Source organism: Erythrolamprus reginae, chromosome 8 (assembly GCF_031021105.1).
Source record: "Erythrolamprus reginae isolate rEryReg1 chromosome 8, rEryReg1.hap1, whole genome shotgun sequence".
Classification (NCBI taxonomy): Eukaryota; Metazoa; Chordata; class Lepidosauria; order Squamata; family Dipsadidae; genus Erythrolamprus; species Erythrolamprus reginae.
This window is the reverse complement of record NC_091957.1, coordinates 52329357-52401445: the sequence shown is the minus strand read 5'-3', so window position 1 is coordinate 52401445 and position 72089 is coordinate 52329357. Positions and strand designations below refer to the sequence as shown.

Below are 72089 nucleotides of genomic sequence, written 5' to 3'. Positions count from 1 at the left end.
GAACTTATGGAATGATGGTATAGAATCATGGAATTATGAAATCATGGAATCATAGTATCGTGGAATCATAAAATTATACACTCATAGATTCATGGAATTATGAAATTATGAAACAATGGTATCATGGAATCATAAAATTATAGAATCATGGAATTATGAATTTATGGAATGGTATAGAATCGTGGACTTGTGGAATCATGGGACCATGGTATCATGGAAATAAAATTATAGAATCATGGAATTATGAGATTATGAAACAATGGTATCATGGAATCATAAAATTATAGAATCATGGAATTATGAATTTATGGAATGGTATAGAATCGTGGACTTGTGGAATCATGGGACCATGGTATCATGGAAATAAAATTATAGAATCATGGAATTATGAGATTATGGAACCCTGGCATCATGGAATCAAAAAATTATAGAATTGTAGAATCATGGAATTATGAATTTATGGAATGATGGTATCATGGAATCATGAAATTGTGAAATCATGGAACCAGGGTATCATGGAATCATAAAATTATAGAATTGTAGAACCATAGAATTATGGAACATTGGTATCATAGAGTCATGGAATTATGTACTCATGGAACAATGGTATAGAATCATGAAATTATGAAATCATGGAATTGTGAAATCATGGAATCATAAAATTATAGAACTGTAGAATCATGGAGCAATGAAATTATAGAACCATGGTATCATGGAATCCTAAAATCATAGAATCATTGAATTATGAATTTATGGAATGATGGTATAGAATCATGGAATTATGAAATCATGGAACCATGGTATCATGGAATCATAAAATTATAAAGTCATAGATTCATGGAATTATGAAATTATGAAACAATGGTATCATGGAATCGTAAAATTATAGAATCATGGAATTATGAATTTATGGAATGGTATAGAATCGTGGACTTGTGGAATCATGGGACCATGGTATCACGGAAATAAAATTATAGAATCATGGAATTACGAAATTATGGAACCATGGTATCATGGAATCATAAAATTATAGAATTGTAGAATCATAGAATTATGGAACTTTGGTATCATAGAGTCATGGAATTATGTACTCATGGAACAATGGTATAGAATCATGAAATTATGAAATCATGGAATTGCGGTATCATGGAATCATAAAATTATAGAATAATAGAATTATGGAAGTATTGTTTCATGGAATCATGAAGTTATGAAATTATGGAACTATGGTTTGGAATCATGCTATTATGAAATCATGGAACCATGGTATCATGGAATCATAGAATCATAGAGTTGGAAGATACCTTGGAGGTCTTCTAGTCCAATCCCCAAATCCTCATACGAATGGTTGCGCAATCTGTTCTTGAATACGTCCAGTAATGAATCACCCATAACTCCAAGAGACAAGCTGTTTCACTGCTGAATCGTTCTCACTGTCAGGAAATTCCTCCTTATTTCCAGGTTGGGTCTCCCTCTGTTGAGTGTCCATCTATTGCTGGCCTTAGGTGCTTTGAAGAATAAATCTACACCCTCTTCCGCGTGGCCAACCTTCAAGTATTGGAAGGCAGCTATCATGTCTCCCTTTGGTCTTCTCTTCATTAAGCTGAACAAACCTAGTTCCCTTAGCTGTTCATCGTAGCTTTTAGCCTCCAGATCTCTTTGTTGTTCATCTCTGCACTCTTTATTTATAATTGCCTAAAGAAAATTAGACTTTAGATTCCCCCTCTGCTTCGCTAGTTTTCCCAATGCAGTGTTTGATTTCTTCGATGCAAGAGATCTTCATAAGTTACTCCCTTTTGCAATAAACATACCCTAAATACAGCAATAAAAGCTTTCTGATTAGAATTCTGGCCAATGGTTCTTTCTCAGCCCAGTGCAACATTAAAATTCCATCGTAATTAATTCATGTACAATCAAAGAATCCAGTTTGGGCCTCCAATGTATCAGAGAAAGGCATTAATCAAGGAAGCCCCTCCTGATACTTTGGAGGAGTTGCAAGCTACCATCGAGGTACGTGACAAAATCAATTGAAATAAATAAATATGACCTGTTCCATTCCTTTAGATTGGATTCTCTTCCATTCATCAATTGCGCCAATTATGAGGGTTATCCAGAAAGTAAGGTTACAAGGCACTTAGCTCTCGCGGGGAATTTTAATAGGAGAAGTTGGTATTCCTGTTTTGTAGTGGGAAGCCAGAAGAAGAGAACAAGCAGTGCCAGTGGTCAGTAGATCATCAACTGATCAGTTTCCGGTCACAATTCAAAGTGTTGATTATGACCTATAAAGCCCTTCATGGCACCGGACCAGATTATCTCAGGGACCGCCTTCTGCTGCACAAATCCCAGCGACCAGTTAGGTCCTACAGAGTGGGTCTTCTCCAGGTCCCGTCAACTAAACAATGTTGTTTGGCGGGACCCAGGGGAAGAGCCTTCTCTGTGGCGGCCCTGGCCCTTTGGAACCAACTCCCCCCAGAGATTAGAATTGCCCCCACCCTCCTTGCCTTTCGTAAGTTTCTTAAAACCCACCTCTGCCATCAGGCATGGGGGAATTGAGATATTCTTTCCCCCTAGGCCTTACAATTTACACATTGTATGTTTGTATGTATGTTTGGTTTTATAATAAGGGTTTTTTTTAGTTGTTTAGTATTGGATTATTACATGCTGTTTTTTATCACTATTGTTAGCCGCCCCGAGTCTGCGGAGAGGGGTGGCATACAAATCCAATAAATAAATGAGTGAATGAATAAATGAATGAATAAATAAATTGGCATTGTGATGAAGGAGCCATTTCTGCTTGCACATGAGCCGTTGTCCTAGCTCAGCTCCAATGTGCACGTGTGTGCTGTCCAGCTGCTTTTTGGCTTCCAGAGAGCCTCCAGGGCAGGGGTGGGCAATTAATTTGAGGTATGTAAATTGGGATCTCTGTAAGGTGTGAAAAACAATAAAAAATTTATACCCACAATTTCTCAAGCAGCCGGTCTAAACTAGTCACACCAAAGTAGCCTGAAGAAGACCAAATGTGATCCTTGCATCTAACAGCTGTAGAACATTGGTTTTCCTGAGCATCGCTAGAAAAACAGGCGTGAAGCCTTTCGAACCCCTCAAAATGTCATATCAACGCTAAACGTGATTATTATTGTTTGATCTTTCCAGGCAGGGCTTCCCTCCTTCGCGTCTCCAGATTTCCAATTTCTTGCCAATGGTGATGTCATGGTCTTGTCATGGCCCAGTTCATTTTATTTGCTTTTCCTTAAAGGAGAGTTTTTAAGCTCCTTCGGCACAGGGGTTTGCAAAGGGGGTGGGGGTGGAGAAGCCCACCCCAAAATGAGTTAAGCTGCCGAAGTATTTACAAGACTTACTATTATTTTTCCACGGCTTAACCTTCCTTTTGAACCTTGCAAACAGAAATTAAGCCAAGAGATAATTCAGTCTCCTGGGCTCTTCCCTCAATCCTGTCTGATAAGGCAGATTAGTGGCGCGGCACAGATATCCTTAACATCTTTACTTTGGGGGCACAGTGGTTTATTTTTATTTATTTATTCATTTATTTGTCTTGTCAACTACGTATTGGAGCTATGCAAAGATTTTAGGATGAAAAGCTTGGTGGGCACTCAAAGTTCATTCAGAAGTGGCTGGGATCGAATCAGGATCCTGAGAAGTGATGCTACCATTTTATGTTGGCTTGGTGAAACCGCACTTGGGATAGTGCATCCAGTTTGGGTCACCAAAATATAAGAACCATGTTGAAACATTAGAAAGAATGCAGGGAAAAGCAACAAAGATTAGGAGACAGAGGGTGAAACATACGAAGAACGGTTGTAGGAACTACAACTAGTTTAATGAAAAGAAGGACTAGGGGCAGTGATGGGCACCTAAGGGTATGGTCAGTGTTGTGGTTAGCTCTGGCCCAGCTCCTGCCCCAAGGACTGTGGATGTGGGGGAGACATCCACATGCCGCAGGCCTGTTTTGCTCCCGGTGGAATCTGATGATGAAGACTCCTCTGACCAAGATGGCTTCGAGATAGAAAAACATCCCCAAAATATGAACAAGCGGGATGATACCTCCCGCCTACCAGACATCTGGAAACCAGCCCTCAAACATATCCCAGCCATAGAAACTGAAACCAGACTCAGAACACACATTGTAAAACAATCAAGTAGTCTGCAAGCTCCAACTACTCAGGATATTACGCCTAGTCTACAACCATTAACTAATCAGCATACCTCAGTTACATCAATGACCCCAGGTGTTACCCCACTGACTCACCAGGAAGTTTCTACACAGCAGGCAATTGCTGAACCATCAAACCACACCCAGCCACCAGTATTTATAGAAGGAAGGCAGCTCAGGTCTCGCTGTGTTCGCCCTAGAACAAGGACAGAAACACCAGCCTGAAGATGACGAGTGGGACCTCGTCGAAACATCGCCAGAAATTTCCAAATCCTACATGGGAAGAAACCCGAATATACCAAGACCATCGTATATATATACTGATACTGTAGCCTAGAGGATAATTCTCTGCCTTACAAGGCAAAGGTTGCAGGTTCAAGTCCCAGTGGGTATGGCTAGCTGATGAGGCCAAAATAAGGCCGAAATAGATCAATTTTCAAATTCAGCAAAAAAACATGTGACACACACAGATAGAATTGTCAGCTATCAATAAAATTAACTGCCTTAGAAATGGCCCTGGGTTGGGCCAAGTGGCAAATAAGGAGCTGGGATGTTCCTTCAATACACCAGGGTGATTCGACACAAAAATATGTAACCCTTCCCTGGTGCAGAGCTGAAGGGATTGGATACTGTAGCCTAGAGGATAATTCTCTGCCTTATAAGGCAAAGGTTGCAGGTTCAAGTCCCAGTGGGTATGGCTAGCTGATGAGGCCAAAATAAGGCTGAAATAGATCTATCCTAGTCTCCCTTAATTTTCAAATTCAGCAAAAAAACATGTGACATATATGTGTGTGTGTGTGTGTGTATGTATCATATGTATCACAACAGAAAAAAAACATATATATATGTATATATAGGTATAGGGTCTCTTGCTTGAGCAGGAGGCCAGACTAGAAGACCTCCAAGGTCCCTTCCAACTCTCTTATTCTGAGGAATTCCAAACTACCATGAGTTGGTTGGGAGGGGGGAAAAATTCCCAGAAAACTCTCCCCCTTAATTGACATCTTGTTGTCATCTGGAGCTTTCTAGCCAAGATATGGTGATGGATTAATTGATTAGGTGCCATAAAGTTGTTTTTCGACTTTTAGCAATTACATAGCCTATTTGCCGATGACTCTAAAGTGTGCAATAGGGTTGATATTCCTGGAGGGGTCTGTAATATGGTAAATGATTTAGCTTTACTAGATAAATGGTCAAAGCAATGGAAACTGCAGTTTAATGTTTCCAAATGTAAAATAATGCACTTGGGGAAAAGGAATCCTCAATCTGAGTATTGCATTGGCAGTTCTGTGTTAGCAAAAACTTCAGAAGAGAAGGGGTTTCTGACAGTCTCAAAATGGGTGAGCAGTGTGGTCGGGCAGTAGGAAAAGCAAGTAGGATGCTTGGCTGCATAGCTAGAGGTATAACAAGCAGGAAGAGGGAGATTGTGATCCCCTTATATAGAGCGCTGGTGAGACCACATTTGGAATACTGTGTTCAGTTCTGGAGACCTCACCTACAAAAAGATATTGACAAAATTGAACGGGTCCAAAGACGGGCTACAAGAATGGTGGAAGGTCTTAAGCATAAAATGTATCAGGAAAGACTTCATGAACTCAATCTGTATAGTCTGGAGGACAGAAGGAAAAGGGGGGACATGATCGAAACATTTAAATATGTTAAAGGGTTAAATAAGGTTCAGGAGGGAAGTGTTTTTAATAGGAATATGAACACAAGAACAAGGGGGCACAATCTGAAGTTAGTTGGGGGAAAGATCAAAAGCAACATGAGAAAATATTATTTCACTGAAAGAGTAGTAGATCCCTGGAACAAACTTCCAGCAGATGTGGTTGGTAAATCCACAGTTACTGAATTTAAACATGCCTGGGATAAACATAGATCCATCCAAAGATAAAACACAGGAAATAGTATAAGGGCAGACTAGATGGACCATGAGGTCTTTTTTTGCCATCAGTCTTCTATGTTTCTATAGCTAAGATTTTCTCTGTCTGTACCCTGTACCCTAATACCTCAGTCAGCTTTGGGCAGCTCTTTGCTACACATTGTGATGAAGTGAATAGAAATTGATTTGAATTGATTTAAATTCTTGTCCCAGTAATGATAATTCGAGAGAGAATTGCTATTCCCTTCCCACATAGCTCAGCGAGGGATGCTAGAAAAATTCTTCTTTAAGCATTCAGTAGACCGTGGCTACAGAGCCCTCTATAAATACTTTGCGGAGCTGGATTATAGAGTAGGAAGAACTGAGTACAGTATTTGTGTACATCTGCTCTACTTCCCCACTTTTGTTTGTTTGCCTTTAAGAGGAGTTGATTTGGCAACCTGGAATAAAAATTGGCAGCTGCGTTCAGAAGCAGGTAATGGTTGTGTTTCTAGGCGTTTAAGATGAATTACACAAACACGTTGAATCATGAGTTGAAGGGAATAGTTCGGATTCAAACATCAGTCTGAATCTCTCTCGGTGTACATCAAGGTTAAAAAAAGTGAAATGTGTTAATGCAGAAGCCTACCTTGGGATTGTCCCAGATCGGGTAGAAGTCCATTGGGTGATTTTTTTAAAATTTATGTTTTAGTGACAAAGAAATAAAAGGAGACTAGTATAGATCTATTTCAAGCTACCATATTTTTCGGAGTATAATTGCAATAGCATTTAGACTTATATAGAGTAGAGTAGAGTAGAGTAGAATAGAGTAGAGTAGAGTAGAGTAGAGTAGAGTAGAGTAGAGTAGAGTAGAGTAGAGTAGAATAGAATAGAATAGAATAGAATAGTCTGTATAGTCTGGAGGACAGAAGGGGAAAGCGGGGACATGATTGAAACATTTAAATACGTTAAAGGGTTAAATAAGGTCCAGGAGGGAAGTGTTTTTAATAGGAAAGTGAACACAAGAACAAGGGGACACAATCTGAAGTTAGTTGGGGGAAAGATCAAAAGCAACATGAGAAAATATTATTTCACTGAAAGAGTAGTAGATCCTTGGAACAAACTTCCAGCAGACGTGGTTGGTAAATCCACAGTAACTGAATTTAAACATGCCTGGGATAAACATAGATCCATCCTAAAATAAAATACAGAAAATAGTAAAGGACAGACTAGATGTATCATGAGGTCTTTTTCTGCCGTCAGTCTTCTATGTTTCTATGTTTCTATGAATAGAATAGAATAGAACACAACTGAACAGAATAGAATTCTTTATTGGCCAACTATGATTGGACACACAAGGAATTTGTCTTTGGTGCAGATGCTCTCAGTGTACATAAAAGAAAAGATACATTTGTCAAAAATCATAAGGTACAACACTTAATGATTGTCATAGGGGTCAAATAAGCAACGAGGAAACAATCAATATTAATAAAAATCTTAAGGATACAAGGAACAAGTTAGAGTCATACAGTCATAAGTGGGAGCAAATAGGTGATAGGAATGATGAGAAAAAACTAGTAGTAAGAGTAGTGCAGACTTAGTAAATAGTTTGACAGTGTTGAGGGAATTATTTGTTAAGCAGAGTGATGGCGTTTGGGAAAAAACTGTTCTTGTGTCTAGTTGTCTTGCTGTACAGTGCTCTGTAGTGACGTTTTGAGGGTAGGAGTTGAAACAGTTTATGTTTGGGGGAAGATCAAAAGCAACATGAGAAAATATTATTTTACTGAAAGAGTAGTAGATGCTTGGAACAAACTTCCAGCAGACGTGGTTGGTAAATCCACAGTAACTGAATTTAAACATGCCTGGGATAAACATAGATCCATCCTAAGATAAAATACAGAAAATTGCATAAGGGCAGACTAGATGGATCATGAGGTCTTTTTCTGCCGTCAGTCTTCTATGTTTCTATTTTATCCCCTGGTTAGGGCTTAACTACCCAGTAAGAGGTACGAAGACAGATCAGATCCAAATTACACAGATTAATGGTTGTTTCTTGCCTTTAGAAAGGTTATGAATTCAAGCTGAACATTGAAGAAGCTCACATTTTCAAAATTTGTACCTCGTCATTGGTAGCTGAAATTCCATGGAACTCTTGTTACGAAACCTGCAACTATGTGAAAAATAATCTGGTTTTTACTTTGATTATAAACTTGGCACACGGCCCAGGTTTGCTAAGGAAGTCTTTGAAGTGTTGGGTTTTAATGTTTTTACTGAGCCTTACCCAACAGATTCTTGAGGGGGGATTAGCGGTAAGAAATTAATGGTTTCACCCAATGTCAAAGGAGCAAAAAATGGCTTTTACTTCTTGACTATATATGTATATATCAAGCGGCACCATGAAAACAAACTTCTTCAGACAGCAGGCCAATAATACATAGGCAACTCTACATCACTGGGGAATAATGGATTTTTTAAAGTTATGCCTACACAATGCCTCAAATCAAATCAATTACAACTGGCCTAGTTTTTAATGAGGTATAGAGACATTTATTTATTTATTAAATTTGTATTTTGGCTTTCATTCAGGCATCCAAAGACTCTCTCTCTTTCTCTCTCTCCCTCCCTCCCTCTTTCTCTCTTTCTCTCACTTTCTCCTTCCCTCCTTCCTTCGCACTTCTATCTTTTTCTCTCCCGCCCTCTCTCCTTTCTTTTGTTTATTTATTTATTTATTTATTTATTTATTTAGTTAGTTAGTTAGTTAGTCCAATACACAATGAGGGTTTTAGTGGGTATGTGTATATACACACATAGTAAAATACATGATGAAAGTTATAGAGGAGATACTCATAGTAAAATATATCTAAGAAAGAATAGAAAAAAGATATAGTAATAGAACATATCCATGAAAGAATAGAAGGAGAGATATAGGAATAGAAGAAAGGTATAGTTGGGGGAAAGATCAAAAGCAACATGAGAAAATATTATTTTACTGAAAGAGTAGTAGATCCTTGGAACAAACCTCCAGCAGACGTGGTTGGTAAATCCAGAGTAACTGAATTTAAACATGCCTGGGATAAACATATATCCATCCTAAGATAAAATACAGGAAATAGTATAAGGGCAGACTAGATAGACCATGAGGTCTTTTTCTGCCATCAGTCTTCTATGTTTCTATGTTTCTAAAGGTTCACAATTTGGGGGGTGGGATGTGGGTTATCCTGTGTATGGAGGTGTTCCAGCATGCGTTCATGTGCCAACACCCCTTCCCTCCCCCCATGCTTGTGCACCCCCCTTGCACTGACCCTGCACATGTGCACAGGCCTTTCTGAAGCCCAGTAGGTAAAAATGGGCAAATTTCTCCAAGAGTCAAGGTCACTCTACCCTGTATCAGGAGGGGTATGCCTGGCAGGCATGTCCGGTTGCAACAGTGCATTGATTAGACAACGCAATGGACATTTATTCCACATGTTGTTGAACTACTCATTGTGGGGCATCCTGAACGCTACAAACTTCTTCACCCTCTTGATTTTTGCGTTGAAGATTGAGTAAAAGAGGTAGGTTGCAAAAATTGGATTTTTTTTTCTTTTAAAGAAGCACAGCCATTCATTCCTGCTGCTTTATGAGACCAGGGGTGTCTAGACAGCCTGATGTTATCGTATTTTTTCTGCGCTTCAAATCACAGAAGGTTGTTTCAATTCTATAATTTTAGTTAGAAAAGAAAGGAGTTGGACCATTTTTTCCCCTTCAGAAAACAACAACAACAAATGCCTATTTTATGTGTCTGTTTCTATAGAGATAGTTGGAAACGTTAGATTCCAAATTTTAAAGATGTCTGCGACAATGTATGAACCAATGTTTTTCCCAGAAGTATAGAACATCATCATTTCTTGTTTTTCTAAAATCAATCAATCAATCAATCAATCAATCAATCAATCAATCAAAAGCCGAATTCCAATGTGGCCCCTTCAAAACCTTGAATGGGATTCAAGGTTTTAATGGGGTTTGAGGAGTTTGTTTCTAAAACCAGGAAAAATTTCAGGAGAAACTCTTAAAAACATCCAGAGAGTTACTGAGAGAAATATGAATGTATATTTAATTGTAATGGTTTCTGTACAAACACAATTGAATAAAATTAAATGGAGTTTGTGTTCTGTCCCACTTATTAAGGCTTCTCGATTCAATAATGGGATGTAGATAGAATAGAATAGAATAGAATTTTCTTATTGGCCAAGTGTGATTGGACACACCAGGAATTTGTCTTGGTGCAGATGCTCTCAGCATACATAAAATAAAATATACATTTGTCAAGAATCATGTGGTACAACACTTAATGATTGTCATAGGGGTCAAATAGGCAATGAAGAAGCAATATTAATAAAAATCTTAGGATATAAGCAACAAGTTGCAGTCATACAGTCAACATGGGAGGAAATGGGTGAAAGGAATGATGAGAAAAACTAGTAGAATAGAAGTGCAGATTTAGTAGAAAGTCTGACAGTGTTGAGGGGATTATTTGTTTAGTAGAGTGATGGCGTTCGGGAAAAAACTGTTCTTGTGTCTAGTTGTCTTGGTGTGCAGGGCTCTGTAGCGACGTTTTGAGGGTAGGAGTTGAAACAATTTGTGTCCAGGATGTGAGGGGTCAGTAAATATTTTCCCCACCCTCATGAAGTCCACTTCTCAGATTTTCATTTAAAAGGTGGTGTGGGAACTACCTCCAAGCAAAACAATGGAAAGATAAAGTATGGCAGCCTAAACCATTTATCTTATAAAGCGCAATTTATCTTAGAAAACACAAACAAGCAGAAACTCTGAATCGTCAGAAATGGACAGCTGTAGAAATGCACCCAGGGATAAAAAATTGTGCCCCCCAAAAATATTATTATTATTTTGCTTATTGCTTACCCGCAACATTGCAACAAACTTCTACTTTGCCGGAGACCAAAACGTAAAGATTGTCTAATCCTCTTTAAAAAGTTTTATCTAGCCAAACAGCATGCTTGCTTATGCTATAGGGAGATAAGTACCTTCTTAAATATACATGTTTTGGAACATTTGCAGAGGAAGAGATTTAAAAGCTGCAGGAGTTCATTTAGGCAGGGAAGGAGAGATTTGTTTGCAGAAATTGCTTCCTGTTTTGCTCTGGTGTTGCCTAAAGCGATGATGTGGGCAGGTGTGGAGGAAAGGAGGCAAATAATAGTTATTGCCGGAAGAAACAGGTGCTCATTGGCAATTGGCTGGAAAATTAATACCCAGCTTGCTCTTGCAAGCATGCTGATGTACATAGCCTGGCAAATGATTTTACTATTTTTAGTTCTCATTTAAAAAGCCCAACAGCGGATCAGACCTTAGCTTGGACATTTATAAAATGGTTTAGCAAGGAGAATAATCTAAACCTTGTTCCCACACATATTATTTTATCACAAGCAAAATATAAATTCGGTCTCATTTGCCTTGGACAAGCAGGGAGATATCCTACAAGCAGATACTAGTAAAAGAGAAACATTAGGACAGGGGACTGAAGGCACGCTGGTGCACTTATGCATGCCCCTTACTGACCTCTTAGGAATCGGGAGAGGTCAACAGTGGATAGTCTAAGGGTAAAGTTTTGGGGGGGGGGTTAGGTGATAATACTACAGAGTCTGATAGTGAGTTAACTACTCAGTTACTAAAGTTGTATTTCCTGCAGTCAAGTTTGGAGCAGTTTACTTTAAGTTTGTATCTGCTGTGTGCTCATGTGTTGTTGTGGTTGAAGCTGAAGTAGTCATTGACAGGGAGGACATTGTAGCAGATGATTTTATGGACTATGATTAGGTCATGTTTAAAGCGATGTTGTTCTAAGCTTTCTAAATACTTTGCTAGAAGAGCCCTCCACTCCTCCACTCGCAACAGAACACCCTATGCAACTAGAATTACAATCCACGACCTAAGCATAGCCCATAAAATCATCTGCTACAACGTCCTCCCTGTCAACGACTACTTCAGCTTCAACCATAACAATACACGAGTGCACCACAGATAGAAACTTAAAGTAAACCGCTCTAAACTCGACTGCAGGAAATACGACTTTAGTAACCAAGTAGTTGATGCATGGAACTCACTACCTGACTGTAGTATCATCACCTAACCCCCAAAACTTTACCCTTAGACTATCCACTGTTGACCTCTTCCGATTCCTAAGAGATCAGTAAGGGGCATGCATAAGTGCACCAGTGTGCCTTCCGTCCCCTGTCCTAATGTTTCTCTTTTACTAGTATCATGTATATAAATACACTGCTCAAAATAAATAAATAAAGGAAACACTCAAAGAACACCTCTTGGGATCTGAATGAATGACATATTCTGCTTGAATACTTTGTTCTGTACAAAGTTGAATGTGCTGACAACATGTGAAATTGATGGTCAATCAGTGTTCCTTCCTAAGTGGACAGTTTGATTTCACAGAAGTTTGATTTACTTGGAGTTATATTGTGTTGTTTGTTTGTTTGTTTATTGATTGATTTGCACGAATCCCAGCGATCGATTAGGTCCCACAGAGTTGGCCTTCTCCGGCTCCCGTTGACTAAAGAATGTAGTTTGGCGGGTCCCAGGGGAAGAGCCTTCTCTGTGGCGGCCCCGACCCTCTGGAACCAGCTCCCCCCTGAGATTAGAACTGCCCCCACCCTCCTTGCCTTCTGCAAACTCCTTAAAACCCACATCTGCCGTCAGGCATGGGGGAACTGAAATATCTTCCCCAGGCCTATACTGTTTATGTATGGTATGTTGTGTGCATGTTTTTTTAAAATTATGGGTTTTTAGCTTTCTAATTATTGAATTTGTATTATATATTTTTTTCTGTTACTGTTGTGAGCCACCCCGAGTCTGCAGAGAGGGGCGGCATACAAATTAAATAAATAAATAAACAAATAAACAAATAAATACATACATATATACATACAAATAAATAAATACATAGATACATAGATACATAGATACATAGATACATAGATACATAGATACATACATACATACATACATACATACATACATACATACATAAATTTGATTTGATTTGTATGCTGCCCTTCTCTGAGGACTTGGAGAGGGGTGACATACAAATCCAATTAATAAATTTAAGTGTTCCCTTTATTTTTTTGAGCAGTATATTATTATATCTATGTATATCACCAGTACATACTTGACAAAAGAAACAAACAAATATAAGACACATTGCACAGGAACAGCTGAGCAACAGCATCTATACAATCCCTTTCTGGTTGATGTGAAGTTGAATTGTTAAATTGCATAATTTCAGTGACAATAATTTTTTTTAAGCAGGGTTAGGGGATGGGGTAGACGTCCCATTGAATTTGATAAGTGCTGGCCCAAAGCTAGAACACGTTGGGAGAACAGTTGTCAGGAACTGGCCCAGATTGCGAGATTTTTAAAGACCGAACAGGAAGGTGGGTTTAGTAAAAGAGAAGAGCCCGTGGGCTAGTCATAATCTCATCTCTGTTTTTTCACAATAAATCTATAGAACCTTTTGACACTCCACCCCATCCACCCACTCCGAGGAATGCCAACAGATGGATAGAACAATAAATGTTTAGTGGGGCAGATGGTGGAGTTCTTTGGACCAGACATCTTCGTATCTATGTTTCTAAGCAATTGTTGCATACCGCGTCCCTGGGACAATACTGTACAACCTGCTTTAGATAAGTGAGTTTCGCTTTTGTAGGGTTTTCTTTCAAACCGAGCTGGCTACATTCAACACCGCAATCTGTTGAGCAACCTCTTGGTGTCCTTACACAACGGGCCAATCTAGAACAAGAATAGTTGACATCCCAACCTGCCTCCTTGCCAAGTTGGCTAACGTTGGAGCTGGTGGGTCTTGTTTTTGGCTCCCAGCAGTGAAAGGAAATTCTCCTTTAAGGATAGATCCAGGAAAGAAACAGGGACTGGCACAGTTGCAGCCTGTGCAGCTATGACTGGAATACTAAATTACCAATTGGCTGCTAGGCGTAATCAAATATAATGATAATCTTCAGTGCAAAGGATCCTATTTGACTTAAATGGCTTGTGATAGGAGAAACAAATATTTATCTGGCCTTGGAGCCTCGGCTTTATGAGAATGATTGTTCAGTCTTGTTAAACAACTTTTTGGAAAGATCTCTCAGTTAGGTGAATAAAAGAAACGGGTCATCCTTAAAGGAACTCACAGGGCAGCCTTATTGTGAAGGCAGACAGACTGAGGCAATGCAGAGCAGAGGTGGTGGGCATTGATGAGGTTACCTAGCTGGGTAATGTTCTGTCTGGGTTCCCCCAGACCTCAACACCAACTGGAAAAAACAGCCAGACACGCTGGTAAAAGCAAAAGTACTTTATAGCTTGAAAAATAAACACAAAGAACAACCTGTTCTTCCCAACAGGCAGGCTATGAGACTTCACAGCAGAGTCCTGATGTCCAGACAATACAGCAAACTTCTTGCTGGCACACCCACCACTGTAGAGCATAAGACCCCCACCTTTCCCCCCCAAGTTTTCAGTATTCAAAGTCACAAACCAGAATTCCAAGACGCCAAAGATCACAGCCAGGTCCCAGGACTCCCAAAGATAATACTCCACAAGCCAGGAAGGGTGGGTCTGCCTTTTAGCCTTTCCAGAGAGCACCACACCCAAACCCAGCTGTTGCCTCTTTAGTGCTGAAAGTACCTAGCCAATTGGTCCCTTCTTTGTGTTGCTCTTCTCTGTCGCAGATCGATTATTGCTTGTGCATTTTCCTCTAAGGAATCCAGGCTGCTTGCTGGGGAGAGCTCCCTCTCGGGGGCCTCTGGCTGTTCCCCCTCTTCCTCAGCCTGGGATTCCTCCTCCTCGTCTGCCTGCACCTCCTGTTCCTCATCCTCCCCCTCTGAGCAGGAAACCGACAGAAGATCAGCCGTTCCCTGAGGGGCCTCGGACGGAATCACAACAGGTAATGTAATGTCCACAAGCAAGCAAGCACCAAGGACCTCCTCCACCTCCTCCTCCACCTCCACCTCCTCCTCCTCCCTACAAATCTCATTCCCTTCTTAGCCCTCATGATGTTACCTAGCTGGGTAATGAAATTTTGCAAGAAAACAAGCAATAACCTGACAGTCTGCACCAGTTGCAGCCCTATTTGGACCGGGACTCACTGCTCACAGTCACTCATGCCCTCATCACCTCAAGGTTCAACTACTGTAATGCTCTCTACATGGGGCTACCTTTGAAAAGTGTTCGGAAACTTCAGATCGTGCAGAATGCAGCTGCGAGAGCAATCATGGGCTTTCCCAAATATGCCCATGTTACACCAACACTCCACAGTCTGCATTGGTTGCCAATCAATTTCCGGTCACAATTCAAAGTGTTGGTCATCATCTATAAAGCCCTTCATGGCACCGGACCAGGGTATCTATGAGACCGCCTTCTGCTGCACGAATCCCAGCGACCAGTTAGGTCCCACAGAGTGGGTCTTCTCCAGGTCCTGTCAACAAAACAATGTCGTTTGGCAGACCCCAGGGGAAGAGCCTTCTCTGTGGCGGCCCCGGCCCTCTGGGACCAACTCCCCCCGGAGATTAGAATTGCCCCCACCCTCCTCGCCTTTCGTAAGCTCCTTAAAACCCACCTCTGCCATCAGGCATGGGGGAACTGAGATACTCTTTCCCCCAAGGCCTTTACAATGTATGCATGGTATGTTTGTTTGTATGTATGTTTGGTTTTACAAATAAGGGTTTTTAAATTGTTTTAGTATTAGTTTTAGTATTGGATTTACATGATGTTTTATATTATTATTATTAGCCGCCCCGAGTCTACGAAGAGGGGCGGCATACAAATCCAATAAATAAATCCAATAAATAAAATAGTCTCAAAATGGGTGAACAGTGCGGTCAGGCGGTAGGGAAAGCGAGTAGAATGCTTGGCTGTATAGCTAGAGGTATAACAAGCAGGAAGAGGGAGATTGTGATCCCGCTGCATAGAGCGCTGATGAGACCACATTTGGAATACTGTGTCCAGTTCTGGAGACCTCACCTACAAAAAGATATGGATAAAATTAAACGGGTCCAAAGACGGGCTACAAGAATGGTGGAAGGTCTTAAGCATAAAACTTATCAGGAAAGACTTAATGAACTCAATCTGTATAGTCTGGAGGACAGAAGAGAAAGGGGGGACATGATCAAAACATTTAAATATGTTAAAGGATGGAATAAGGTTCAGGAGGGAAGTGTTTTTAGTAGGAAAGTGAACACAAGAACAAGGGGACACAATCTGAAGTTAGTTGGGGGAAAGATCAGAAGCAAATTGAGAAAATATTATTTTGCTGAAAGAGTAGTAGATCCTTGGAACAAACTTCCAGCAGACATGGTTGGTAAATCCACAGTAAATTTAAACATGCCTGGGATAAACATAGATCCATCCTAAGATAAAATACAGTTAATAGCATAAGGGCAGACTAGATGGACCAGGAGGTCTTTTTCTGCCGTCAGTCTTCTATGTTTCTTAACCTCATTCTAATTCCTCTTCCCCCTCCTCCTCCTTCTCCTCCTCCTCCTATCCACCAAGTGTTGAGTTGTGGAAATAACAGTAGGAGACAGACTTCAAAAGGAACTTCCTTACATGGCAGCTTCTCTGTACAACCAGCAACTTGCAGTCTGACAGCTAGCCCTTTTACAGGGAGCTGTCAAATGCATCAATCAACAGGACTAGAGCCTTCTTCCGCTCAAATGCTAGACCTAGGTGAAACCATGCATGCAGACGGCACATAACACAAAGCTCGCTCTTTTCTAGCACTGTTGATGTTACGTCTGCAAGTAAATAAACAAGCTCAGAAAGGGCCAAGGATTCCCCCAGAAGTAACACTCCATGGTTGGTTTCTTCCGATGGAGAAGAAATTTGGTGCATGCTTAGTCAGCCTCTCCGAAGCTGGAGGTTCTTCACTTGTGTCCATTTCAACTCCAGAAATTCTCAAGAATGGCCAAGCCAGCTGGGAAGCTCTGGAGGTGAAAGGAAAAGGAAAATCAAACTAATGTCCAGTCAACACCCTAGAAAATGTCCAGAGATACTTTATTCGAAGAACCCTCCACTCGCAACAGAATACCCTACGCAATACCCTACAATCCTAGGTTTAGAAAGCTTAGAACTACGTCACCTTAAACACAACCTAAGCATAGCCCATAAAATCATCTGCTACAATGTCCTCCCTGTCAATGACTACTTCAGCTTCAACCACAACAACACAGAAGCACACAACCGATACACACTTAAAGTAAACTGCTCCAATCTCGATTGCAGGAAATACAACTTTAGTAACCGAGCAGTTGATGCACGGAACTCACTACCTGACTCTGTAGTATCATCACCTAACCCCCAACAATTTTACCCTTAGACTATCCACTGTTGACCTCTCTCGATTCCTAAGAGGTCAGTAAGGGGCGTGCATAAGTGCACCAGCATGCCTTCTGTCCCCTGTCCTAATATTTCTCTTTTACTAGTATAATGTATATAAGTATGTATATAAACAAACAAATAAATAACTGTATAATTGCCGTTTTTTTGATTCAGTGGCATTAACCTCTCAGGCAATGTTTTTGATCAGTTCCAGCTGTAATAAGTCGTGTGAGATTTGAGGCATGCTAAATGCTTTCTACCTCCCATTTTCAAAAGTATTCATTTTGATGAGTTGGAATTTACCGTGAAAACCACTCATTCACCCCTTATTTCTTTTTCAGGATAGGTGACCGTGTTGTATATCTTTCCCGGTTATTTATTATCTTTGTTCTCTCTGCCTTGGGCTTCTTTCTTCGTTCATGAGTCACGAAGGAGTTGAATCTGATCAATTACGCTACAATGAGTGAGAAGATGTTGCACGCGGGACCTGGTGACATTTTGCAAAAACCAGCTGCTTAAAATAATGTGTCAACTTCTATATTTGGTTGGCTAAAGTAACTGAGGGCAAGGGATTGGAACTGGCTGAAGTTTACCGGGCAGACGGTGTTATATATGAGAAAATGTTCTACTGGGTAAAATGGGATGTTTTCTCAGAAAAAAAAGTTACTTGCTCTCATAATAAATAGTTGAAGAACGTTATAAAGACCCAGGTGCAAAGCTCACATGGAAATATGTGCCCCATGCCACGCGTGTGAACATGTAATCAAAGGTGAAATGCTACCGATTCAGACAGGTTTGCCTGAACTGGTAGTAAAAAATGCTACCATTTCAGGCGAACTGGTAGATCCAACGATCAGCTGTGAGATTATAAGCTGTGCCGAATGATCTAAATTAGCTAGAAAGCAGGATTTCCTGCTTGCTAGCTAATTCAAATCATGCGGCACAGCTGATCCCCTCCCCTTGCTTGTTCTACTTACCTTTGCAGACTCTGATGGGTTCGAAATGCTCCTTTTCCAGCACTGCATGGTAGTGTATGTGGCACACATGTGCATGCAAAGAGAACCGGTAGCAGACTTCAGAGGATTTCACCACTGCATGGAATCCCTGATATAGAACATTCCAATAATAATAATAATAATAATAATAATAATAATAATAATAATAATAATAATAATAATTTAAATTCATAGAAAAGACGATGAAATATTGGAAGACTGAGCTTTTTGTTGGGAATGAAAGCTATGGACTGGTCAACATCCGAAGGGGCATCTTCCAGGGGGATTCTTTGTCCCCATTGCTATTCATCATCGCTATAATCCTGCTGTCACTCATCCTACAGAAAAGAAACCTAGGCTACCAAACTGCTAGGAATTCACCAAACATTTCACACCTGCTGTATATGGATGACCTGAAGTTGTATGGAAAATCAGAAACTGAGATACAGTCACTAACCAACACTGTATGAATCTTCAGCAATGACATCAGCATGGAGTTTGGCCTGGATAAATGTGCCACAGTGGCACTGAAAAAGGGGAAAATCACTGAAAGGGAGGGCATTGAAATGCCAAATGGTCAAACCATCAAGTGCCACCAGCCAGAAGCCTACAGATACTTGAGCATCTTGCAACTGGATAATATCAAGCATGGCCATGTGAAAACTGTGATCAGCAAAGAGTACATCCAGAGGACCAGAAAAATGTTGAAGAGCAAACTGAATGGTGTCAACACTATCAATGCTATAAATACTTGGGCCATACCTGTCATTAGATACACAGCTGGCATAGTGAACTGGACTCAAGCAGAGCTGGACAACCTGGACAGGAAAACCAGAAAATTAATGATGATCCATCATGCACTACACCCCTGCAGTGACGTTGTCAGGCTGTATTTACCAAGGAAAATAGGCGGCAGAGGACCTTCGCAAGTGAAGCAGACAGTGGAAGAAGAGAAGCATGCATTAGCTGACTATGTGAAGGAGAGCAAAGAGTCAGTGTTGATGGAGGTCAACAATAGGAAACTTCTCAAGGTGAAGCAAACTAAGGACCAGTGGAGAAAAACTGTAACTCAATGTTGTATGGACAGTTGGTGGAACAAAGCATTGCATGGCCAGTTCTTGGAGAAGATTGAAGGCAAAGTGGATAACGAAAAGACCTGGTCATGGCTTACAAGTGGAACACTCAAAAAGGAGACAGAAGGACTAATACTGGCGGCACAAGAACAGGCCATTAGAACAAATGCTGTCAAAGCCAGAATTGAAAAATCAACAGACGATCCAAAGTGCAGACTCTGTAAAGAAACAGATGAAACAATCGATCACATACTCAGCTGCTGCAAAAAGATCGCATAGACTGACTACAAGCATAAGACATGATGCTGTGGCACAGATGATCCACTGGAACTTGTGCTGGAACTACCATTTACCAGTGGCAAAGAACTGGTGGGATCATAAGCCCGAAAAAGTGGTTGAAAATGAGCAAGCAAAACTACTGTGGGACTTCTGACTTCAGACTGACTGAATTCTGAAGCATAACACACCAGACATCCTGATTGTGGAGGGAAAAAAAGTATGGATCATCGACATCGCAATCCCAGGGGACAGCAGAATTGAGGAGAAGCAGCTAGAGAAATTAGTGAAGTACGAAAATCTAAAAATCGAGCTGCAACGACTCTGGCATAAGCCCGTGAAAGTGGTCCCAGTGGTACTTGGCATGCTGGGCACAGTGCCAAAGGATCTCAGCGGACATTTGAAAACCATCGGAATTGACATAATCTCCATCTGTCAATTGCAAAAGGCCGCTTTAATGGGATCGGCAAACATAATTCGCCGCTACATCACGCAGTCCTAGGTGCTTGGGAAGCGCCCGAATGGTGATGAAATACGAAATCCAGCATAGTGATCTTGTTTGCTATGTTGTATTGACATCATCATCATCATCATCATCAATAATAATAATAATAATAATAATAATAATAATAATAATAATAATAATTTATTAGATTTGTATGCCGTCCATCTCCAAGGACTTCTTCTGGATATGTCTTCTGGACTGTAATTTAATGTATGGTAAATCAATGCAAATGAAGTAAAGATAAATAAACTTGTATGGATTCTTCCGTGAAGGCTCTGCATTTTGCCTTTGCAGTAGCATTCAAATCTTTTTATGGTAACCATTCTCCTCACCCTGCTCCCTCATTCTCTCATTCTTTTCAGCCCTCCTAATTCTGTTTGACAGGCTCAGGCAACCCACGCGGCCTGCCATATTTCCCCTCGTCTTTATTGTAAACATTTTAAGCATTTCATTTAATGCTTGAATTATTTTACCATCTTCTGCGGATGCATTGCTCAGTCTGTTTCTAGCCTTTTAAAAAATCCTTCGCGCTCTCTCGCTCTCTCCCTCCTCCCCTCTCTCTGTTTCTCTCTCTCTATCTCTCATGTTTTGTTGGTAGTAAAAGTTCCTTGGTCACATAGCATTTCTTGTTTAGTTTATCCTATATTTCTTTCTCTCTCTTTTGCTGTTTGGGTATTTTTGTGTGTGTGTATGTTAAGGACAAAGAAAGAGAGACAGATATTTATTAACATAGAAACATAGAAACATAGAAGACTGACGACAGAAAAATACCTCATGGTCCATCTAGTCTGCCCATATACTATTTTCTGTATTTTATCTTAGGATGGATATATGTTTATCCCAGGCACGTTTAAATTCAGTTACTGTGGATTTACCAACCACGTCTGCTGGAAGTTTGTTCCAAGGATTGACTACTCTTTCAGTAAAATAATATTTTCTCATGTTGCTTTTGATCTTTAATTTATTGATCTATTTATTTATTGATTGGATTTCTATGCTGCCCCTCTCCGAAGACTCAGGGCGGCTTACAACATACAAAAACAGTAAATTGCAGCAAAATCAATCCAATTAAATTAAAATTACATAGCTATCTAAAGTCCCTAATTACATTAAAAACCAATCACACCCATTTGTCCAGCAATCATTCGTTGGCCAGGGGCTAAGATCTAATTGACCCAAGCCTGACGACATAAATGAGTCTTAAGACTCTTACAAAAGGCAAGGAGAGTGGAGGCAATACGAATCTACAGGGGGAGCTGATTCCAAAGGCCCAGGGCCGCCACAGAGAAGGCTCTTACCCTAGGTCCCGCCAAGCGACATTGTTTAGTTGAAAATGGTATGATGTTATTTCTTACCATTTGAAAAGCATCTCATCCATTATTAGTGCAAAGATGATCACTACAATTCCTGTTTCTCCCCATAACAACAGCTCTGGAAGGTGGGATAGCTGTTCTAAACTCACTGTCTCCTGGAGATTGGCCCAAAGTCACCCAACTGGCTTTCTTGACTAAGACAGGACTTGAACTCACCATCTCCTGGTGATTGGCCCAAAGTCACCCAGCAGGCTTTCTTGGCTTATTCTTACTGTGTACAGTTTTGGTCAATGCACCTCAAGAAGGACATAATGGAACTGGAAAAGGTGCAAAAAAGGGCAACAAGAATGATAAAGGAAATGGAGGACCTCTCTTATGAAACCAGGTTGCAATGCCTTGGTTTCTTCAACCTTGAAAGATGGCGTTTAAGAGGTGACTTGATCGAAGGGTATAAAATCATGCATGGGATAGAAAAGGTGGATAGAGAAAAATTATTTTCTCTATCACACAATACTAGGACGAGGGGGCCCTCCCTAAAGCTCATAGGTAAGAAAGTGAGGACAAATCAAGGGAGATATTTCTTCACCCAGAGGGTCCTTGGTTTATGGAATTCCCTTCCAGAAGATGTCATAACAGCTGTCAGCCTGGATAGCTTCAAGGCAGAATTAGACAGATTCATGGATGCCAAGTGTATCGGTGGTTATTGAAAAGGATGTCCATGTGCCGCCTCTATGTTGGTTGAGGCAGGCAGGGTTCCCTTGGGTCCCATTTATTGGGGGTGAAGGGAAAGGGAGGGTTTTGCCTTCTCTTTCTGCTCAAGATCCCCATGGACAATTGGTAGGCCACTGTGTGACACAGAATGCTGGACTCGATGGGCTTTGGCCTGATTCAGCAGGGCTCTTCTTAGGTTCTTGGCTAAGGACTAGAACTTACAGCCTCCTGGTTTCCAGCCAGTACCTTTACTGCTGGACTAAAATAGTTCTCAATTTGCTTCAGGATCTTTGCTTTTAAGTATTGAAACGCTTAGTATCCTTTGTTCCTGGTCTCCTTGAAGGAGAATGCTCCGACCAGCTTGAGCCTTGATCGATGGCTGTTCATCTGAAGCTCACATCCCATCCCGGTGACTTTCCTCTCAAAACACCTTTCGGCTTCCTGCGTTTGTTTGATCTACAGCCGCATGCTGTAAGCAATTGCTTTGCTTAAAAGTCTATCATTCCTCACGCTTAAAACCCAGCGATGCAAATGTGCATTCTGGGTGATGAATGAGCTCTAAGTCTGCTAACGAAAGGAAACAAGAAAGAAAAAAAAAAGGCAGCTGTGTTGTTTGATGCCGGCTGTGCTTCCTTCAAAAAATTCCTGCAGGTTGTTTGTGTGAGTGCGTGAACTGTGTCTTTTGCAGCTGGGAAGGACAACATTTATTATTATTATTATTATTATTATTATTATTATTATTATTATTATTATTATGTCAATACAACACAGCAAACGAGATCACTAAGCACCTAGGACTGCGTGATGTAGCGGTGAATTATGTTTGCCGATCCTAGTAAAGCAGCCTTTTGCAATTGACAGATGGAGATTTTGTCAATTCCGATGGAATTGAGACATCTCCCCCAGCCTATACAATTCATGTATGGTATGTTTGTGCATATGTCTGCTTTAATAATGGGTTTTTTTTTAATGTTTTTAAATTATTAGATTTGTCATGAATTGTTTTATTGTTGTGAGCCGCCCTGAGTCTACGGAGAGGGGCGGCATACAAATCTAAAAAGTAAGTAAGTAAGTAAGTAAGTAAGTAAGTAAGTAAGTAAGTAAGTAAGTAAGTAAGTAAGTAAGTAAGTACGTAAGTACGTAAGTAAGTAAGCAAGCAAGCAAGCAAGCAAGCAAGCAAGCAAGCAAGCAAGCAAGCAAGCAAGCAAGCAAGCAAGCAAGCAAGCAAGCAAGCAAGCAAGCAAGCAAGCAAGCAAGCAAGCAAATAAATAAATAAATAAATAAATGCAAATCTAATAAATAATAATAAATAATAAACAATGCTGAAAAGAATTGTGGAGCTACAATCAGCTTGATTGGCCCTAACCAGTGGTGGGGTTTCTACCAGTTTGTCCCTGTTTGGGCAAACTGGTAGCATCAGTGGGAGGCAGTTGATGATAAATTAAAGACTTGCCACACTATCTATAGAAGGCCTGATGTTTATGGGAACTTGGGAGGGGTGATTTTCACCAGGGAGCAGATGCAGCCATAAAGTATTCTTTTGAGTGGTTCAAGGCCATCCTATGCCCAACCACCTGGGCGGAAGCGGAAGGAGGACTGGCCATGCTGGCACAATCTTAGAGGGCAACGCGACGAGTTTGTGGGTGGAGAGAAAAGAGATGTGAACTTTCAACTAGGTGGGAAACTCAGATTGTTGGTTCCGGCAAGATGGTCCCGGCAATAATTTGGAACTTTGAGGAGCACTTTGACTCTGATTTAGCTTGGATGCTACCTGAAACCTTGACACCAAGGGTGGAGTAAACAGAGAACATTATGGCATGCCCATTGTTGGGGATTATTGATTGGCCTTTGCCTGCAATTATAATTTAGAGATCTCCACCTCTCTCTGAGAGATAAATAGCTAATTAATCAAGTGTTCTTAGACAGATAGAGCAATTCTCTGCTATGACCTAAATCTGTTTTTATGCAATGCTTTCCCTGGATCAATAAGTTCCATAAAGTAATTCATGAGTCCTTTCTACGAGCAAGCTTTGCCTTGCATTACAAATGGGAATGATGTAGGACTTCTATGGATAAAATAGGTCAAACGCCTTCACCTGCTGAAATGCAATAACCGTGTTTGCATAATAATAACAACCCAGACTTAAACATTGTTGATAAGAAAGACAAAAAAAATCCCCAGGCCTGGATTGTATAGTTTGGCAGTACTCAGAGACAGTGAAGAGAAAGAACTGGAGGAAAATCACAAAATACGAAGACCCACAAACACAGGTGGTCCACAACTTACAACAGTTCATTTAGTGCCCGTTCAAAGTTACAACGGCATTGAAAAAAGTGTCTCGTGGTCATTTTTCACACTTGTACTCATTGTAGCATCTCTACGGTTACCTGATTTACAACTCACATTTATGGTGGTTACAATATTCCGGGGTCATGTGATCTGCTTTTAAACATAGAAACAAAGAAGATTGATGGCAGAAAAAGACCTCCTGGTCCATCTAGTCTGCCCTTATACTATGTCCTGTCTTAGGATGGATCTATGTTTATCCCAGGCATGTTTCAATTCAGTGGCTGTGGATTTACCAACCACGTCTGCTGGGAGTTTGTTCCAAGCATCTACTCTTCTTTCAGGGCAAACTAGATGGACCAGATTACCTCCGGAACCGCCTGCTACCGCACGAATCCCAGCGACCGATAAGGTCCCACAGAGTTGGCCTTCTCCGGGTCCCATCGACTAAACAATGTCGCTTGGCGGGCCCCAGGGGAAGAGCCTTCTCTGTGGCGGCCCCAGCCCTCAGGAACCAACTCCCCCTGGAGATTAGAACTGCCCCCACCCTCCCTGTCTTTCGTAAACTACTCAAGACTCATTTATACCACCAGGCATGGCGGAGTTGAGATAGCTCTTCCTCCTAGGCCATTACAAGTTATGCACGGTATGTTTGTGTGTATGTTTGGTTTTATAATAGGGGTTTTTAGTTGTTTTTATTATTGAATTGTACATGTTGTGTTTATTATTGTTGTTAGCTGCCCCGAGTCTGCAGAGAGGGGCGGCATACAAAGCCAATAAATTATTATTAATTATTATTATTATTATGACGTCTTTTTCTGCCATTAGTCTTCTATGTTTCTATGTTTCTATGTGACTTCGGGCAGTGTTAACCCTGAATGCAAAAGTCAGGAGAGCAATTTAACCACCAGTTAAAGAGGGGAAGTTGAAATTGCGTGTTGTTGCACACATTTTGTTCCCAGGTTGTCTGAAACCTTTTTATTTTATTTTATTTTTTGATGCTTGTCAGTTTAGCTATTGCAAAAAGTCTCAACGAACAGAATGGATTTTTTTTTTACACATTGCAGTGATTAATTCATCGGATGCTTTCGGTCTCTCCCAGGCAATCTGCATAACCTCGCTATCTTCCCCTCCCTTCGCTCCCATATCTCACCTCAATTTAAATCCGACAGTAAGCGATCCATTCTGGGCTTGTGATAAAGTTGAACTTCAGCTCACCAAAATGATAAAATGTTCAGTCTGAAAAAAATGCTCCCAGTGTCCTGATTTATTCTCCGCTTCCTGAGATGGAAGATAGCTCTCCTCCTACAAAGAGGTTGAAACGGGTTTTAATCTCACAACCTGTTGGAAAGTCAAAATAAAGTCCAGGAAATTGTTTGAAAGGGAATATTTGGAGCTCCAGGTTTTGTACCATCTTACTCGTAGTATCAGAGAGTCAGTTTCCAGGCTGCATGAACAGAGGGATAGAATCAAGATCATGTGAAGTGTTAATACCACTTTATAAGGCCTTGGTAAGGCCACACTTGGAATATTGCAGTCCACAGTATATAAAAAAATGTTGAGACTCCAGAAAAAGTGTAACATATGTTAAAGGGTTAAATAAGGTTCAGGAAGGGAAGTGTTTTTAATAGGAAAGTGAACACAAGAACAAGGGGCCACAATCTGAGGTTAGTTGGGGGAAAGATCAGAAGCAACATGAGAAAATATTATTTGACTGAAAGAGTAGTAGATGCTTGGAACAAACTTCCAGCAGATGTGGTTGGTAAATCCACAATAACTGAATTTAAACATGCTTGGGATAAACATAGATCCATCTTAAGATAAAATACAGAAAATAGTATAAGGGCAGACTGGATGGGCCATGAGGTCTTTTTCTGCCATCAATCTTCTATGTTTCTATCTCCTCCATAACAGAATAACAGAGTTGGAAGGGACCTTGGAGGTCATGTAGTCTAGTCCAATGCACACTAACTGCCCAAGCAGGAACCCCCTACTCCATTACTGACAAATGACAGTCCAGTCTCTTTCAGCTCCAGTGATGAAGCTCCCACAACTTCTGAAGGCAACGTCTGTTCCATCAGTTGATTGCTCTCATTGTCAGAAAATGTCTCCTTATTTCCAGGTTGATCAGTTTCCATCCATTATTCCTTGTCTGGCCTTCAGTTGCTAGTCCAACGCCTGTTCAGATCAAAGATCCTATTCCATTTCTGACAAATGGTTATCCAACATCTTCTTAAAAACTTCCAGTGTTGGAGCATTCAAAACTTCTGGAGGTAAGCTGTTCCACTGATTAACTGTTCTCACTGTCAGGGAATTTCTCCTTAGTTCTAAGTTGCTTCCCTCCTTGATTAGTTTCCACCCATTGCTTCTTGTTCTAACCTCAGGTGCTTTGAGAATAATTTGACTCCCTCTTCTTTGTGGCCACCCCTCAAATATTGGAGCACTACTATCATGTCTCCCCTGGTCCTTCTTTTCATTAAACCAGACATACCAAGTTCCTGCAACTGTTCTTCGTATGTTTTAGCCTCCAGTCCCCTAATCATCTTTGTTGCTCTTCTCTGCCCCCCCCTCCTCCCCTTTCGTAAGCTTCTTAAAACCCACCTCTGCTGTCAGACATGGGGGAACTGAGATATTCTTTCCCCCTAGGCCTTTACAATTTACGCATGGTATGTTTGTATGTATGTTTGGTTTTATAATAAGGGTTTTTTTTTAGTTGTTTTAGTATTGTATTACATGCTGTTTTTTATCACTGTTGTTAGCTGCCCCGAGTCTACAGAGAGGGGCAGCATACAAATCCAATAGATAGATAGATAGATAGATAGATAGATAGATAGATAGATTGATAGATAGATTGATAAAAAATAAATAAGATCAGAAGGAACGGGAGAAAATATTATTTGACTGAAAGAGGAGTAGCTCCTTGGAACAAACTTCCAGCAGATGTGGTTGGTAAATCCACAGTCACTGAATGTAAACATGCCTGGGATAAACATATATCCATCCTAAGATAAAATACAGGAAACAACATAAGGGCAGACTAGATGGACCATGAGGACGTTTTCCGTCATCGATCTTCTATATTTCTATGTTTTAAGGAGCTGTGAAGCCTCCCACTTCCCAGGAACCGTTATCTCCATATCTGTGTTTGTTCAAGGTTAATGGAATTATAAACGATGCAAATGTTTCCAAGGGCTACCCAGCCCATTCCGTCTCTCTCCACCAGAAGCTTCAGGAGTCTTTCCCTTCTTGAAAAAGCACCCCGGAGCATGACTTAATGTGGGTTAATATAAGAAGATGTATCTCTTGAGTGGATACTTAGGGGAGGGATGTAGCGGTGGTGGGGAGGAACCAAGTTAAACACCTGGTGGGGGGAGGAAAGGAAGTGATTACAAGCTTAAATTAGTGCTCATTAATTAGCAGCATCCCTAATATAAACAGTGGAAGTGCTGACGGTGGGGGAAAGAGGCTGTTAGAAGTGCGCGAACAAGACAGATTGCAAACTTCGTCACAGCAGTGAAATCTATGTACCTTTACTGCTTTTCTTTCAACACCACCCCCAGCTCTGCTCGCATGAGTGCTTTTTCACCCTCTGCGCATGTGCAGAGGAATGGAATGGAATGGAATAGAGAATAGAATAGAATGGAATGGAATGGAATGGAATGGAATAGAGAATAGAATAGAATAGAATGGAATGGAATGGAATAGAGAAGAGAATAGAATAGAATGGAATGGAATGGAATAGAGAATAGAATAGAATGGAATGGAATGGAATGGAATAGAATAGAATAGAATAGAATAGAATAGCATAGTGGAATGGAATGGAATAGAGAATAGAATAGAATAGAATAGTAGAATGAATAGAATAGAATAGAATAGAATAGAAATCTTTATTGGCCAAGTGTGATTGGACACACAAGGAATTTGTCTTTGGTACAGATGCTCTCAGAGTACATAAAAGAAAAAGATACATTTGTCAAGAATCACGTGGTACAACACTTAATGATTGTCATAGGGGTCAAATAAGCAATGAAGAAACAATCAATATTAATAAAAATCTTAAGGATACAAGCAACAAGTCACAGTCATACAGTCATAAGTGGGAGGAAAAGGATGATAGGAATGATGAGAAAAAAACTAGTAGAATAGAAGTGCAGATTTAGTAGAAAGTCTGACAGTGTTGAGGGAATTATTTGTTTAGTAGAGTGATGGCGTTCGGGAAAAAACTGTTCTTGTGTCTAGTTGTCTTGGGGTGCGGTGCTCTGTAGGGACGTTTTGAGGGTAGGAGTTGAAACTGTTTCTGTCCAGGATGTGATGGGTCAGTAAATGTTTTCACTACTGGTACTCTGAACCACTGGCAGTGGCTGCTACCGGTACACCCAAATTGGGCCGAACCAATAGCATTTCACCCCTGCTTCCAGTAGTGCGTTGGTACTGGAACGGTGTGGGATGCCTTCCCTGTAGCAAAAATGGAGCTGCGCAGGCAACTCCAGCTGACTAGCGGTCGCGCACAAGCATCATCGTGAAATTCGGCTTCTGCGCATATGCCGGAAACCAAATCTCACGCGAGAACACGCACACAAGAGAGATTTTGCCAATTTTTGCCATTTTTTTAAATTCCACACATGCGCGGAAGCATAAAAAATTCGGCAAAAATTGCCAAAATCTCGCACTCATGCATGTGCCAAAAAACAAATCTCACACGAGGACACACACACAAAAGAGATTTTGCCAATTTGTGCCAAATTTTTTGCTTTCACACATGCGTGGAAGCAAAAAAAAAAACAGCAAAAATTGCCAAAATCTCACATTCATGCATGCACCAAAAACCAATCTCACGCAAGGACACACGCACAAGAGAGATTTTGCAAATTTTTGCCAATTTTTTTGCTTCCACACATGCGCTGAAGCAAAACAAATATGGCAAAAATTGCCAAAATCTCACGCTCACACATTCACCAGCAACCAAATCTCATGTGAGGTCATGCACACAAGAGAGATTTTGCCAATTTTTGCCAATTGTTTTGCTTTCACACCTGCGCGGAAGCCAAAAAATCTGCAAAAATTGCCAAAATCTCATGCTCACAAATGTCCCCGCACACGTTTTAGCTTTGAGCGCATGTGAAGAACCCGAATCTCATGCTTACATGTTCGCCCGCTCACCGAGGGCGCCAAGCTCCGTGGGAAACGCACCGATAATGGTGGCAACATGGGGGCCTTGCCTGCCTGCTTCGTCAGCCTCAACACAACAGGCAGAGAGAAGGAGGAGGAGAGACTGGGGGAAAAAACCCAAAAGAAGAGCATCTTAAATTAGTTTCAAGAGACGGGCAGCAGCCCATGAAATTATTTTGTGTACCGAGATTTCCTCCCACCGGGGAGGCAGAAGACGAATGGGAACGGCTGCCCAGAGAAACTGCAGAGGATGTGCAGCTTAAAGAGGGGGAAAAAGCGTGGGGATTTTCCAACCTGCCTTTCCTTTACTACTGCCCTTGCGGCAATCCTCCCTCATCCTCCCGGGGTGGCTCACTGGTTAGAGTGCAGCACTGCAGGCTACGTCAGCTAACAGCTAGCGGTATTTCAGCAGTTCAAATGCCAACACCGGCTCAAGGTTGACTCAGCCTTCCATCCTTCTGAGTGGGTCAAATGAGGACCCAGATTGTTGGAGGCAAGAGGCTGGTTCTGTAAACCGCTTAGAAAGGGCTGTAAAAGCACTATGGAGCGGTATAGAAGCCTGGTGCACCAGTTGCGGCCCTATTTGGACCGGGAGTCACTGCTCACAGTCACTCATGCCCTCATCACCTCGAGGCTCAATACTGTAATGCTCTCTACACGGGGCTACCTTTGAAAAGTGTTCGGAAACTTCAGATCGTGCAGAATGCAGCTGCGAGAGCAATCATGGGCTTCCCCAGGTATGCCCATGTCACAGCAACACTCTGCAGTCTGCATTGGTTGCCGATCAGTTTCCGGTCACAATTCAAAGTGTTGGTTATGACCTATAAAGCCCTTCATGGCACTGGACCAGATTATCTCAGGGACTGTCTTCTGCCGCACAAATCCCAGCGACCAGTTAGGTCCCACAGAGTGGGTCTTCTCCGGGTCCCATTAACTAAACAATGCCACTTGGCGGGACCCAGGGGGAGAGCCTTCTCTGTTGCGGCCCCAGCCCTCTGGAACCAACTCTCCCCAGAGATTAGAACTGCCCCCACCCTCCTTGCCTTTCGCAAGCTACTTAAAACCCACCTCTGCCACCAGGCATGGGGAATTAAGATTCCTTCTCCCCCTAGGCCTTTACAATTGTATGTATGGTATGTTTGTACGTATGTTTGGTTTTTTATATTAAGGGGTTTTTAAATTCGCTTTTAGCATTGGATTATTACTGTATATTGTTTATGATTGCTGTTAGCCGCCCCAAGTTTTCGGAGAGGGACGGCATATAAATCCAATAAAACTAAACTAAACTAAACTAAATGTTATTGCTATTGCAAACCCAAAATGCAGCTGCGCGAGTGGTTATGGGCCTTCCAAGGCATACCCATATCTCAACATTACTCCGCGGACTGCACTGGATGCTGATTGGTTTCCAGACACAATTCAAAGTGTTGGTTATGACCTATAAAGCTCTACATGGCATTGGACCAGATTACCTCCAAGACCGCCTTCTGCCGCATGAATCCCAGTGTCTGGTGAGGTCCCACAGAGTTGGTCTCCTCAGGGTCCCATCAGACAGACAACGTCGGCTGACAGTCCCTAAAGGAAGAGCCTTCTCTGTGGGGGCCCCGGCCCTCTGGAATCAGCTCCCTCCGGAGATTCACTAACATTCACACTAAAGACATTCATTGGTCAGGGGGGAAGATCTAAATGCCCCAAGCCTGGCGACAAAGATGTGTTTTTAAACTCTTTCGGAAGGCAAGGAGGGTGGGGGTAGTGCAAATCTCTGGGGGGAGCTGATTCCAGAGGGCCGGGCCCCTCACAGAGAAGGCTCTTCCCCTAGGTCCCGCCAGCTGACATTGTTTGGTCAATGAGACCCTAATGAGACTAACTCTGTGGGACCTCACCAAATACGGCAGAAGGCGGTCTCAGAGATAATCTGGTCCAATGCCATGTAGAGCTTTATAGGTCATAACCAACACTTTAATTGGATCAGATACATTGCTATGTTTTTTTAATATATGTTGTGAGCTGCTCCGAGTCCTCAGACAGGGGCGGCATACAAATCCAATTAAATAAATAAATAAACTAATAAACCCAGAGTCTCCTTGGTGAAACTGAAAGATCTCTTTCTGAAGCTGGGCAACCAAGCATTGTGGAGTCTTCTTTGAAATGTCTCAAAATTGAGCGCTGTCTATTTTAAGGAAAGGAAGGATTATTTATTTATTTATTTATTTGTTTGTTTGTTTGTTTGTTTGTTTGTTTGTTTATTTATTTATTTATTTATTTATTTATTTATTTATTTTGTCCAATACATAATACACATTGAGGAGAATAGATATTTAGTAATATAACTAAAGAAAAGAATAGAAGAAAAGATATAAAAGTATAGGTGAACATATTTGAAAGGAAGAAAAGATAAATGAGATAAGGAGAGAATATTGGACAGGGGACGGAAGGCACACTGGTGCACTTATGCATGCCCCTTACTGACCTCTAAGGCAGTGATTTTCAACCTTTTTTGAGCCGCGGCACATTTTTTACATTAACGAAACCCTGGGGCACATTGAGCTGGGGAGGAGGGGGGGGGGGCTAAAAAAAGTTTGGACAAAAAAATTCTCTCTCTCTCTCTCTCTTCCTCCCTCTCGCTCTATTTCTCTCTCCCTCCCTCTTTCTCTCCCTTCCTCTTTCTCTCTCTCTCTCTCTCTCCATCCCTCTTTCTTTCTCTTCCTTCCTTCCTTCCTCTCTTTTTTGCTCTCTTTCTCTCTCCCCCCTCCCTCTATCTCTTTCCCTCCCTCTCTTTCTCTCTTTCTTGCTTTCTTTTTCTTGTTCTCTTTCTCTCTCTCTTGCTTTCTTTCTCTCTCTCTTGTTCTCTTTCTTGCTTGCTCGCTCTTTCTCTCTCTTGCTTTCTCTCTTCTCTCTCTCTTGCTTTCTTTTTCTCTTTCTTTCTCTCTCTCTTCTTTTCTTTCTCTCTCTGAGCTTCGCGGCACACCTGACCATGTCTCGCGGCACACTACTGTGCCGCGGCACACTGGTTGAAAAACACTGCTCTAAGGAACCTGGAGAGGTCAATCGTGGATAGTCTAAGGGTAAAATGTTGGGGGTTAGGGGTTGACACTACTGAGTCAGGTAATGAGTTCCACACTTCGACAGCTCGGTTGCTGAAGTCATATTTTTTCAGTCAAGTTTGGAGCGGTTAATATTAAGTTTGACTTTGAGTGATACGATAGCATAAAATTTGTGGAAAAAAAGAAGAAATTAAATCTAAAGAAAATCCGAAGGTCACACACACACAGGGAGACAAACAAGGAATCCAACAGACTGGCTTAGCAAGCCCGACAAAACAGACCACAGATAAACCACCCCTGTTCCACCGCCTGGAACCCAAAGCTCTTAAATTTACGCTGTTTTAGGCTTCGGCTTTGGTGTAGGAAGTTTGGAATTAACGGCTTTTAGCTGCTGCTCACAAAGACCTTCCAAAAACTCGGCTGCAGGCAGTTAGAGAAACCCTGCGAAGTTTCTTCTGATCAGCAGAAATTGCCTTATGAATAAATCTTTAGTCATGAATAAAAGATACGCCTTCCGTTAGCTTTGCCTAGGGTTGGGTATCTTGTGCCGGCAAGAATCCCCAGGGCTGGGCGATGTCTCAGTTCAAGGTCAGAGTCTCGGGGTGGGGAGGTTCTCCTAAAGGGGAAGGGGCTAAGAAAAGGCACCTTTAAAGGGAAGGGGCTTCCAGGAATGCTTGCTGCTGTAATTCGGATTTTCAAAAGGATTCTGCAAAGTAGTAAACGACCCTTTGAACATTTGGGACCAAAATTATGATTGCAGCAAAAAACAGTTACCAGTCAAGGGAATGGAGACCACAAGGAGATTGAGCAACTCAGGTTTATTGTCCAACATCTTCTTAAAAACTTCCAGGGTTCGAACATTCACAACTTCTGGAGGCAAGTTGTTCCACTGATTAATTGTTCTCACTGTTAGGAAATTCTTTCTTAGTTACTTCTCTTCTTAGAAACTTAGAAACATAGAAGATTGACGGCAGAAAAAGACGTCCTGGTCCATCTAGTCTGCCGTTATACTATTTCCCGTATTTTATCTTAGGATATGTTTATCCCAGGCATGTTTAAATTCAGTGACTGTGGATTGACCAACCACGTCTGCTGGAAGTTTGTTCCAAGCATCGACTACTCTTTCAGTAAAATAATATTTTCTCGCATTGCTTCTGATCTTTCCCCCAACTCACCTTAGATTGTGCCCCCTTGTTCTTGTGTTCACTTTCCTATTAAAAACACTTCCCTCCTGGACCTTATTTATTCCTTTAACATATTTTATACCTTGATTAGTTTCCACCCATTGCTTCTTGTCCTACCCTTAGGTGCTTTGGAGAATAGCTCCCTCTTCTTTGTAGAAACCCCTGAGATACTGGAACACTGCTATCATGTCTCCCCTGGTCCTTCTTTTCATTAAACTAGCCATGCCCAGTTCCTGCAATTGTTCTTCATATGTTTTAGCCTCCAGTCCCCTAATCAACTTTGTTGCTCTTCTCTGCACTTTTTCTGGAGTCTCAACATCTTTTTTTATATTGTGGAGAACAAAACTGACTGCAATATTCCAAGTGTGGCCTTACCAAGGCCTTATAAAGTGGTATTAACACTTCACATGATCTTGATTCTATCCCTCTGCTCATGCAGCCTGGAAACTGACTCTCTGGTACTACGAGTAAGATTGTACAAAACCTGGAGCTCAAAATATTCCCTTTCAAACAAAGATTGCAAGATTGTGCCCCCTTGTTCTTGTGTTCACTTTCCTATTAAAAAATACTTCCCTCCTGAACCTTATTGAACCCTTTGACATATTTAAATGTTTCAATCATGTCCCTCCTTTCCCTTCTGTCCTCCAGATATGAAACCCCAATCAACTTCTCTGCATCCCCCCCTCCCACTTAGTAAAAACACTTAAAATAATTTCCTTAAAAAAAACAGTATCAGCAAATGTACAAAACAGTTTTTAAAGCTGGCTTTGAATTTTAAAAGCCTTTTTTTTTTGTCCATGTCTGGTACAGAATTTGAGCTCTCTGCACGATTCTCCCAGCGTTGCCTTTTCATTGGATTAAATCTCTTTTCAGGGGATTTTTGCTGGGAAGATTAGCAGGTGAATCCATTATTTTGCAAAACTATTTTTAAGAAACACGTAGCTAAAAAGGTCCTGTAGGGATTGGAGGAGGCAGGAGGGGGCAAGAGGGGTGGGGGAGGATGGTATTGTCAGCCTGTTAATTTGTTCTCTATCCTCTTTATCATTAAAATAGATTGATTAGAAAATATTAGCATAGAGACCTATAATGGGAAATTTCTCGGTCTCTTTAATTTCTCTTGCAAGGATTTAACGATAGAAGCATGGCAGCGTCCTTCCGAGGGCTGAATGCATTTTGTGGCCTTTAGAACAAAGTTTTTTTTTGTTTGTTTCGGATTTAATGGATATTATGTTTCATTAATGAGCTTATTCATCAGGCAAAAATTGCTTTAATAGAAGCAGCACCATCAGAAGAAGACGGGAGGGGGGAGGGAGGGAGGGAGGGAGGAAGGACCCCAATGGCATAGTGGTTAGAATGCAGTATCGCAGACTGACTCTGCCAACTGCCAGCAGTTTGATCCTGACTGGCTCAAGGTTGACACAGTCTTCCATCCTTCCAAGGTCAGTAGAAGAGGATGAGCTTTCAAACCGCTTAGAGAGGGCTGCAAAACATTATGGGTGGTATACAAGTCTAAATGCTATAGCTACTTATCTTCCTTCCTCCCTCCCTCCCTCCCTCCCCCTCCCTCCCTCCCCCTCCCTCCCTCCTTCCTCCCTCCCTCCCTCCTTCCTCCCTCCCTCCCTCCTCCCTCCTTCCCCCCTCCCACCCTCCCTCCCTCCTCCCTCCCTCCCTCCTTTCCTTCCTTCCTCCCTCCCTCCTTCCTCCCTCCCTCTCCCTCCCTCCCTCCCCCCCTCCCTCCCTCCCCCCCTCCCACCCTCCCTCCCTCCCTCTCCCTCTCCCTCCCTCCCTCCCTCCTTCCTTCCTTCCTTCCTTCCTTCCTTCCTTCCTTCTAGAATGCAGTATTGCAGGCTAACTCTATCTATGGCCAGCAGTTCGATTCCCACTGTCTCAAGGTCAACTCAGCCTTCCATCCTTCTGAGGTGGGTAAACTGAGGACCCAGATTGTTGAGGACAAAATGCTTAGTGGGGGCTGTAAATCACTGTTGAAGTGGTGTATAAATCTAAGCAGAACTGCTACTGCTACTGCTACTGTGTCTGCCTTATTCATCCGGAGATGCTAGGACCAAGAAATTGATTCATCTATACACGGCCTCTCTGTGAATCTTCTAAACCCATGTATTTTCACACAGCCTCACACTGAAAGTCAATTCATTATGGTTTGATGCTGCACCAAACCTACTCTGACCTTTTCCTGTGTTTTATATATTGAACAGCTGGCCGTTCTTCTCTTCCCCGCAGGCTACTGAGGCTGTAAACAGGGGAAAGAAGTGAAATAGCAGCCAATCTAATTACAGAATATTGAAAAGGTCAACAAAGTGCAGCGTGGCCCTCAGATTGGCAGAAGGAAGAAGTCCATCCCAAGCCCAATGATTGGGGAGGAAAAAAACCCAGCAGAAATGACAAGGGTTGCATTGAGGTTTCGTATCATCGAGGGGATTTCCATACAAATGTTTGCAGATTTGAATGGACCAGATCAAAACCCTATTTTTTTATTTTATTTTATTTTATTTTATTTTATTTTATTTTATTTTATTTTATTTTATTTTATTTTATTTTATTTTATTTTATTTTATTTTATTTTATTTTATTTTATTTTATTTTATTTTATTTTATTTTATTTTATTTTATTTTATTTTATTTTATTTTATTTTATTTTATTTTATTTTATTTTATTTTATTTTAATTTTATTTTATTTTATTTTATTTTATTTTATTTTATTTTATTTTATTTTATTTTATTTTATTTTATTTTATTTTATTTTATTTTATTTTATTTTATTTTATTTTATTTTATTTTATTTTATTTTATTTTATTTTATTTTATTTTATTTTATTTTATTTTATTTTATTTTATTTTATTTTATTTTATTTTATTTTATTTTATTTTATTTTATTTTATTTTATTTTATTTTATTTTATTTTATTTTATTTTATTTTATTTTATTTTATTTTATTTTATTTTATTTTATTTTATTTTATTTTATTTTATTTTATTTTATTTTATTATTAGATTTATAGGCCACCCTTTTCCAAGCGGACTCAGGTTGGCTTACAAGGATAAAAAAACACAATAATAAAATACTATTCTGAGCAGAGACAGGTTACAAGCGGTGTGCCACAAGGGTCTGTTCTGGGTCCTATTCTTTTTTAATATGTTTGTGAGTGACATAGGGGAAGGTTTGGTAGGGAAGGTTTGCCTATTTGCCGATGACTCTAAAGTGTGCAATAGAGTTGATATTCCTGGAGGGGTTTGTAATATGGTAAATGATTTAGCTTTACTAGATAAATGGTCAAAGCAATGGAAACTGCAGTTTAATGTTTCCAAATGTAAAATAATGCACTTGGGGAAAAGGAATCCTCAATCTGAGTATTGCATTGGCAGTTCTGTGTTAGCAAAAACTTCAGAAGAGAAGGATTTAGGGGTAGTGATTTCTGACAGTCTCAAAATGGGTGAGCAGTGTGGTCGGGTGGTAGGAAAAGCAAGTAGGATGCTTGGCTGCATAGCTAGAGGTATAACAAGCAGGAAGAGGGGGATTGTGATCCACTTATATAAAGCGCTGGTGAGACCACATTTGGAGTACTGTGTTCAGTTCTGGAGACCTCACCTACAAAAAGATACAAAAAGAAATAAGGTTCAGGAGGGAAGTGTTTTTAATAGGAAAGTGAACACAAGAACAAGGGGACACAATCTGAAGTTAGTTGGGGGAAAGATCAAAAGCAACGTGAGAAAATATTATTTTACTGAAAGAGTAGTAGATCCTTGGAACAAACTTCCAGCAGACGTGGTTGGTAAATCCACAGTAACTGAATTTAAACATGCCTGGGATAAAGATAGATCCATCCTAAGATAAAATACAGACAATAGTATAAGGGCAGACTAGATGGACCATGAGGTCTTTTTCTGCCGTCAGTCTTCTATGTTTCTATGTTTCTAAAATACAATAATAAAATACAATATAAAACCCCGATCATAAACATTCATTCTTCACACATTTGTAGGAATTGGCTGGAACACAGTATAAAAGAGTACATAAAAGCAAAGACACTCACACACAAACACTTATATATATATATATTCTTCAAAACTCTCAAGGTGCAATGGGAAAATGGCTCTGGAAACTACATACCTTCTGAGAATCATTGTCATCCAGTGATGGATTGCCAGAGTGTAATGTATCGATAATAGAATGCAAAAATGGTTCTTCTGTCTCGCTTAATGGCCCCCATTCCTCCTTCTGAATCCTTTGTGTTCCTCTCATTATTTCTACAGGGTTATTTTTTCCTTTGCTTTTCAGCTCAGAGCACTGTCAAATAATATACGAGACAAAAAGAGGACAGTTGACATCAAATAATATTGCTTTAAAGATTTTTTTTGGTTCAATCTCTTAATCCAATCCCATTTTTATCCCCCAAGGACTTTCCAGTCAAAGCGTTCTATTCATCAGTATTGTGTTGTTGGTCTACCAGAAGCGAAGTCGGGTCCAGAAAAGCATTGCACGAAAAACCAGAATAAACTCTATGATTATTCATTGAGTTCATCTAGTAAATCGAATCAATTAATAGAATCCCTAGTGTTGCGTAAAGGAGTGAGCTCTCGTGAATGGTCCCAGCTTCTGCCAACCTAGCAATTCAAAATGCAAGTAGAAAAAATAGGTAACAGGGTTCCAGGTGCCTTCGGCTGGGCTGCATGACCACAGAGATGTCTTCAGACAGTGCTGGCTCTTCTGTTTAGAAACGAAGAGGAGCATCACCCCCTAGAGTCAGGAACAACTAGCACCTATGTGTGAGTGGAACCGTTACCTAAGTATAAAAAAACCTATAGTGTGTTGCATTTGTGAAATCAATGAACTGCTACAGAGAAAACACATTTTTTAATTTCTGCCTGCTACAGAAACATTTTGAACTCCGAAAAAAGAGGTGATGGGTTCAAAAACTCAATCAATCGTGTGCCGGTGGATGTCGCACTTTGGTGATTATGACACATATTTTGAGTGACAGGGAGCTGCAGCAGAGGGATGAAAGAGTCACGCATGGCTCAGGAGCCACAGATTGTAGATCCCTGTGCTAAAGCAAAGGTCTCCAACCTTGCCAACTTTAAGCCTGGAGGACTTCAGGTAAGAACTGTGGTGGCACAGTGGTTAGAGTACAGCTTGCCGGCTACTTCAGCTAACTGCTAGCTGTAATTCAGCAGTTTAAATCTCACCACTGGCTCAAGGTTGACTCAGTCTTCCATCCTTTCTGAAGTGGGTCAAATGAGGACCCAGATTTTTGGGGGCAATTATGCTGACTTTGTAAACCACTTAGAGAGGTCTGTAAAACCACTGTGAAGCAGTATATAAGTCTAAATACAATTGCTAACATTTTTGAAGCAGGATATTTTCCAAAGTGAGTGCCAAATTTTAATATTTAATATGATAGAAAGGGATTGTTCTTGAATATATCCTCGGAGTCTTGGTGGATAATCAACTAAACATGAGCCAACAATGTGCAGCAGCAGCTAAAAAAGCCAACACAATCCTAAGCTGCATTAACAGGGGAATACACTCCAAGACCAGGGAAGTCTTAATACCACTCTATTACACCCTGGTCCGACCACACCTGGAGTACTGTATTCAGTTCTGGTCACCACACTTCAAAAGAGACATTGAAACTCTGGAGAAGGTGCAAAAAAGAACAACCAAGATGATTAAGGGACTGGAAACCAAGACTTACGAAGAGAGACTGCAGGAACTGGGCATGGACAGCCTAGAGAAAAGGAGGGCCAGAGCGGACATGATAGCAGTCTACAAGTATACGAGGGGATGTCACAGAGAGGAGGGGATCACTTTATTCTCTAGGGCACCAGAGGGCCGGACGAGGAACAACGGCTGGAAGCTGACCAAGGAGAGATTCAACATGGAGATAAGGAGGAACTTCCTGACGGTCAGAGTGATCAACCAATGGAACAACCTACCAGCGGACGTTGTGAACTCCAACACTCTGGACATTTTTAAGAGAAGATTGAACTGCCACTTGACTATTGTGCTATAGGGTTCCTGCTTGGGCAGGGGGTTGAACTTGATGGCCTTCATGGTCCCTTTCAACTCTAACAATAAACAAATAAACAAATAATCTGGGGGGACTTCAATTTGACTACACTCCAAGGTCAGATCTCCAAATTCCCCAGTTTACCGGATATGTGAATTACTGAGTCCAGTTCTTGAAACTTGTCAAACAGAAATAAAACCTTTTCCTTTTTTTTGATGTTAGGATTTTCCCTCCCTCGCATTTGACATTCAAAAACAACGGCAAATGACAGTGAAGCTAAATATACAGCTTTGCATTCTGGCTTTTGCTTCCAGTCATACATGAATATGGATAATTTCTTTTATTTTTTCCCCTTTTCATTTTTGGCCATCTCTTTGAAAATGTCAAGAAGCTGCTGGGAGGCATTTGGTCTATTTCTTTTTTTCATAGATGTCTTTATTTAGTTGATTAGAGATGGTGTAGAGTAGCACATTTGATGGAGCAGATATCAGGAATTATCAAGGTCACCCAATCAGCATAAATATGTATTAAAAGAGAGAGTTACAGTCAAATCACTTCCTTCCCCCCTCTGCCATTGCATCCATCAGGAACTTCTGTCTTCTTATTATGGGGATTTTTTTTTGACAAACATAGTATTTAATTGGAAATCAGAACGCTGGCGATAATGATTAACCTGGAAACTGCCAGCAATTTTTTTATATTCATAATGAGTTATATTTTTAGACGCTATTTCATGACCTTGAATTCCACACATAGAAACATAGAAACGTAGAAACGTAGAAACGTAGAAACGTAGAAACGTAGAAACGTAGAAACGTAGAAACGTAGAAACGTAGAAACGTAGAAACGTAGAAATGTAGAAACGTAGAAACGTAGAAACGTAGAAACGTAGAAACGTAGAAACGTAGAAACGTAGAAACATAGAAGACTGACGGCAGAAAAAGACCTCATGATCCATCTAGTCTGCCCTTATATTATTTCCTGTATTTTATCTTAGGATATATATATGTTTATCCCAGGCATGTTTAAATTCAGTTACTGTGGATTTACCAACAAATTCTGGTGGAAGTTTGTTTCAAGGATCTACTACTCTTTCAGTAAAATAATATTTTCTAATGTTGCTTTTGATCTTTCCCCCAACTAACTTCAGATTGTGTCCCCTTGTTCTTGTGTTGACTTTCTTATTAAAAACACTTCCCTCCTGAACCTTATTTAACCCTTTAACGTATTTAAATGTGTCGATCATGTCCCCCCTTTTCCTTCTGTCCTCCAGACTATACAGATTGAGTTCATTAAGTCTTTCCTGATACGTTTTATGCTTAAGACCTTCCACCATTCTTGTAGCCCGTCTTTGGACCCGTTCAATTTTGTCAATATCTTTTTGTAGGTGAGGTCTCTAGAACTGAACACAGTATTCCAAATGGGGTCTCACCAGCGCTCTATATAGTGGGATCACAATCTCCCTCTCCCCACTTGTTATACCTCTAGCTATGCAGCCATGCATCCTACTTGCTTTTCCTACCGCCCGACCACACTGCTCAGCCATTTTGAGACTGTCAGAAATCACTACCCCTAAATCCTTCTCTTCTGAAGTTTTTGCTAAAACACAGAACTGCCAATACAATACTCAGATTGAGGATTCCTTTTCCCCAAGTGCATTATTTTACATTTGGAAACATTAAACTGCAGTTTCCATTGCTTTGACCATTTATCTAGTAAAGCTAAATCATTTACCATATTATAGACGCCTCCAGGAATATCACCCCTATTGCACACTTTAGAGTCATCGGCAAATAGGCAAACCTTCCCTACCAAACCTTCCCCACATGATATCTCTCTGTCAAATAATGCAGTAAATGTGGGCAAATGATCATGGTCAAATCTTTTCACAAGCCTCTGATATGTTCCATGGCCATTGATGCAACTCTCTTTTAAGACAACAGCAATGACAATGTCAAAGCTCCAGGTAACATCCACATTTAAATCAGAGTCCAAGTCAAGGCATTCCTCAAAGGTCCAATTTATTTCTGGAGACATCCTGGTACCCACATCAGAGAACCTGAATCTGTGGCAAATTACCGCCACTGGTATGAATGAACCTGTCCGAACCCACTGCTAAGTGATTCCTTTAAAATTCATGGCAAAAACGGTCCAAAACCCAGGTGCAATTCAGGCGCAGGCAGTGATGGGCTCCTACGGGTATGGTCAGATATGCAGAACTGGTAGAAATTTTTTTCCCCCTTCTGGGCTCTGGGTATGTTTTTCCTCTTGCAGTAAATGAGGTTGGAAGTGTATCATTTTAGAAGAGCTGTGCATGCATGTGTGAGTGTACATACAGTTTATATAGTGTTGTGGTTAGCTCTGGCCCAGCTCCTGCCCCAAGGACTGTGGATGTGGGGGAGACATCCAAATGCTGCAGGCCTGTTTTGCCCCTGGTGGAATCTGATGATGAAGGCTCCTCTGACCAAGAAGGCATGAGTGACAGGGAGGAGGAGAGTGTGGCAGACAGCTCAGAAGTAGATCAATTATCTAGCTCCTCCTTGGATTCAGAACAAGAGTTAATGATACATCCACGCCTGCGGAGAGCGATGCATAGGCAACAACAATTGAGAGACTATTATCAAAGAAAAGGAGGCCACCTGTGGTTGGGTGGGGCTGTGGTGATTAGTGAGGCTGCTATAAATAGCAGCCTGTGGGTTTGGCCATTGTGGAGAATTATCTGATTGTTGTGTTTCGTGATTGCTTTACTGACTTTGACCTTTTGTGTCCTGATTTTTCCCCGCTTTGAAACTAAACCAGAGCAAAGTGTGTTTCACTTTGTGAAAGAAGAAGGACTGTGAATTACCTCACATCTGCAAGCTAAGTATCACAGAACTGATAAGGGACTTGTACCAATTACAAGTTTGTTTGGAGACGAGTGCTCTTTGCTATACCAAAAGAGGGCTTAGTTTATGTGAATTTTCATTATAAAGAACATTGTTTTGAATTTTCAAATGTGTGTATGTCTGAAATTTGTACCTGTGAATTTTTGGGAGGAGTCTACCAGAGAGCCCCATAGAACATATAGTAGAGAATGTGTATTTTTGTGTGCCTGTGTGTAATACTTATCTACACAAATGGCATACATACATAGAATTAAAGAGTATATTTTGGATGTTCAGTAATAGCAAATAGATAGGGAAATTGCATCTCTTTGAGGTGAGGAGAGGCCGGGCACCCTAACCCAAACCCTTGACCTGAGTGACGTCAAGTTGGCCATCTTTAAGCCAGTCACATGACCTTAAAGCCACAATATCCATCAAGCCACTCCCACCTGGTCACATGGCTGGCAACCACACCCACAAAACAAGCCACGCCCACAGTGTGGAAGTAAAAAAATTTGCAGCGTTTCATTGGGCGCAGGCGCTCTCAATAACTGTCCGTTTTAGCAATGAAAATTCTAGCCTCGATTGTAGCTGTAAATCCATGACTATTTGAGTTAAAACTGATTAATCAGATCTACTTACCCCTAGCTTGCATTTTGGCTCTTTCCTCTTATAGCTGTTATTCCTGGGTGCTATTAAACTTTAAAAAAAAAACCTTGTAAGGCATCCAAGCTCATTGGCAGGCAGGAAGGCATTAGTAATTAAAATCATAAACATTTTTAAAAATAGAGTTAGATGCATTGCATCCAGTTTCTTCCCTACTGGAGGGCAAATCCTCTTCGTTAAATACTTAAAAAAAAATTCATCTGTCCAATTGCTTTGTCCATCATAAAGCAGCCCACCATGCACAATGGGGAAAGATAACCGATCCAGAAAGGAAACGTGTAGGGTTTTGGTGGAGAAAATATGGAACTGCAGAAGAGCAGAGCAGTGGCAGGATGTGTACTGAGTGTATGAAAGGGAACCTTTTCTTATCTTAACCACTTGGAGCAGTAGTAAGGACATGCAATGGCTTTACCAGTTGGAACGCATCTGAACAACTTAACAGGAAGAAAAGAGAAAGAAAGAAAGAAAGAAAGAAAGAAAGAAAAAGGAAGGAAGGAAAGAAAGAAAGAAAGAAGGAAGGAAGGAAGGAAAGAAGGAAAGAAGGGAGAGAGAGAGAGAAAGAAAGAAGAAGAAAGGAAGGAAGGAAGGAAAAGAAGGAATGAGGAAGGAAGGAAAAGAAGGAATGAAGAAGGAAGGAAAAGAAGGAATGAGGAAGGAAGAGAGAGAGAAAGAAAAAAGGAAGGAAGGAAAGAAGGGAGAGAGAGAGAAAAAAAGAAAGGAAGGAAGGGAGAGAGAGAGAAAGAAAAGAAAGGAAGGAAGGAAAAGAAGGAATGAGGAAGGAAGGAAAGAAGGGAGAGAGAGAGAAAGAAAGAAAGAAGGAAGGAAGGGTGAGAGAGAGAGAGAAAGAAAGAAAGAAGAAAGGAAGGAAGGAAAAGAAGGAATGAGGAAGAAAGAGAGGGATAGAAAGAATAAAGGAAGGAAGGAAAGAAGGAAAGAAGGGAGAGAGAGAGAAAGAAAGAAGGAAGGAAGGAAAGAAAAGAAGGAAGGAGGAAGGGAGAGAAAGAAGAAAAAAGGAAGGAAGGAGGAGAGAGAGAGAGAGAGAGAAAGAAAGAAAGAAAGAAAGAAAGAGAAAGGAAGGAAGGAATGGAGACAGAGAGAAGAAAGAAAGAAAGAATGAAAGAAAGAGAAAGGAAGGAAGAAAAGAAAAAAGAAAGAAAGAAAAAAGGAAGGAAAGAAAGGAAGGAGGAGGAGAGAGAGAGAGAGAAAGAAAGAAAGATAGAGAAAGGAAGGAATGGAGAGAGAGAAGAAAGAAAGAAAGAAAGAAAGAGAAAGGAAGGAAGGAAGGAAGGAAAGAAAAAAGGAAAGAAAGAAAGAAAGGAAGGAAGGAAGAAAGAGAGAGAGAAGAGAAAGAATGAAGGAAGGAAGGAAAGAAAGAAAGAAAGAAAGAAAGGGCATATAATAAAGTGGAGATTAATAAATGTTCAATGTAACCAAATCTCTCCCCCGCCTCTCCCTCTTACTCCCCCCTCTCTGTGAATACTTACTTTTCGTTGCAATGACAAGATTGATATATTAACCACAGCACTAGAACTGTTAGTGTTTTTAGAGTTCGGTTTCACAACTGTCCGGAGCCTTCCTCTTAACTTTTAATCGGGTGTTTGAGCCTATGTAGCAACCGCTCCCTTATTTGCTTATTTATTGAAATAAACCCCGTTGTTATAGCTACCCAAAAGGCAGTAATCATCTCACCAAAGCGTTGATTAGCTAGCCAATGTCGGAGCGACTTAATTATCCCATAGGCTGCTCTTTCATGAATGACCATTGTCAATAAGATAATAGGCAGCATTTATTTGTTTATTTAAGTAATGGATATAGCCGCCCATTTCAGCGAGTGACACTGGGCGACAAATTGAATCACACACCGGGCACAGGACCAGCGCTTTACGGTCTTATGAATGGTCAGCAAAGTTGGGCTCATTCTAATTGCCGGAGGGTGGATGTCCCATAAGGTGGACACTAGAACAAAAAGAGTATATGTCCAACCCCCTACTGGTGCAGGAGACCTGATGCCACTCTAGACAAATGGCAGTCCAATCTCTTCTTGAACAGCTCTAGTGTGGGGAGTGTTTACAACTTCTGCTGGCAGGCCGTTCCACTGGTTAATCGCTCCCCCCATCTTCCTTATTTCTGTCGAGCTCACTGGCAGAATCCTCCCGAAAATTCAGATACAAATTTCAGACACACACACGTTTGAAAATTCAAAACAATGTTCTTTATAACGAAAATTCACTTAAACTAAGCCCTCTTTTTGTATAGCAAAGAGCACTCGTCTCCAAACAAACTGGTAATTGGTACAAGTCCCTTATCAGTTCTGAGATACTTAGCTTGCAGCTGTGAGGCAATTCACAGTCTTTCTTCTTTCACAAAGTGAAACACCCTTTGCTCTGCTTTAGTTTCAAAGCGGGGGAAAAAGCAACACACCAAGGTCGAAGTCAGCAAGGCAGGCACGAAACACAAGGATCCGATAATCCTCCACAATGGCCAAACCCACAGGCTGCTATTTATAGCAGCCTCACTAATTACCACAGCCCCACCCAACCACAGGTGGCCTCATTTTCTTTGATAATAATCTCTCAGTTGTTGCTGCGTATGCATCGCTCTCTGCATGCGTGGCTCTATCATTAACTCTTGTTCCGAATCCAAGGAGGAGCTAGAGAATTGATCTCCTTCTGAGCTGTCTGCCACACTCTCCTCCTCCCTGTCACTCATGTCTTCTTGGTCAAAGGAGCCTTCATCACCAGATTCCACTGGGAGCAAAACAGGCCTGCGACGTGTGGGTGTCTCCCCCACATCCACAGTCCTTGGGGCAGGGGCTGGGCCAGAGCTAACCACAACAATTTCCAGGTTGAATCTCTCCTTGGTCAGCTTCCATCCATCCTTGTCTGGCCTTCTGATGTTTTGGAAAACAGCCTGTGACAGCACCTCAAGTATTTGTAGACTGCTATCATACCATTTGGGAAATGACTGGATCCCTATTACTATTGTGGTTCTGCTCTAAGCCCCCTTTATTGTTTTGGTCAGGCTATGGTGAACCGCATTTGGAACATTTGAACTTGACACATCCGTTGTGACTTATTGGAAGGAGAAGAGCACAGCTGAATGCTTGCCAAACCTTCGATATTTGAGAGCAGGCTTAACTGATCACAAGGCTGTTGCCCTCCATATTGATGGCTGCCCTTATGCATGGCCTTTTTATTTTTTAGCATCCTGAAAGATGGAGAAGTAATGTTATATAATCTTTGTTTTCCTAGGTGGTCACAGCACAGGTACAATCAATAATGGGCAGCCAAAATTTTTACTGCCACACTGTGGACGTGGCTTATTCTGTGGGTGTGGCCTAATGGTCATGTGACTGGGTAGGAGCGGCTTGCTGGCCATGTGACCAGGTGGGAGTGGCTTGAGCAATCATCGTTCAAGTGAACTGTTAAGTCTTCAACTTACAACCTTACCAGTGTCGCTCGCTGCGGTGACAATTTGCTTCGTGTTTCACACATTCTCCTTCCTGGGTCACTGCCCCCGCCTCAGGCTGGGTAACTAGGTGAATGGGTGCTGCCAGAAGCATAAATGCTGCCAACACTGCTTCCACCCACACCTTCTGCTTGCAGCTCAGGCGGGATGTGGCTGCGTGAGGATGGAGGGGAGCCGGGCAGGAGAGAGGGAAGCTCCTCCGAGGCCAGGAAGGAGGAAAGAGGAAAAAAGCAAGGAGCCCAGATGCAGCAGCAGCAGCAGCATGGGAAAAAAGGAGAGACGAGGCGAGACCGATAAGCCAGGAAGTGACTGCCGCCTATCAGCTGGGGCTGCACATGCAGCTTCATTTCTGCAGGTGGAACTGCGTTCCACCTCGTCCTGCCTGCTGCCCACCCCTGGGTACCATACTTGTTCTGTCGAGCTCTCTGGTAGAATCCTCCCAAAAATGCACAGATACAATTTCAGACACACACACATTTGAAAATTCAAAACAATGTTCTTTATAATGAAAATTCACTTAAACCAAGCCCTCTTTTGGTATAGCAAAGAGGACTCGTCTCCAAACAAACTGGTAATTTGTACAAGTCCCTTATCAGTTCTGTGATACTTAGCTTGCAGCTGTGAGGTAATTCACAGTCCTTCTTCTTTCACAAAGTGAAACACACTTTGCTATGGTTTAGTTTCAAAGTGGGGAAAAATCAGCACACAAAAGGTCCAAGTCAGTAAAGCAGTCATGAAACACAACGATCAGATAATCCTCCACAATGGCCAAACCCACAGGCTGCTATTTATAGCAGCCTCACTAATGACCACAGCCCCACCCAACCACAGGTGGCCTCATTTTCTTTGATAATAATCTCTCAGTTGTTGTTGCCTATGCATCGCTCTCCGCAGGCGTGGCTGTATCATTAACTCTTGTTCCGAATCCAAGGAGGAGCTAGAGAATTGATCTCCTTCTGAGCTCTCTGCCACACTCTCCTCCTCCCTGTCACTCATGTCTTCTTGGTCAGAGGAGCCTTCATCAGCAGATTCCACCGGGGGCAAAACAGGCCTGCAGCATGTGGATGTCTCCCCCACATCCACAGTCCTTGGGGCAGGAGCTGGGCCAGCGCTAACCACAACACATACTACTGGTCCTCTCTTTACCTTTCTGGGTGTGTTGATATCAGGTTCCAGGGACGTGTTGGAAAGAACAGCTTGAATGCAGCAGTTGTGGTGAACAAAGTTTTTAAATCCGAAGTCTTTGGCACGTTCCAACAATCAATAATTCCGAAAGAAATGTTGCCTGGGGCGAAGGCTCAATGTTCCTCCTAGCAATTTAAATGTGTCGACGCCTCATCCTGATACTCCACCCCCTTTCCCTCTGTCACTCCAGCTAAACTAGGATTTATTAGAGTCTGTGTCAGGCACAAGAGCCCCAAGATGCCCGCCCGCGAACTGGGTGATTGTTGGATCTGTGAGAAGTGCCAGCAGCATCTTCCAGGTCACGGCTAAGCAATCCTGGGTGATATTTCATTGTAGGACCATAATGTCAGGCCGAAGTCATCGTGTGGATTCAGAAGCTTTGGCCTGCCACAGTATGTTCTGCCGGAGTGTCTCAACCGCCCGTAATTACAGGGTAATTAGTCCAGGAAGACACACACCACACGATAAAAGGAAAACCCAAAAGTTTTTATAAACAGGAAAACAGAAACAGCTCCCTTTTTAAATGTCAAAGGGATTTTCTGGTACACACAAGGCACAGGTGAAATGCAGTTCAATTGTTCACCCAATAACTGGGAAATTGAGTCCAATTCTAAAGTCTAGAGAGTCCAAACACGCAATCCTGAACAGCAAAAACCACGATCTCGACGAAACAATGAATCGGATAAACTGCCATGAGGCTAAAACACCAGGCTGCACTTTTATCTGTAGCACTAATTACAGCAGCCCCACCCAACCACCGGTAGCCTCATTTTCTCTTGTAATAATCCTTCAGTTGTTGTCTCCTATGCATCACTCTACGCATGTGTGGATGTGTCATTAATTCTTGTTCAGAATCCAGGGATGATACAGATGACTGATCTCCTCCTAGGCTGTCTGCCAAACTCCCCTCTTCCCTGTCACTCATGCTTCCTTGGTCAGAGGAGACTTTGTCGTCAGATTCTACTGGGAGAAAAACAGGCCTGCGGCATGTGGATGTCTCCCCCACACCCACCTCCACATTCCTTGGGGCAGGAGCTGGGCCAGAGCTAACCACAACACAATAGTTTAGCTTTAGGGGCTTTTGGAGGCACAGTGAATGAGAGGAAAAGTTACTAGACACAAAAAATTCCTTTCTTCGGGCCAAGGTCACCTTTTGTGCTACATCAATTGAAGAAAGAGGAAGTTGTGGAATCCCTGCCACGGATTGGGTCTCATGATGGACTTGTGTGGTTGGGAGTGTAAAATGAACCTTAATCTGGGTGGGAACTGGGAAATACTGTATGTCAGTACCAGAATGAAGCTGGTGTGTCTAACATGGCTCTGTTAATAAATCGAACTTTGAGTGGCAGAACTGGACTGGAATCTGCATTGGTTGCCGATCAATTTCCGGTCACAATTCAAAGTGTTGGTTATGACCTACATCGGACCAGAATATCTCCGAGACCGCCTTCTGCTGCATGAATCCCAGTGACCGATTAGGTCCCACAGAGTGGGCCTTCTCCGGGTCCTGTCAACTAAACAATATTGGTTGGTGGGCCCCAGGGGAAGAGCCTTCTCTGTGGTGGCCCCGACTCTTTGGAACCAGCTCCCCCCCAGAGATTAAAACTGCCCCTACCCTCCTTGCCTTTCGTAAACTCCTTAAAACCTACCTTTGTCGTCAGGCATGGGGGAACTGAAATATCTCCCCTGGGCCTATACAATTTATGTATGGTATGCTTGTATGTATGTCTGCTTAATAATGGGGTTTTTAAAATATCTTAAATTGTAAATTATTAGATTTGTTATAAACTGTTTTTATTGTGTTGTGAGCGTCCCGAGTCTACGGAGAGGGGTGGCATACAAATCTAATAAACATAAACATAATCTGATTTATTTCTCAGATGCTATTTGGGGCGCTAACATACAAAGGAGAGATGATATCTGGAATGGAGGAGAAACTGCCTAAAATAAGGAGAACAATTGACCAGTGGAACTGCTTGCCAACAGAAGTTGTGAGTGCTTCATCATTTTAAAGAAGAGACTAGACAGTCACTTGTCATATTTCAATATTGCACATGTCAATAATAAACTTTTGCATAAGGCTGGTGAACTATCTCTCTATTTAATGGAGGGATGAAGCCACCTCAGATACCAGATCCTGAAAATATCAAAGGACAGATTCCCACTCTCTATTTTATTCCTCGGAATCCTCTCTCTTTAATCCTGTTCTGCTATGAATACAAGGAACTCTGCAAAATTTTGATTTGGAGATTCGGTCTCCAAGCAATTAAATCAAATTGGGTTCCATCAAAATTGGAAAATCAAATATTCAAATCAAATGAATCGCTTACAAATCACTTTGGACCATGTTCACATATTGTAGCTGCGCCTGAAACGTTGACGTCAAATCAAAGTGATTTCTACGAGACAACCCGAGTCCTCAGCCTGCACCGCCTGCCGTTTGGCAAAGCCGATTGAAATAATGGAAATTTCCGAAGGCAGCACAGATCAAATTCAGCTTTCTTGTCATTGAATGCCTGACATTTTATTTTATTTAGAATAGAATAGAATAGAATTTAATTGGCCAAGTGTGATTGGACACACAAGAATTTGTCTTGGTGCCTATGCTCTCAGCGTACATAAAATAAAATATACATTTGTCAAGAATCATGTGGTACGACACTTAATGATTGTCATAGGGGTCAAATAAGCAATGAAGAAGCAATATTAATAAAATCTTAGGATACAAGCAACAAGTTGTCCAGTCAGCGAAGCAGTGGAAGTGATGTGCCGGTGCCTGGAGGCTGTTGGGGTCTGGATGGGTGTCAACAGACTCAAACTCAACCCTGATAAGACAGAGTGGCTGTGGGTTTTGCCTCCCAAGAAGGACAATTCCATCTGTCCGTCCATCACCTGGGGGGGGGGGGAAATCACTAACCCCCTCAGAGAGGGTCCGCAACTTGGGCGTCCTCCTCGATCCACAACTCACATTAGAGAAACATCTTTCAGCTGTGGCGAGGGGGGCGTTTGCCAGGTTCGCCTGATGCACCAGTTGCGGCCCTATTTGGACCAGGAGTCACTGCTCACAGTCACTCATGCCCTCATCACCTCGAGGCTCGACTACTGTAATGCTCTCTACATGGGGCTACCTTTGAAAAGTGTTCGGAAACTTCAGATCGTGCAGAATGCAGCTGCGAGAGGTATCATGGGCTTTCCTAAATATGCCCATGTCACACCAACACTCCGCAGTCTGCATTGGTTGCTGATCAGTTTCCGGTCACAATTCAAAGTGTTGGCTATGACCTATAAAGCCCTCATGCACCGGACCAGAATATCTCAGGGACCGCCTTCTGCCGCACGAATCCCAGCGACCAGTTAGGTCCCACCAGAGTTGGCCTTCTCCGGGTCCCGTCAACTAAACAATGTTGTTTGGCGGGACCCAGGGGAAGAGCCTTCTCTGTGGCGGCCCCGACCCTTTGGAACCAACTCCCCCGGATATCAGAGTTGCCCCCCACCCTCCTAGCCTTTCGCAAGCTCCTTAAAACCCACCCTTTGTCGTCAGGCATGGGGGAATTGATACTTTTCCCTCCCCCTAGGCTTATGAAATTTATGCATGGTATGCTAGTATGTATGATTGGTTTTTAAATTGGGGTTTTAAATTAACTTAAATATTAGATTTGTTTACATTGTATTATTATTGCTGTGAGCCGCCCTGAGTCTGCAGAGAGGGGCGGCATACAAATCTGATTAATAATAATAATAATAATAATAATAATAATAATAATAATAATAATAATAATAATAATAATAATAATAATAAAGTTACAGTCATACAGTCAACATGGGAGGAAATGGGTGATAGGAATGATGAGAAAAACTAGTGGAATAGAAGTGCAGATTTAGTAGAAAGTCTGACAGTGTTGAGGGAATTTATTTGTTTATTTATTTATTTATTTATGTGCTCTGTTCTTTGTTCAACTTTGAAATCACCAAAAAGAGAAAACCAAAAGTAGGTTTTCCTGCATTCTCAGTAGCACATCTCCTTGTCTTAGACCTGTGGGAATTCTATGTTTGGTTACCGTGGAGATATTGCTTCTCTTAGGACCTTGCTGTCGAGACTGGGCTAATTGGTAAGGGTCAAGAGACATTTACCATAAATACCATTTTTAAATAATGTCGAGGGTGGGCGGGAAGTGTTTTCCTAAGCTGTTCATCTGTTAATTGTACCAAGTCATTTCTTCATTTTTCACCGCTGGGTTTGCAAGAGTTGAAGGGCACATTGCCTTCCTTACGAAGCACAGTGTCGACTGTTGTGAGGGGTCCACAACCAGGTCAGTTAGTCAAAGATTCCGAGGAGGGTGAACGGGGTCCGTTTTGGTATGCTGGGCCCGGGTGTTCTTGACAACTGAGTCAGAGAGTGAGAGTCAGGGAGAATTGGAACCTGAGGAACCTGAGGAACCTGAGGAACCTCCAGAGACTGTGGGAAACCCCAATGATGGTGATGTCTGAGGCGGGACTTATGGAGATCAGGAGCCACTATTATTTATTTATTTTATTTATTATTTTATTAGTTGGACTTGTATGCCGCCCCTCTCCGAAGACTCGGGGCGGCTCACAACAAGTAAAAACAGTCACAACAATCCAATTAATTAAAATATTTAACGATTTAAGAAAAACCCCATGTAATAGCAAACACACACACAAGCATACCATGTATAAATTAACATGCCCAGGGGAGATGTTTAGTTTCCCCATGCCTGACGGCAAAGGTGGGTTTTAAGGAGTTTACAGAAGGCAGGAAGAGTAGGGGCAGTTCTAATCTCCGGGGGGGAGTTGGTTCCAGAGAGCCGGCGCCGCCACAGAGAAGGCTCTTCCCCTGGACCCGCCAATCGGCATGTTAGTTGACGGGACCCGGAGAAGGCCCACTCTGTGGGACCTAATCGGTCGCTGGGATTCGTACGGCACGGGTCAGAAGGTTATGAAGCAGGTAAGAAATAAATAACTTTATGGGAAAAATTCCAGAAGGTGAGTTTATGAAAGAAAGTCTAGACCCCATAATACCTGGGGAGGGTGAAAACAGCTTCTCCCGTCTTCCGAATGTCTTCTGGAATCTGGAAAAAAATGTTCACCAACTTCCTGGTGGACCTAGTAAGCTCATATTTCACCCCCTCCAAGCTCCAAAGGCTTCCTGGAGCTAGGGGAGGCAAAAACGCTCTCCGCCATCCCCCGGATGCCCTCTGGAAGCCAAAAACGTCTTTCCAGAGCCTTTGCATAAGTCAAAAATCAGCTGGCCAGCATATATATATCCGTCTTCGTGACGTCAAAGCTCCGCCCATGGAATTCGCTATTGGGATTCCCCACCTCCTTTCCAGGCTCCAGATCGGCCGAAAACGCTGCCGCTGATCGCTAAAAACGGCGCTCCAACGAGCGCCGCCGCCCGGCTGTATCCTTCTGAAACAGCCGGGCACTTCTTGGCGGCCTCCAGAACCCGAAGTTGAACTTCCGGGTTCGGCATTCGGGAGAACACCGAGAAGCCCCCCGGCTGTTTCAGAAGGTGACAGCCGGGGTGGCGGCGCTTCTCGGCGGCCTCCTGAACCCGAAAACTTCGGGTTCGGGTTTGGGGGAACACCGAGAAGCCCCCTGGCTGTTTTAAAAGGTGACAGCTGGGCGGCGGCATCCAGCGGAAGTGCCATTTTGCGATCTGTGGTTGGTTTGTAAGCTGAAAAAAGTTTGTAAGAAGAGGCAAAAAATTTCTGAACCCCAGATTCGTATCACGAGGGGTTCGTATCACGAGGGGTTCATATCACGAGGTACCACTGTATTGTCCATTCCCAAACATATCTTCTGCAAACAGAATTCTCCAGACAATCAGACAATTTCTCTAGCGTAAGTAGAAAGTCTCTTCTTCTTAGCAAAGGAGTTTGGCGATAATTTTGCGACTGACGTGAGTCTATTCGACTCCATTCCCACCATTTTGTTAGGATCGCTTCCTTCCCTGCGTGCTATCAAAAGCATCAACCTCTTTGAATGACGATTCCAGCTGTCTGGCACTCTGGACTTGTTAAACGTTAAATGAGAATTCATCATCAAACAAAGCCGACGTAGCGTTTGGGGCTGACAGGTGAAGCGGTTGCAGTCCACATTGATAGGAATCACTTTGTTCATGCTAATTTAATAAGCTGTGTTTCTCTCCCCCCCCCCCCAACGTGCAGTCAGAGAGGCCTAAGAAGGCTTCTTCTTCAGATCAATCCCTGAAGCCACTTTGGTCTTTTCTAACAGGCTTCTTTGATTCAGAGGCCTCTTCTGGAGAATCCGTTACTGCTAAATTGTTCCTACAAGTTTTGGGATAACTTTGGGCAGGTTGTTCCAAAAGTGCTTTTTCAAAGGAAACTGGACTTTGGTTTTTGTCCCCCTTGAAAACATTTCTGCTTCCCATTCAAGTTCTCACAGTTCTGACCATAGTTCCCTCTAAGCTGAGCAGTCAGCAATGGCTCACTTAAAAATCATCATCAACTCAGTTTTTCAAACCTGCCCAGAAGCCGAGAGGGAAAGAGTGAGAGGGAAAGAGTGCCGCCCAGTCCCCGAAGGGACTGCCACTCAGACACTATACTTTTCTGCCCACCCCCCCAAAAAATTAGAGGGAACACTGGTTCTGACTGAATGGTGGAGGATGGAAGGGCTTATATGGCTGTTTCCCTCCCAGGGAAAGGAGCAGGTCATGAAATGGCTTGGCTGTGAAGAGAATAGAATAACAGAGTTGGAAGGGACCTTGGAGGTCTTCTAGTCCAACCCACGGCTTAGACAGGAAACCCTATACCAGTGATGGCAAACCTATGGCACAGGTGCCAGAGGTGGCACGTGAAACCATATCTACTGGCACAGGGGCTGTTGCCCTAGCTCAGCTCCAACATGCATGTGTGTGCCAACCAGCTGCTTTTTGGCTCACACAGAGGCTCTGGCAGGGCGTTTTTGGCTTCTGGAGAGCCTCCAGGGGGATGGGGCATGGCGTTTTTACCTTTCCCCCAGCTCCAAGGAAGCTTTTGCAACCTGGCGAGGGCAAAACATGAGCCTACTGGGCCCACCAGAAGTTGGGAAACAGGCCATTTCCAGCCTCCAGGGGAGCAGGGAAAGCTGTTTTCACTGTTTGCAGTCATTGAATTATGGGTGTGGGCACTTGTGCATGCATGATAGCGCATGCCCATGCTCTTTCAGCACCTGAGGGAAAAAAGGTTCACCATATACCATTTCAGACAAATGATTATCCAACATCTTCTTAAAACCTTGGTACATTCACAATTTCTGGAAGCAAGCTGTTCCATGGATTAATTGTTCTAACTCCTTAGTTCTAAGTTGCTTCTCTCCTTGATTAGTTTCCACCCATTGCTTCTTGTTCTACCCTCCGGTGCTTTGGAGAATAGCTTGACTCCCTCTTCTTCATTAAATTAGACATTCCAGCACCCATTCTTTACATATTTTCTAGCACCCGTTCTTTATATATTTTAGCCTCCTGTCTCCTAAACACCTTTGTTGCTCTTGTTTGAGTCTCAACATCCTTTTTGCACCGTGGTGACCAAAACTGAATGCCGTATTCCACATGTGGCCTTACCAAGGCCTTATAAAGTGGTATTAACACTTCACGTGACCTTGATTCTATCCCTCTGTTAATGCAACCTAGAACTGTGTTGGCTTTTTTGGCAGCTGCTGCACACGGCTGGCTCCTACTTAAATGGTTGTCCACTAAGACTCCAAGATCCCTCTCACATTTACAGCTATTTTTCTTGACTTAAGAACCATCCAGAATCCCTAAAGTAGAACCTTTGAACAGTGAAATATATGATCCAGATTCCCTAGTCACAGACTATTATGCCCAGCTTCACGTTATGAGCCCCAATTAAGTCAGGAATGTAAATTGAAACACACACTCTGTTGTAAAGTAAACAGAAAATCAGTTGATCCAAAATAAAGCTGTGCACACGCACTTTAAACTGAGCAAATTAGCTCACACACAGATAACAGTCTTTGAAAGCTGTGAGAGACAAAAACAAACAGAGCAGATAAGAGCAGCTGTGAGAGCGTCACAGCCAAACCTCTTCAAGTGAGTCCACAAGATTTACTTAGCTGTGAAATATCCCAAAAAGTCTGTGAAAGTCCAGGAACAATGCAAACACGACGTCTCCTTCTCCAAACGGATAAACTCCTACACGCGCTCTCTGCAATGCTGGTAATTTATAAGGAACATCATTAGCCTAATGGTCTCTGCCACCGGTGTTCTCCCTTATCTCCGACGATACCTGCGCAGTTGATCCCTTCTAGCCATGAGCCTGCGCATTCTGGCATCTATCGACCGATCCTCCTCCTCCGAGTCCGATGACCAACTAATGGGGTCATTAACCATCCATTTCTCTATCTGATCCTTCTTCTCCCCCAGCGCCTGACCTTGGCAAGGAATCCTCACTGTCAGAAGCTGTCAAGTCTCTGGGAACCTGAGGATTCTCCCAAACCAACATCCAAATTCCCCGCTGCAGGAGCTGTCCCAGAGCCAACCACAACACAGACCATATCTGTCAACCCCTCACTCCTTCCGACTCTGCTGCCACTGACTTCCATTTTATTCCTATTATAAACCTCGCTATTTTTATCTTTCCAGAGTCAGAACTTCAATTATTTTGATTATATAGATACAAGTGCAAGCTGACTGCACTATCAACTGCTCCGTTGCCCTTCTATTATAATTCAGATTGCTGCCCACGCACTGAAGCATCTGTCTTCCTCCTGGTTATTATGAAGATTTTGTTTGGCCTTTCCTGCCAAGTAGCAGATTCGGAACTTGACTGTGAAGGGTTCAAAATCGAAGCCAGTGAAAGCTTCGCGACTGGCAGTGCTGGGTCTGCATTTAGTTCAACTGCAAGAGAAAATGTATTGTTAAAAATTCATCTTATCTACCATCTGTGCTGGACTTGTGTTGAAGCAAACAAAATTTGGGGTGGGGGGGGAATACGCACGTGGTTAGAAAAGATGTTAGAAAAATATGTAGGTTTTACATGTTTTTTAAAAAAATAAGTATTAACTTTTTTTAAAAAAAATTAGGTATAATATCAGAACAAATGTGATAAACAAGAGTGAAGAGAAGAGCAACAAAGATCATTAGATTAGAATAGAATAGAATAGAATAGAATGGAATGGAATGGAACGGAACGGAACGGAACGGAACGGAACAGAACAGAATAGAATAGAATGGAATAAAATGGAATGGAATAGAATAGAATAGAATTTTCTTATTTTATTTATTTATTTATTTTGTCCAATACACAATGAGGGTTTTAGTGGGTATATATCAATATACACATAGTAAAATACATGATGAAGGTTATAGAGGAGATACTCATAGTAAAATATATCTAAGAAATAATAGAAAAGAAGGTATAGTAATAGAACATATCAATGAAAGAATAGAAGAAGAGATATAGGTATAGAAGAAAGGTAGAGGAGATATAGGAGAGCAGTAGGACAGGGGACGGAAGGCACTCTAGTGCACTTGTACTCGCCCCTTACTGACCTCTTAGGAATCTGGATAGGTCAACCGTAGATAATCTAAGGGTAAAGTGTTGGGGGTGACACTATTGGCCAAGTGTGATTGGACACACAAGGAATTTGTCTTGGTGCATATGCTCTCAGCGTACATAAAAGAAAAAGATACATTTGTCAAGAATCATGGGGCACCACACTTAATGATTGTCATAGGGGTCAAATAAGCAGTGAAGAAACAATCAATGTTAATAAAAATCTTAAGGATACAAGCAACCAGTTACGGTCATACAGTCCTAAGTGGGAGGAAAAGGATGATAGGAATGATGAGAAAAAACTAGTAGAAATAGAAGTGCAGATTTAGTAAAAAGTCTGGCAGTGTTGAGGGAATTATTTGTTTAGTAGAGTGATGGCGTTCGGGAAAAAACCGTTCTTGTGTCTAGTGTCTTGTGTCTTGTGTGTCCAATCACACTAGGCCAATAAAATTCTATTCTATTCTATTCTATTCTATATGTAGCATGCGGAGTCTGTACATTTTTCTTGAACTTTTTTTCCTTCTAAAGAAAAGAAACTCGAGACCAATGCTCATTTTTCAAGGTGAAAGAACAATGCCTTTCCATTTTTTTAGGATGGGGGGGGGGAAATAATCACATTCACGTCACTAAAGCAGGACATCTCGTTAAAATTCTCATTTCCAAAGCCTTCCATTTCCCGAGCCTCTCTTCTCATTAAACATTTGCAAGCCATTGAACTTTACTATGTGATTTAACAAAATGGCCCACGCTTGGATGGTTTCCTCTTCAAACCCAAAAGGCTCACGTTTATTTTTAAAAACTGTCCCTTGGAAACAGGATCCCCTTTGCCTTCCTTCCTTCCTTCCTTCCTTCCTTCCTTCCTTCCTTCCTTCCTTCCTTCCTCCCCTCCCTCCCTCCCTCCCTTCCTTCCTTCCCTCCCACCCTCCCTCCCCCCTCCCCTCCCTCCTCCCTCCTTTCCCTACTTCCTAGAAACATAGAAGTCTGACGGCAGAAAAAGACCTCATGGTCCATCTAGTCTGCCCTTATACTATTTCCTGTATTTTATCTTAGGATGGATATAGGTTTATCCCAGGCATGTTTAAATTCAGTTACTGTGGATTTATCTACCATGTCTGCTGGAAGTTTGTTCCAAGCATCTACTACTCTTTCAGTAAAATAATATTTTCTCATATTGCTTTTGATCTTCCACCCAACTAACTTCAGATTGTGTCCCCTTGTTCTTGTGTTCACTTTCCTATTAAAAACTCTTCCCTCCTGCACCTTATTTAACCCTTTAACATATTTAAATGTTTCGACCATGTCCCCCCTTTTCCTTCTGTCCTCCAGACTGTACAGATTGAGTTCATGAAGTCTTTCCTGATACATTTTATGCTTAAGACCTTCCACCATTCTTGTAGCCCGTCTTTGGACCCGTTCAATTTTATCCATATCTTTTTGTAAGTGAGGTCTCCAGAACTGAACACAGTATTCCAAATGTGGTCTCACCAGCACTCTATATAGCGGGATCATAATCTCCCTCTTCCTGCTTGTTATACCTCTAGCTATGCAGCCAAGCATCCTACTTGCTTTCCCTACCGCCTGACTGCAATGTTTTTTCCTTCCTCCTTCCTTTCCTTTCCTTCCTTTCCTTCCTTCCTTATTTATTTATTTATTTAAAAACCAGTGATTGTTTGAATTACGATTAACCCAATCATTCCCTTTCTTTTTTAAAGAGCAAATTTTATTGAAATTGTCCAAGTTGAAAGCAAAACAACATACAGAACAATATATATAACAAAACAATATATATATATATATATACATAGTTTAGATTATATTCAACTTCTTTTTATTGCTCTGCATCTATTTGTATTTCTATTTATTTTATTATTGTAAGCCACCCTGAGTCCTTTGAGATTGGGCGGCATAGAAATTGAATAAATAAATAAAATAAATGAATCACACATACATAAAATAAAGTTCCATTAATAACAGCTTTGTAGCATCGGTATTTACTCCTCCATTCTTCATTTTCCTAATTATGGCTATTGTTATATACGGAAACATTTTTTATCTTTGTTGATTCATTATATAGAATATTAACTAACAATTATATACATTATTTACAACCATTAGGATTTAAAGTTACATCTATCACATTTCCCTCTTTTCATAATCTTTCATTTTTATCTTAATTCACAGGTTAATTATACTTTTCTTTTCAAGCCAATCACACCATCTGTCCCATATTTTATAGTACCCCGTTTCTCCTCTCTCTCCCTCTCTCTCTCAATGGTTAATTAGTTAGTGGTTAGTTTACTCATCTCAACACATTCTAGCACTTTTTTTCTCCCCCAATCAGAGCATTCGAGCGGTTCTTGTCTTTTTTCCAATTTTGCCCATCGCTCCGTCTCAAAAGCCCTTGAAATCGTAGGATGATTGGAGTGGAGAAGAAAAAAATTCCAGCTTTCTATCAGAATTCCTAGTCTCCAATCAGGGTTTTGGAATCTGTTAGAAGCTATCTGACATTTTATTTTGAAGGTCGTTTGAGAATAAATGGCAGGACACGAACAATTAGACATGCTGGCATGGTTCGGGTGCATGTGTTTGGAAGTCGTTCACATAGCACATTCCAAAGATATCCAGAATGAATATTTTATCTATTTCCCACTCCGTCTTTCTCTTGGAGATAGATTTAAACCGTATCTAAATACTGGAGCAGAGTTTGTCTGTTCTGTCGGGCTCTCTGGTAGAATCCTCCCAAAAATTCACAGGTACAAATTTCAGACAATGTTCTTTTTAATGAAAATTCACTTAAACTGAGCCCTCTTTTGGTATAGCAAAGAGCACTGGTCTCCAAACAAACTGGTAATTTGTACAAGTCCCTTATCAGTCCTGTGATACTTAGCTTGCAGCTGTGAGGCAATTCAAAGTCCTTCTTTCACAAAGTGAAACACACTTTGCTCTGGTTCAGTTTCAAAGCGGGGAAAAATCAGCACACAAAAAGTCAAAGTCAGTAAAGCAGTCACGAAACACAATGATCAGATAATCCTCCACAATGGCCAAACCCACAGGCTGCTATTTATAGCAGCCTCACTAATAACCACAGCCCCACCCAACCACAGGTGGCCTCATTTTCTTTGATAATAATCTCTCAGTTGTTGCTGCCTATGCATCGCTCTCCGCATGCGTGGCTGTATCATTAACTCTTGTTCTGAATCCAAGGAGGAGCTAGATAATTGATCTCCTTCTGAGCTGTCTGCCCCACGCTCCTCCTCCCTGTCACTCATGTCTTCTTGGTCAGAGGAGCCTTCATCAGCAGATTCCACCAGGGGCAAAACAGGCCTGCAGCATGTGGATGTCTCCCCCACACCCCCAGTCCTTGGGGCAGGAGCTGGGCCAGAGCTAACCACAACATTGTCTAACTGGAAAGCAAAAGGTTTAGACATTTCTGTGACAGCCTCCATCCTTTTCAAACATAAATGCCAAGCACCTTCAGGAAAATGGTTCCTTAAGCTGAAAATGCAATAATACACTTTTCCTTTCAGCTACTTCACTCCTGTAATGCCTCACTCCCAAGGGGAAATGGTGACCCATCAGGCTACAAACTCATATTCTCATCAGTTCATTGGAACGAAGTAAAGACTTGCAAGCCAGAACATAGAATAACAGAGTTGGAAGGGAACTTGGAGGTCACCTACTCCAACTCCCATTTTAGTCAAGTGGCTGTCCAGCCCGTTCTTGAAAGCTTCCAATATCCAGTTAAAGATATTGACAAAATTGAACGGGTCCAAACACAGGCTACAAAGATGGTGGAAGGTTTTAAGCATAAAACGTATCAGGAAAGACTTCATGAACTCAATCTGTATAGTCTGGAGGACAGAAGGAAAAGAGGGGACACGATCAAAACATTTAAATATGTTTAAGGATTAAATAAAGTTCAGAAGGGAAGTGTTTTTAATAGGAAAGTGAACCCAAGAACAAGGGGGGCACAATCTGAGCTTAGTTGGGGGAAAGATTAGAAGTAACGTGAGAAAATATTATTTGACTGAAAGAGTAGTAGATGCTTGGAACAAACTTCCAGCAGAAGTACGTCATTGGTAATTCCACAGTAACTGAATTTAAACATGCCTGGGATAAACCTATATCCACCCTAAGATAAAATACAAGAAATAGTATAAGGGCAGACTAGATGGACCAGCTATTTACTTAGTAACTGTGCAAGTGACTTATTTAATAACTGTGGCAAGAAAAATTATAACATGGGGCAAAATTTACTTAGCCGTCACACTTGGCAACATAAATCTTGGGGTCATTTATGATTTGAAGTCCAGGATTATCTGCAGTGCAAGTTGAAGTCAAGCTTCAAAGAGTTTTCCGACTGGAGTGGACAATGGGTGGGAGAGTTTGAGTGAGAAGTATTGGTTGCGACTTCAAGATTATGGGATTCTCCTTCCTGGAGAAATGTCCAGAGACTCCTTTAGATTTCTCGCTGTATTTGATTTAGTAACTTACCAACCCTTTGTATATATTGATATTGATGGCCTCACGGATCGCTGCACGCCAGTTGAATTTAGATATCTCTGAAGATGGATTGATCTTCGTAACTGTGATGCATTTGGCTTCATTCCTCTGTTTATAAAATTTGGCCTCTTTTCCCCCTAGTTTGGGTTGAAATAACCAGAGCTGTAATAAAACAGTAAAGCCAAAGAGGAGCAAGAGTGGACGTAATCCTACTCTTTTCATCCTATACATCAATTACCTCTGTTATAATATCGCAAGCAACTGTGTGCTTTTTGCCGACGATGTGAAACTTTTCAACACCACTGACAACACACTCACTCTCCAAAAAGACCTTGACTTTGTTTCAGATTGGTCTAACACTTGGCAACTTCAAATATCAACCAACAAATGCTCTACCCTCCACATCGGCAAAAAGAATCCAAACCTCGCATATGAACTGAATTAACAAATTCTCGCAGCCAACCCACACTCAGTAAAAGACCTTAGAATACTAATATCAAACGACCTAAGTGCTAAAGTCCACTGCAACAATATCGCCAAAAAGGCTTCCAGAGTTGTTAACCTGATCCTACGTAGCTTCTGCTCTGGCAATCTTACACTACTGACTAGAGCCTACAAAACCTATGCCAGACCCATTCTCGAATACAGCTCATCTGTCTGGAACCCACACCACATCTCAGACATCAACACTCTCGAAAACGTCCAAAGATATTTCACCAGAAGAGCCCTTCACTCCTCCACTCAAAACAGAATACCCTACAAAAATAGACTATCTATCCTGGGTTTTGAAAGCTTAGAACTGCGGCGCCTAAAACACGATTTAAGTATTGCCCACAAGATCATATGCTGCAATGTCCTTCCGGTCAACGACTACTTCAGCTTCAACCGCAACAACACAAGAGCACACAACAGATTCAAACTTAATATTAACCGCTCCAAACTTGACTGTAAAAAATATGACTTTAACAATCGAGTTGTCGAAGCGTGGAACTCATTACCGGACTCAATAGTGTCAACTCCCAACCCACAACACTTCTCCCTTAGACTCTCCACGATTGACCTCTCCAGGTTCCTAAGAGGCCAGTAAGGGGCATATATAAGTGCAATGATGTGCCTATCGTCCCCTGTCCAATTGTCTTACCTTACCTTATCTATCTATCTATCTATCTATCTATCTATCTATCTATCTATCTATCTATCTATCTATCTATCTATCTATCTATCTTTCTATCTATCTATCTATCTATCTATTATATATATATATATATATAATATATATTCTCTCCTTATCTCTCATATCATATATACTCTCTCCCTCCCATCTACTTCTCTTCTTTTTACTTTCTATCGTTATATATATTACTTAATGTGTATTCTCTTCCATATGTATTGTATATTGGACAAAGAATAAATAAATAAATAAATGAATGAATAAATAAATAAATAAATAAATAAATAAATAAATAAATAAATAAATAAATAAATAAATAATTGTGTTCCCTTTGGCTTTTGTGTCTGTTTGACAACTGGAGATTGCATTAGATTTTTTTTATAAAAGAAGAATGTCGGTGCATAGACTGGAATCCATCTGTGCTTTCTGGTTTTGAACCTTGGAAGTGAAAAGATACATTCCTGGTTTTCAGCCATCAAGCATTCAATTGTGTGAGTCTTACCTGCAGAGCTGCAGCAGATGATCTCTATAAATGTTACTGCTGTCATTCCGATGCAGAATCATCAAAGCTGAACCTGTCTCTCTCCATGTCGTCTCCTGCTGCAGACAGATCCCCCCCCCTTCGACATTTAATTTTCAGTAGCTCAAGAATTTCACGCTAGTGGATAAGCCAGCTGGTATTATTCGAGTCTGACTTGAGCTCAGAAATCTAGGAAAGTCTTTCATTCTCCATCAGACCGTCTGTAGATCTACCCCAGCTTTAACCCAAGGCAAGACGAGAAACGATGGATGGGAACGAATCAGGGAGAGAAGCTGCCTGGAATTAAGGGGGAACTTCCTAAGAGTGAGGACAATTAATCAGTGGAACAGCTTGCCACCTGAAACTGTGGGCATTCTGTCACTGGAGATTTTTAAGAAGAGACCGGACAGTCACTTCTCTGAAATGATATAGGTTAAGCCAGGGGCTGGACTAGAAGACCTTCAAGGTCCCTTCCAGTTCTATTCTATTCTATTCTATTCTATTCTATTCTATTCTATTCTATTCTATTCCATTCCATTCCATTCCATTCCATTCCATTCCATTCCATTCCATTCTATAAAGCCCTTCATGGCATCGGACCAGAATATCTCCGGGACTGCCTTCTGCCGCATGAATCCCAGCGACCGGTTAGGTCCTACAGAGTTGGCCTTCTCTGGCTCCCGTCGACGAAACAATGTCATCTGGCGGGACCTAGGGGAAGAGCCTTCTCTGTGGCGGCCCCGACCCTCTGGAATCAACTTCCCCCCCGGAGATTAGGATTGTCCTCAACCCCCTTGTCTTTCGCAAACTCCTTAAAACCCAACTCTGCCATCAGGCATGGGGAAATTGATTCCCCTGGGCCGCTTCCATTTTATGTATGGTTTGTATGACATGTATGACTGTTTTTTTATATTAAGGGTTTTAAATTGTTTTTTAATCATTGGATTTGTACTGTTCTGTTGTTGTGAGCCGCTCTGAGTCTTCGGAGAGGGGCAGCATACAAATCTAAATATTAATATTAATAATAATAATAATAATAATAATAATAATAATAATAATAATTCTATTCTATTCTATTCTATTCTATTCTATTCTATTCTATTCTATTCTATTCTATTCTATTCTATTAACACTTCCTTTCTTATAATACTCAGTTGAAGGGGATATATTCCCTAGTGGTTTGATTAATTAGCCCCAGTGCCGAAGGACTAAATAACTGCAAACTCTAGCTTTTCAGATGTTGTTGAGTGACACCACCATCCATTAGCAATGTGTCAGAGTTCCCACAGATGCCCTCATTAAATCATGAACCTCGATCCAAGGTTCAAAAGAAACTCAGTTATTGATTAGGAGCTTCCTGTCTGCACATTCTCAAGTGAAGCCAGCTCTGACCCTACATAATTTATGCCCCAATTATAACTCTCTTCCCCCTCCTCCCCCGGAGTGTGTCATCAATCACATTCACCAACGGAGCAATTTCTCCAGGTGGTAGAGGTCACTCCCTTCCAGCTGCTGTGGGTAACCCTTGGATACAGCCTTGAGAGAGATAAGCATGGAATGGGCCTCTGTCTTTGGAGGCAGTGCCATTTTGCCTGTTTCCCATCCTCATCCAGTCTATGGCAACTTGAGAGCAGTGAGCACAATGAGCCGGTGGAACTGCTTGCCACCAGGAGTTGTCAGCTCTTCATCACTGGATGTTTTTAAGAAAAGGCCAGACAGCCACCTTCTGAAATGGTGTCAATCTCCTCAGTAGTGTCCATGTGCCGCCTCTATGTTGGTTGAGGCAGGCAGGAGTTGAAGTCCAAATATCTTCAAGTTGCCATGGTTGGGAACCACTGCTCTAAAGAGCCTAAAAAAATGATCAATCTTTCATAAATATGTTTGAGGGAGAAGTAAATGTTTCTTTAATAGGTTTTCTCGTACTCTTCTTTTTAATGTAGTCTTTATCTGACCCCTACGCGCCCAAGCTTAGCTTATATTGGGCTGAGATGACAAATTAATACTGACACATATAAAACCTCGCAGGAACTCAGTGGTATTAGAGATCTATACTCTAAATCTGGGGTGTCAAACTCAAGGCCCATGGGCCAGAACTGACCAACTGATGCTTAGATCTGGCCTGCAGGACCGGCCTTGAAACAGCAAAGGACCAATCCATCCCGCTGAGCTCTGTTTTCACTGGCAGAGGGCTGCAGGAGGGTTCTGGTCTTCTGATATTCTTGGATCATTCTATTTTTGTGAATACATAATTCTTGCCGCCATCACAATATGTAACAGCAGATATATTATATATATATATATATTTTTTGGGGGGGGGTATAAGTTTTTTTGGGGGGTATAAGTTTTCTTTATAATTCCTAACAAGAATAGTTCTGGGCTGAAGTCAATATTGGTTGCTGTTATTTCCTGTAGCCAACTATGAAGATTTCTCCAATATTTCCTTCTTTCCGGACAGGTCCACAATTGCCTTGTGAGAAAGCACTTTTCAGTCAGTACCACGGACAGCTCCACCTCAACTTCAATTGTCTGGTTAACAGGCGTCAGAGAGACATCAACCAAATACACCAAGATAATGATATTCATGTAGTTGTTGACTGACAAATGTTTTGTTTTGCAACTGCTCAAAGTTACAACACTGAATTCAGTGACCTTAAATGGTCCTCACACTTACAACGTTTGCAGCATCCCCACTATTACAAGGTCAATATTTGAGCACTCGATGTCTATGGAGGTCATCGATAGAGCACTTGATGTCAATGATGGAAGGTGGATTTGTGTCACAACCTCTACAAGCCACTGAATTGAAGTGGGGAAAATATTGGAATGACAATTTTTAGCTTCCAATTTTTTTCTTGGTGAAGTCTTCCTCACCCCACCCAACTGCAGTCAGGGCAACAAGTAACAATAATGTCTTTGTACATCAAGTACATTGTGTGAGTAGCTTCTCCTCTCTCTTTACCTAATCATCCATCAATTTATAATGCAGTGCCATACAAACCATCTGCTCTCCTACCTGAGATTTCTCCTCTTCAATAGAAAGAGATACAAGATGCTCCCCCTTCCCGACACAAAGCTTTACACTCACCGAAGTTCAAATTAGCGTTCTTTGTTCCTCTCCACTTTTGACGTGAATAGTCATTGATTTCGCCGAAGATCAGAAATCGCTTCAACTTGCAAAGTGTTGTGGTTAGCTCTGGCCCAGCTCCTGCCCCAAGGACTGTGGATGTGGGGGAGACATCCACACGCTGCAGGCCTGTTTTGCCCCCAGTGGAATCTGCTGATGAAGGCTCCTCTGACCAAGAAGACATGATTGACAGGGAGGAGGAGAGTGTGGCAGACAACTCAGAAGGAGATCAATTATCTAGCTCCTCCTTGGATTCAGAACAAGAGTTAATGATACAGCCACGCATGCGGAGAGCGATGCATAGGCAACAACAACTGAGAGATTATTATCAAAGAAAATGAGGCCACTTGTGGTTGGGTGGGGCTGTGGTCATTAGTGAGGCTGCTATAAAGAGCAGCCTGTGGGTTTGGCCATTGTGGAGGATTATCTGATCGTTGTGTTTCGTGACTGCTTTGCTGACTTTGACCTTTTGTGTGCTGATTTTTCCCCACTTTGAAACTAAACCAGAGCAAAGTGTGTTTCACTTTGTGAAAGAAGAAGGACTGTGAATTGCCTCAGAGCTGCAAGCTAAGTATCACAGAACTGATAAGGGACTTGTACCAATTACCAGTTTGTTTGGAGACAAGTGCTCTTTGCTATACCAAAAGAGGGCTTAGGTTAAGTGAATTTTCATTATAAAGAACATTGTTTTGAATTTTCAAATGTGTGTGTGTCTGAAATTTGTCTGTGAATTTTTGGGTGGAGTCTACCAGAGAGCCCGACAGAACACAAAGCGGGCTGTGACTGTATATATAAGTTGTGGAAAAGTTGGTGCCTTAAATGTTGCTTTGGGTTGGTCACATGTTTGACCTATTTGCCTAAAGATATCGACCGAAGATGCTATTTAGAATTTCATGAAAGGGTTGTTTCGAATCAGTCTTGTTTTGTGTGTGAAGTTGCCGATTATAGAATTGGGTTTAATTATAAACTTTGGACAATTTATGATTTAGGTAATATGATTGAAATTAATAAAGATTAAGATTTAGGTAACAATGGTATAATATAGCAATGTAAAACTAGTAGGCTGATAAAAAAAAAAAAAGCTGTAACAATAATGTCAGCCAGTAGGTTGGGAAATGTGTAAATTGTTGAGTGTTTAAGACTTGATATACAACTATAATTATGAATGATGATATCTATATGTATAAGTTTTTTATTTTTGTCTTTGTTTGTTTTATGGTATTTGTTTTTTTTCTTAACGTAAATAATCAATAAAGATTATTTTTTAAATAGAAGGTAAAAAAAGTTGGGGGGTTTTGTACGTGGTGCTAAGCTAAAGTTCTTTCGTTCTACATGAAATATTCTTGAAGCATAATTTTGCATAGATGGTTGGTGGAAGGAGATTAACATCAATCAGAGGTCAATCTTTCCTTCCTGTGCATAGTCACTGAGATATTTATCTCTGCTACTGTCACAAGAAAAGCATCCAAGCACGGCAGTGATGAGCTATCTTGAACTATGGTGGCACAGTGACAGAAGGCTTGTTGGAGACTGCTGAATTCTTCTCAAGGTTTTCACCAATAACTTTATTTATTTTTATTATGAGCCCTTGTGGTGTAGTAGTTAGAGTGTGGCACTGTAGGCTACTTCTGCTGACTGCCAGCTGCCTGCAATTTGGCGGTTCGAATCTCACCAGGGTAAAAGGTTGACTCAGCCTTCCATCCTTCTGAGGTGGGTAAAATGAGGACCCAGATTGTTGGGGGCAAGAGGCTGCCTAGAGAAGGCTATAAAACACTGTGAAGTGGTATATAAGTCTAAGGGCTATTTATTTGTTTGTTTGTTTGTTTGTTTGTTTGTTTGTTTGTTTGTTTGTTTATCCATCCATCCATCCATCCATCCATCTATCTATTTATTTATTTATTTATTTATTTATTTATTTATTGGATTTGTATGCCGCCCCTCTCCGCAGACTCGGGGCGGCTAACAACAGTAATAAAACAGCATATAACAATAATCCAATAATAAAAACAGTTAAAAACCCATTATATAAAAACCAATCATACATACAGACATACCATGCATAAAATTTTAAAGGCCTAGGGGGAAGTGTATCTCAGTTCCCCCATGCCTGACGGCAGAGGTGGGTTTTAAGCAGCTTACGAAAGGCAAGGAGGGTGGGGGCAATTCTAATCTCTGGGGGGAGTTGGTTCCAGAGAGCCGGGGCCGCCACAGAGAAGGCTCTTATCCTGGGTCCCGCCAAGCGACATTGTTTGGTTGACGGGACCCGGAGAAGACCCACTCTGTGGGACCTAACTGGTTGCTGGGATTCGTGCGGCAGAAGGCGGTCCCTGAGGTAATCTGGTCCAGTGCCATGAAGGGCTATATAGGTGATGACCAACACTTTGAATTGTGACCGGAAATTGATCGGCAACCAATGCAGACTGTGGAGTGTTGGTTTAACATGGGCATATTTGGGAAAGCCCATGATTCCTCTCGCAGCTGCATTCTGCACGATCTGAAGTTTCCGAACACTTTTCAAAGGTAGCCCCATGTAGAGAGCGTTACAGTAGTCAAGCCTCGAGGTGATGAGGGCATGAGTGACTGTGAGCAATGAGTCCCGGTCCAAATAGGGCCGCAACTGGTGCACCAGGCGAACCTCAGCGAACGCCCCCCTTGCCACAGCTGAAAGATGTTTCTCTAATGTGAGCTGTGGATCGAGGAGGACGCCCAAGTTGCGAACCCTCTCTGAGGGGGTCAATGATTCTCCCCCCAGGGTAATGGATGGACAGATGGAATTGTCCTGGGGAGGCAAGACCCACAGCCACTCCGTCTATCTCAGCACAGCTCCCGCGGAAAAGAGAGATCGCAGGATAACAGATCCAAGCCTGTGCTCCAATTTTCCACCCTCCCCAAGTTCTAGTTTCCCCTCCCTCTCTTCTCTGAAGTTCAACGGTGAGTAACGATTTCCTCGGCTTTGCTCACATTTTCCTAGGTGATAAGATAAAAGGTTAGCAATATATAACTCCTGCAGTGCAGCCGACAGGACTGGGAAGAATAATTAATAATCAGCTGGGCAGGTTGGTAGAATTGCTATCGGGTCCCTGGTTGGGTGGGGAAAAGGTCTACTTTTGTTCTCCATCCCCGCTGCTGGTAGATGAAAGGCTGCCATACACCTCTCGCAGGTTGGAAACCTCTTAGGTCTTAGAATAAAATTGATATCAAACGACACGTTATCACATCAAACGTAGGCCTTGACTTAACAACCACCACTGAGACCAGAATTTTCCTTGAACATAGTTGCGTCAGGATGGGATTTGACTTTACCATCGTTTTTATGGCTCATGAGATCATTATGCAAATCCATGGGCTTTTTTTTTGGCTGTTATTTTTTGTCTGTCGGTGTCTCTCTGTCTGCGTCTCTCTTTTATCTATGAATTATAGGAAAGTTATTATGCATGTTCCTTTGAGCTGGAAAGAAGGAAGGAAGCAAGGAAGGAGGAAAGGAAGGAAGGAAGGAAGGAAAAAGAGGAAGGGTGGGAGAGAGGAAGAAAGGAAGGAAAGAGAGGGGAAAGAAGGGAAGGAGGGAGGGAGGGAGGAAAGAAGGAAGGAAAGAGTGGGAGGGAGGGAGGAAAGAAGGAAAACGGAAGGAAGGAAAGAGAGGAAGGGAGGAAGGAAGGAAAGAGTGGGAGGGAGGGAGGAAAGAAGGAAAACAGGAAGGAAGGAAAGAGAGAGGGAGTAAGGGAGGGAGGAAAGAGAGGAAGGGAGGAAGGAAGAGTGGGAGAAAGGGAGGAAAGAAGGAAAATAGGAAGGAAGGAAAGAGAGAGGGAGGGAGGAAGGAAAGAGTGGGAGGGAGAAAGGAAGGAAAGAGAGGAAGGGAGGAAGGAAGGAAAGAGAGGAAGGGAGGAAGGAAGGAAAGAGAGAGGGAGGGAGAGAGGAAAGAAGGAAGGAAAAAAGAAAGGAAGGAAAGAGAGAGGGAGGAAGGAAGGAAAGAGAGTAAGGGAGGAAGGAAGGAAAGAGAGAGGGAGGGAGAGAGGAAAGAAGGAAGGAAGAAAGGAAGGGAGGATGGAAAGAGAGGGGGATGAAGGAAGGAAGGAAGGAAGGAAAGAAAGAAATAAAGAAAGAACCCCATAGGTCACAACAGGACAATCAAGTGCAAACATTCCTTATTGTCTACCTTCCTACCCCATCAGAAACTTTGCATGAGTCAAATATGCTCCTTTTGTGTCGAAAAGGCAGCGAGCGAAGGCTGCACTGAATCCCAGGCAAGAGGTTCCTTTTTCTCCCCTCCCTCCCTCGTCTTTTTAGTTTAAAAATGAAGAAAGAAAGAAAATAACCATTTGAATTTAACCCGAGGCAAGACGGAAGATGATAAGGAGTGCAGAAACGTTTGATGTATCTTTATTATGAAAATAAAGAAAGAAAGAAAAGAGGAAAGAAGTGGGCTGACCTGTTCTACTCAGATAAAGGGACGGTTCTGCCATGTGATTAACTTCAGTTAAATGACATTATTTTTGGACCCGGCTTGGCTCTCAAAGGGATTTGCAGAGACCTATTTTCCCCACGCACGACCCTTAACCCCCCTCGGCCGAGGCTTTGGCTTTGAAAGGAGATGCTACGTCCTTCGGGACTTGCCATTTCAGAAATCCCCCACTGGTTTTCTCATGCCTTGGTGCACAGTGGTTAGAGTGCCAGCAGTTTGGCAGATCGAATCTCACCAGGCTCCAGGTTGACTCAGCCTTCCATCCTTCCCAGGTGGGTAAAATGAGGACCCCAGATGGTTGGGGGCAAGAGGCTGACTCTCTGTAAACCGCTTAGAGAGGGCTGTGGAACACTGTGAAGCGGTATACGAGTCTAAGTGCTAATGCTATTGCTAATCACCCAACTGCTGTGTTTGCCATGCAGAGATGCTCCTCCCAAGAAGACCCTTGTAGGAGAGGCAGATCGGAATCAAAGGTCTACGGGCCAACTGCCTTCCGAACCCCTTAATCTTCTTCATAGAAACATAGAAGTCTGACAGCAGAAAAAGACCTCATGGTCCATCTAGTCTGCCCTTATACTATTTCCTGTATTTTATC

At 41.8% G+C, this 72089-nt stretch overlaps 1 long non-coding RNA gene across 1 annotated transcript; it reads right to left on the bottom strand.

Annotated features, from left to right (window-relative positions):
- Positions 1–37314: 37314 nt before the first annotated feature.
- Positions 37315–45114, bottom strand: LOC139170813 (uncharacterized). Its single transcript, XR_011559667.1, has 3 exons — positions 45010–45114; positions 38096–38272; positions 37315–37573 (listed from the first exon to the last, which is right to left on the bottom strand). It is a non-coding gene; the product is annotated as an uncharacterized lncRNA (long non-coding RNA).
- Positions 45115–72089: the final 26975 nt, after the last annotated feature.